The sequence below is a fragment of the Pleurodeles waltl genome, chromosome 1_1, assembly GCF_031143425.1.
Source record: "Pleurodeles waltl isolate 20211129_DDA chromosome 1_1, aPleWal1.hap1.20221129, whole genome shotgun sequence".
In the NCBI taxonomy this organism is placed as follows: Eukaryota; Metazoa; Chordata; class Amphibia; order Caudata; family Salamandridae; genus Pleurodeles; species Pleurodeles waltl.
Genome location: NC_090436.1, coordinates 500,210,443 through 500,282,531, shown reverse-complemented (window position 1 = coordinate 500,282,531; position 72,089 = coordinate 500,210,443).

Here is a 72,089-nt window from a genome sequence, read left to right as displayed (position 1 = left end):
CACTCTGGCATGGCGGCCCAACAGAGATCAATCCAGGCTCTGGCCTCCTCCCTGATGGCAGCCATTGTCCCGGTTTCCAGCATTCCCCCTCCAAGTTCCTCTGCCCAATCACATTCCCCTCAACCCTAACCTATCCCAAGCACACAGGCAGACCATCATGCACCCAGGACAACACACAAGAGTGGCACAGGCAAACAAGCACCACACATCATCCCACATGCACTCACACAAACACCATCCAGATTCAGACATACCAACATCCACTGCATCCACAGTGTCCCCCTCCTCCTCTTCGTCCACCTCCCTCCCAGTAGCGTTTACACTCACACCTGCATGCACTACATCCTCATCCACTACCACCATCACGCCTATCACTATACGTCCCTCACTGGCAGTCACCACCCCACATCCATGCACACGTCCCCTGTGTCCTCTTCCACTGTGTCTGTCCCCTCTCCTCCCAAAGTACACAAACGAAAGCCCTCAGACACCTAACAGCCATCCACCTCACAACAACATCCATCCCATGCACCTGCGCCTGCACCAAAACCCAGCAGACAGACACCTTTTACAACCAATTCCTATTCTTCCACTCCCAAACCTTCACCCTCTTCCCCGCCCAATGTCCCTAAGATGCTTTTCCTCGCCACCCTTGACCTCTTCCCTACCACTCCCCCGTCCCTCACATCGGGCCAGGGTGGTCAGAACCCAGGCGAGCACCTCAGCCACCCAATCCACAGTAGTGTCGACAGCTACTGCAGGTGGGAGAGGATTCCGGGCACCAGGCAGCAACACTGACAGGCAGCCTGCACCATCTGCGACAGGGAAGGGCAAGGAGGCACCACCACCAGCATCTAGGAAGGGCAAGGAGGCACCACAAGCAGCGTCTAGGAAGGGCAAGGAGGCCCCACCAGCTGCAGGAGGGAAGGACAAGGGGCAATCCCCAGCTGTTGACAGGAAGGGCAAGGGGCCTGCACCAGCAGGCAGGAAGGACAGGAGGCCTGGTGCTTGAACTCATTGGGAGCCCTGCCCATCAACCATGGTGGTTCAGCCACCTGAGGCTGCAGAGGAAGGGCTAGAGCCTCACCCCACCACTGCCAGCACTGCCACCAGCAACACCACCAGCAACACCACCAGCACCACAGCCAGCAGCAGCACCAGTGGGCAGCCGTCCGAGGCTGCATGGGATGGGCTGGAGCCTCCCCCCACCACTGCCAGCACCGTCAGCAGCACCACTGCCAGCAGCAGCAGCCCCAGTGGGCAGCCGCCCAAGGCTGCAGGAGAAGGGCTGGGGCCTCCCCCCACCACTGCCAGCTCCGACACCTGCACCACTGCCAGCAGCAGCAGCCCCAGTGGGCAGCCATCCGAGGCTGCAAGGGATGGGCTGGAGCCTTCCCCCACCACTGCCAGCCCGGACACCAGCACAGCCACTGCCACCACTGAGCAGCTGTCACGACCGGCAGACAGTGTGTACTCCTGCGTCCATGGGCTGTTGTGCGGCCTGGCCCCTGGAAATCCTGTGGGTCTGATACCCAAGTGAGAGATTGTGACCTTGCACTCCCCAAGATCTGCATCACAGGGCACAATGCCCCCTCCAGAACCAGTGGGCGAAGCCATCCACTCACCCCATCCTTCCCAGGATGAAGCACACTGGGCACAATGCCCCCTCCAGAACCAGTGGAAGAAGCCATCCACTCACCACACCCTTCCCAGGATGAAGCACACTGGGCACAATGCCCCCTCCAGAACCAGTGGAGAAGCCATCCACTAGAGAGAATGTGGCCTTGCACTCCCCAGGACCAACCAGTGGAGAAGCCATCCACTAGAGAGACTGTGGCCTTGCACTCCCCAGGACCAAGCAGTGGGAAAACCACCCACTTGAGAGACTGTGGCCTTGCACTCCCCAGGACCAAACACAGGGCATGTTGCCCTTTCCAGAGCATGTTGGCAAACCACCCACTTGAGAGACAGTGGCCGTGTACTCCCCAGGACCAAGCAGTAGGCATGTAGCCTCATCGAGGACCAGTGGCGTTGTACCATCTTCTGGCTGAGGTGCCCCCCCATTCCCTGTCCCCCTGAGAAGCCTGTGTTTTTTCGACCTGATGCCCCTGCAGTGTTCTCTCCGTGTTGTTACAGGATTGAGGTGGGACTTTGGCCTATGTGATGTGGCCCTGTGGCCCACAGACATTGAGGACTGGGCAGTGTCCCTCCATTTGTAAATATGTATATACGTTTGTATTTTGATGCACTTATTCATGTTATTTTTTCATATTTTACTCACTTTCTTCCAATCATTTTGTCCTTGCATTATTCCTGAGGGGTACGGGTGGATATGTAATGTTTGTGCACCTGATTGTGTGTATGGTGTTGGGGGTTGAGGTGTTGCGTGTACGTGTCACTCTCTTTTACCTCCCCCCTCCCTCGTGTGCTATGCGTCAGTACTCACGGTGGTCGTCTTCACCGGCGTTGCTGCTCATAATGCAGGAAAAGGTATACAAGCATCGGAAATATGTGCAACTCTTGCTCCATTGTGTTGTGGTTGTTCCCTGAGTCTCCAGAAGTGAGTCCTTTGACTTCTGTGTTCAGTTTCTGCTGTGTTTTTGATGTCGTTAGTACCTTCCCTGGAAAAGGTGGCGGATAGGCCTGTCGTAATACAGTGGGCAGTACATTGTCTTCCGCCTGGCTGTTACCGCCGTGGTGCTTGTTGATACCACCATGGCGGTCGGTGTGCTAAAGTGGCTGTCTGAGCGGTTTCCGCCGTGGTCATAATTCCATTTTTGTTACCGCCAGCCTGTTGGCAGTATTACTGCCGCTTTATCACCGTCCGCCAGGGTTGTAATGAGGGCCTTAGTGCCTTATTTACAGGACAATGCACCACTAGAGCGTCACTTTTACTGATGCTTTGGTGGAGCAATACCCACTCTGCATTATCAAGACAATGTCAAGCCACTTTTTGTGTCTTAACGCTGTCTTGTAAATGCTGCACTTTCACATCATTTAGGGGCATATATACATGGCCCTGGTGATGTCTTAGCTCCACATTAGTGTCATGTCTATGATGCTAAGGTGGCGTTAAGGTGAACATTCACCTGTGTCATGTAACAAAGTAGTGATATGCTTGCATTTGTGCCACTTGGCAAACTCCTGTGCCATATCATGGCTGCATCAGGTATAGTGTATGCAAGGTGGCATTCCAACGCAGGGATGCCTGAAAAAAAGGCAGAGGGAAAATCACAAGATTTCACTATGCAATCGTTTTACCTTAGTTCAAATGCCTGCTCGGAGCAGGCTGAAAAGTTATGTCCCTATCATGATCTGTGGGTCTCCCTGACCTTTGCTGTACTAGCATCTAAATAATTTTTTTAATAGTCCAGCTAAAGCATCATAACTGTGTGAAAGATTCTGACTCTTTCTTGGTAATGCCAGCCATGTTGAGCCGGATAGTGAATACTGCACAACCATGTAGAAGTTAGGATGGGCAAGGGGGACGCATGAAAACAGGCACATCGGAAAAATTGCACCATGTCCTAATCATATGGCCCATAGGGGCTCATATACGAGCCCCTAGCGGCATTGTAGTGTCACTTTTTGTGCCCTCTGGTGGTACTGTGCACTGCACCGTATTTACAAGGTGGCATTAAGCCACTTTTGTGAGTAAAGGCAGTCATGGCTGAGTGTGTCCTGTGAGTCATGAATGTACATGGTGACATCACAATTACCAATGTTTAAAACGTTTGCAGGGTGAAGTCATCTGCAATTATGTAACAATGTAGCCATGACATTTATGTTAGGTCCCTGCACATATATGTACATGTCAGCCTGCCCTATTAATGTATGGCATTGAGACATGTAACACACCATTATTGAGTACTTACCAACATAGGTATAACACTGTCATTGACAAATGATGTCCGATGTGCAATACTTGTCCACAGTCTTCATAGTGCAACATTCACAGTGCATTGTCTCATGTTACATCTTGTAGGTGGACCCCACCATTTACAATCCAAGAGGTGGTTGGCCTCAAAGACCCCAAGGCAACATTTGAGTAATAATCTGTGTGTGTAATGTGTTGTGCAAGTGTTGTATGTGCAGTTGTATGTTGTATGAAGTGCCATGTACTAAGTGCATGTATGCTATCACAAACAAAGTGAGCTTAACCAGTGTATGTACTGTATGGTTGCATATGTGTCTAGGCTGTGCATCACATGAAATGATTGCACTGGTGGCAACATGTGGAGTAAAGGTCATGGAAATGTGGGAGAGGGTAAATAAGCCCCATATCAGTGATGACAGTATAGTCAGGTGGCAGAAGTTAAGGGTCCAGCATATGTGTGCATGCCTGCTAGATGTTTTTGACTCTACATGTCACTGATATGTGTACCATACGTATCACTGAGTAACTCAGCTTATGGTGTGATGCATTATCATATGAATAGTCTCCTAATAGTAGCAGGTCAGTGGTCAACATACCATATTTGGGGGCTTATTTACAAGCCACTAGCGCTGCCGGTACATGACTTTTTATATGGGTAAAAAGTGACACATCTGCAGCACAAGGAGCTTGTACATGTGCCTCTTGACATGGCCAAATTTCAACCACCAATGTGATGTGATGCCTCATTATCCGAGTAGCAGTTTACAACATTTCTAACCTATGTCATCCTCACATGTCTTGTTAGGTATGTTTGGCAAGAGGGATATCCATACTACTTAGACATATGACATGCCATAAACCACAGCATTAGCTACTCGTGGTGATCCAGATATTTTCCAGGATCTGATGTAAAAACAAATGACTCACAATGTACAGCATTAGCCAGTGCTGTACCAAGATCCCTGTGCGGATGTGGTACGGGACATGCATACACCCACATATGAGGTGGTGGTGCATAGTGCCATTTTGCAACAGGCTGAGCATTATTTGGGATACATTTACAACCAATGGCCAGCATAGTCTGAGGAAACAAGTCACTCAGAGACTATGCATCAAGTCATGGCACAACTCACCTGGTACTGATCTGTGTCAATCTGAGAGTAGTGTCATCATCCTCTGTGTGACATGAATGTCTGCACCACCCTGCAATTTCAACTACATCTGTCACAATCAGTTTAACATTTAGCAATGTGTCCTGACATCTCTACTTGTCATAAGTTGCCCTGTTGTGAGGCCACATTTTACTTGCAGTACTTCCTCAGATGTGGTGCTTCCTGTGCAGTGTTAATTGATCTGAAGCCACTTGCGCACACATGCGGTACATTGACGAACAAACCACCATATTGAGTATGAAGTTGCATGGTCACATGGCTGATGTATCTTAGTCAATGGTGACATGGACCTTCAATGATTTTCCAAGATGGGTCAAAGTAATCATGCAATAATACCTAGTCTCAATACCACGGCATGGATTTGGTGGTTGGTGAGAAGATGTATGTCCCCCCTGCCCTTCAGGATGTTATGTTGATTTATGCTGGCCAACGTGTTACAACTGCAGTTGGTACATCCATTGCATGTGTGTATTTCATTTGCCAAAATATGCAATTGACTAACATGTCCACTTCATGATGCAGCTGCAAACATGAATGCACCCCAGGGGTGAGAATTTACAAAGAGGGCAGAGAGGTATCGTCACATCAGAAACGTTGCCAAGAGGTACCAGAGGATGCAATGGAGGTACGTCTTGGAGCATGCCTCGGAGGCCTGGAAGGCCTTCCTTCAAGGAGGGGGCCAGAAAAGGAACCATCCACCACCACCACCCATGCTCCAGCAAGGCTTGTGGCAACAGGCAGTGCCACTTCTCCTAGGGCAGTACCTTCAACCTCGGCTCCATCAACTGGCTCAGCAACATCTACAACCGCGGCACATACTTACGTGGATCCCCCCTGTGAGCAGGAGTTTTGTATGGAATTGGCCGACCAGAAATACCGTATTGCCCAGTTGGACCCTAGATTGGGCAGATTTTGACTCTGCTACTAGAATTTAAAGCACATATGATGAAGCGTTTGGTGGACATATGGTCACTAACTCAGCATGTCCCTCGCATTTTATAAAGTGCATGTAAATAGTTGGTGTATTTAGTTAGTTAGGGTTTATTAAGTTAGCATAGTGTAGGTTAGTTTGTAGTACTTAGAGATAGTTTATCTTTATACTAGGGGTGTAGGGTATCTCTTTTTCTTTTTTTGGTTGGGGATGGGGGTGATGTTTGGGTATATGTAAAAAATTAAAAAATAAAAATATTTTTTTTAATGTACAAAAATATGTTGTTGTTTAGGTCATATGTTTAGTTAGTCAATGTTTAGCTTTAGTAACTGTTGTCCTTGCCATTAGATGTATATTAAGGGGTGTGGGGGGCTGATGTTTATCATGTGGTCTCATATGTTTAGAATTAGTAGTGATAAGTTAAGTTACACTTTTTGTACAAGTTACGCTAAGATAGTGTTTTTGGGGTTAGTTTAGGTAATTTAGTTCATTTAGGATTTTTAGGCTTAGTTTTATAGTTCAATTAATCATTTTACTATTCCTTATATATGGCCTCCATTATGATTTAGGGGGTCATTCTGACCCTGGCGGTCCATGACCGCCATGGCGGAGGGCGGCGGAAGCACCGCCAAAAGGCTGGCGGTGCTTCCTGGGCTAATCTGACCGCGGCGGTAAAGCCGCGGTCAGAAAAGGGGAACCGGCGTTTTCCCGCCGGTTTTCCCCTGGCCCAGGGAATCCGCCATGGCGGCGCTGCTTGCAGCACCGCCATGGGGATTCAGACCCCCTTCCCGCCAGCCTGTTTCTGGCGGTTTCCACCGCCAGAACCAGGATGGCGCGAACAGGTGCCATGGGGCCCCTGGGGGCCCCTGCACTGCCCATGCCACTGGCATGGGCAGTGCAGGGGCCCCATAACAGGGCCCCACAAAGATTTTCACTGTCTGCTTTGCAGACAGTGAAAATGGCGACGGGTGCCACTGCACCCGTCGCACCCCTGCAACTCCGCCGGCTCCATTCGGAGCCGGCTTCCTCGTTGCAGGGGCTTTCCCGCTGGGCCGGCGGACGGCCTTTTGGCGGTTGCCCGCCGGCCCAGCGGGAAAGTTGGAATGACTGCCGCGGTCTTTTGACCGCGGTGCGGTCATTCGGCGGTAACCGCATGGCGGGCGGCGACCGCCGCCCGCCGCGGTCAGAATGACCGCCTTAGTGTGTCGGTGGCAGCATGTATGCACAGGTCATGTTAGGCACATGCTTTTGCAAGTTACAGTTAGTTTACATGTGTGACTAAGGGCCAGATTACAACTTTGGAGGAGGTGTTAATCCGTCCCAAAAGTGACGGTAAAGTGACGGATATACCACCAGCCGTATTACGAGTCCATTATATCCTATGGAACTCGTAATACGGCTGGTGGTATATCCGTCACTTTACCGTCACTTTTGGGACGGATTAACACCTCCTCCGAAGTTGTAATCAGGCCCTATGTGTCTCCCCTATTGTCAAGTTCCTGTCAGGTTGGTAATGGTGTCACATCTGCAACTCCAGACATATTTCAGTAATGTATGTGACACTCTGGATATGCATGGATACACATACCAGAACAGGGCTTCAAACAGCATGTTTCTGTATTTTTCAGTAATGGGCTTGCATTGTCATCATGTTGTAATTGTACTCCCCCTGCATCTAGATTTTGCGACTGAGACATTCATGACTGTCCCTCACATTCTTACATATGCATCATTTATCAGTAATGTCAATGATTTCCCTGTTGCTACCATCCTGACTAGGTCCAGTCACTTGTGTTGTGATTGCTGTTAGCTATCACATTACATGCGCACTGTCAAATGCCATGCTTGGGATACCCAGGTTCAACTTGCCTGTTCACATAGCTATCAGTCACCTCATTCATGTTGCAGTCAGTGTGTGTATGACTTTGTGTATGTCACAAATCCACACATATCCCTCAGGCAAGTACTCAGGGGCATGATGACAAACCCCTAGCACCCCCAGAGCATTTCCTTTTGTGTTACTTCAGTGGAACAGTGCCCTTTCACTAATTTTTAAGGATGGCACAAAGCCACTTTGGATGTCTTAACACAGCACTGTATACATGGCTCCCACACAACACAGATTTCTGTGGCAGAGGGACATGTAATGGGTGTTGCTGTGGGTCTACCCAGACAACATCCATTGCAATTGGTACTGCCTCAGAGTTACAATGGAATGTATAGCTGAGGCAGTGCCAAAGCTATGATGTCAGCTCAGGGGTGTGGTTTGCATGGGACAACAGGGAGACAAACAAACCTTTAGGCTGTTTTTTCTCATTGTTTGGGTGCTGCATTTTGCCACTTACATAGTAGGAACAAGGAGCTTTTATTCTTGTATATGTGCAGGGAGGAAGACTTCCTGCTCATAAACATCCAATCCCTGCAATGCAGACACCCTTGCTATATGGTGCAAGTGTTCCTGCATTGACAATAGACAGCTGCATATGCACTAGTGCTAGAAAAAAAACATGGTTGGTCATTACCCTTCTGCATACAGTAGTTACATGCATTTTAGTTATGATACAGCTCAGCACAGCACAGCTATGTTGCTTTTGGCACTATGCTGTCCAATTTGTTATGGTACAAAGTCCCTCAGTGTATATGTCTGACACAATGCATAGAGTTCAAACAGTTCTTGCCTCAGACACAAATTCAAGACAATTGATGTTTAGAGTAAAATTATTAGGATGTGAAATTATGTTATTGGTTGTACTGTACATTACACAGGAGACTAACCTCATTAGAGATCCCAATCATTGGAAGTCCAGACAGAGTCCGGGGGGGGGGGGAGAGGGTGAAATGTCATGAGACATGTATAGGAGAATTAGTTTATCAGTGAGAAGGTGATCACTGTTCCAATAGGAAGGAACTGGCGAGAATAAAAGTTCACATGTGTGATTGGTGAACAGTGGGAGAGTGAAGAGAGGACACTGTCCATGTCTCACAGACTGTAGTCTACCGGTTGTTGTTCGGTGAATGATGTTCCTTCCACATCTTCATTCTCGTATGTATGTGGTGCATCCTGTGCCATAGATGGTGGTGGTGTTGAAGTTGAGGGAGGCACATACACATCAGCGGCTGGAATATGTGGATTCAAAGGTGCTTACCTTTCTCTGTAGACAATCCTTCTCTGAGGGCTATTTAGGGTCTCTCCTGTGGGCATCTCACCAGATAACGAATGCAAGAGCTCACCAGAGTTCCTCTGCACTTCCCTCTTTGACTTCTGCCCAGGATCGACAGCTGACTGCTCCAGGACGCCTGCAAAACAACAACAAAATAGCAAGAAGACTACCAGCAACATTGTAGTGCCTCATCCTGCCGGCTTTCTCGACTGTTTCCTGGTGGTGCATGCTCTGAGGGCTGTGTGCCTTCACCCTGCACTGGAAGCCAAGAAGAAATTTCCCGTGGGTCGACGGAATCTTCCCCCTGCCAACGCAGGCACCATACTTCTGCATCACCGGTCCTCTGGGTCCCCTATCATCTTGAAGAGCGTGGTCCCTGGAACACAGGAGCTGGATCCAAGTGTCCCTAACAGTCCAGTGGCCCTTCTGTCCAAATTTGGTGGAGGTAAGTCCTTGCCTCTCCACACCAGACAGTAATCCTGTGTACTGTGTGAACTGCAGCTACTAGGGCTTCTGTGCACTTTTGCAAGTCTTCCTTCATGCACAGCGTAGCCCAGGTCCCCAGCACTCTGTCCTGCATTGCCTAACTCGCTGAGTTGGACTCCGACTTCGTGGGACACTCTTTTGTTGTGCTGAGTCGACCATTGTGCTCAGATCTTCTGAATGCCTGTTCAGGTACTTCTGTGGGTGCTGCCTGCTTCTGTGTTGCTGGGTACCCCCTCTGTCTCCTCCTGCAAGGGGCAACCTCCTGGTCCTTCCTGGGCCCTGGCAGCACCCAAAATCCTCAACCGCAACTCTTGCAACTAGCAAGGCCTGTTTGCGGTCTTTCTGCGTGGAAACAACTCTGCATCCTCCAGCACGCCGTGGGACATCATCTGACCAAAGGAGAAGCTCCTGGCACCTTCCGTTGTTGCAGAATCTTTGGCTTCTTCCACCCAGAGGCAGCCCTTTTGCACCTTCATCCGGGGTTTAGTGGGCTCCTGCCCCCCCGGACACTTGCGTGACTCTTGGACTTGGTCCCCTTCCTTCACAGGTCCAGGAATCCGTCTTCAGTGTTTTGCAGTCAGTTGTTGTCTTTGCAGAATCCCCTATCTCGACTTTACTGTCTTTCTGTGGTAGTAGGGTAACTTTACTCCTACTTTTCAGAGTCTTGGGGTGGGGTATCTTGGATACCCTTATTGTTTTCTTACACTCCCAGCGACCCTCTACACACTACACTAGGCCTGGGGTCCATTCGTGGTTCGCATTCCACTTTTGGAATATATGGTTTGTGTTGCCCCTAGGCCTATTGTCTCCTATTGCATTCTATTGTATCCTTCAGTGTTTGCACTACTTTTCTAACCAATTACTTACCTGACTTTGGTTTGTGTGTATATTTTGTGTATTTTACTTACCTCCTAAGGGAGTATCTCCTCTGAGATACTTTTGGCATATTGTCACTAAAATAAAGTACCTTTAACTCTGAGTATTGTGCTTCTTATGGTATAGTGCTAAGTGATATAAGTGGTATAGTAGGAGCTTTGTATGTCTCCTAGTTCAGCCTAAGCTGCTCCGCTATAGCTACCTCTATCAGCCTAAGCTGCTATAACACTTCTAATCTACTAATAAAGGATAACTGGACCTGGCACAAGGTTTAAGTACCACAAGGTACCCACTATAAGCCAGGCCAGCCTCCTACAGGGGGAATGGACATATGGGTGTCAAGTACTTTTTCGGCAATTGATGCACTGCTCTGCCCTATTTTGCGCTTATATTCCCCTTTCGTGGCATGCAAGGTCCCTTTGTGTACATTTCGTTGCATTTTATGTTGGGGATGGAGGTGCATTGTGGGTGCTGTGGTGCCATGAGGGGTAGGTGAAGGTGCGCAGGGGGCAGGATGGAGGTCTGTTTGTCAGATGGTGGGCATACAGGGTAGTTGGATGTGGGGGTTGTGGACTGGCCTGGGATGGGGTCCTGGTAAGAGTGAGAGGGGTGTGGTGATACATGCATTATAGGTGGGGTGAATGTTTAGGTATTGTAGTTGACTTACCCAAGTCCAGTCCTCCAGTGAGTCCAGTTAGGCCCTCCAGGTGCAGAATAGCCAGGACCTTCCCATCCCAGTCGGTGTATTCGGGGTGTAGGTGGGGGACCACCACCAGTCTTTTGTATGGCGATGTTGTGCTTGGATGCCATTGTCCGAACCTTCCCGCACAGGTCATTACATATCTTTCGTATGTCATCCCTTGTGCATGGATGGTTCCCCACTGCATTGACCTTGTTGTCTATTGTCTGCCATAGCTTCATCTTCCTGGCAACGGCTGTCTTCTGCACCTGTGCCCCGAATAGTTGTGGCTCGAACCTGAGTATTTCATCCAACATGGTCCTTGACTCCCTATCTGTGAAGTGGGGGTGGTTAGGGGGTGCCATGGTGTGTGTTGTGGGTGGTGTATTTGGGTGTATTTGTGAGGGTGCTGTTGTGTGGTTTTGTGTGTGACTTATTGATGTATTTGGGGTTTGTATGTGTTTTGGTGGTGTATTTGTGTGTGTGACTTGTGCTATGTTGTTTTCAGTGTATGTGTGTTGTGTTGTCACTCTCAGTTGTGCTATTGGTGCTGCAAAGGATTGTGGGGTATGTGTGTGAGTGTTTTAAAGTGTTGTGGATGTGTGTCAGGTGTGTGGGTTTCAAATTTGCCAATGTGTGCATTTGTTGTTGGTAGGTCCCATTGCTGGCCATGACAGTCCATATCGGCAATGGTAGTTCGGCATCCAGTATCCGCCACGCTGATTTGTACTTCATTATTTGGTGGCCGGTTGATTTGTCTGCTTGGCGGTGGCGGGGTGGGGTGTTCTGCCTTTCCGCTGTTGTAGGCCCTGGCGGTGGGTGGAGGTTGCAGGATTTTTGGAGGTTTTACTTTTTGACATCATTATTCGGCGGTGTCCAGTCTACCGCGACTGGCGGTCTTCTGCTCACCGTCGCCACGGTGGTTGGTGGTGATTACCGCCAAGTTCATAATGAGGGCCCAGGTAGCTGAAAGAACAACCCCCGCCTCTTGCTCTCCTGATTTTAGGAATGGGCAGTAATAAAAGATCATTTGATCTCAGATCTCTGGGGACACTGTAAGGAGCGATGAGATGTTGAAGGATATGTGTGCCATGGGAATGCTTTATCTTGTGGAGTATATATAGAGCCTTGAATTCTATTCCCCTTTGTATTGTCAGCCAATGAAGCTGTGCTAGGGCTGAAGCAGCTGATTGTGTTTTGTATAGGCCAATCAGTGTTTAGCAGCGTCATTTTGGGCAACCTGCAGCTTTCTGAAAACGTATGAGGGGCTACCCAGATAAAGTGAATAGGTGTAGTCATGACAGGAGAGTATCAAGCCTTGGATCTCTGTCCTTCAACATTCCATGGGCAGCCATTTGATTGTCTTCCAAAGAGACCAAAGCAGGAATCATGTAAATATGCCTGAGGAATAAATAATTTTCAATGAAATGTATAAAAAGTACTTTTTTACAGTTTCCAAGATCTGCAAATACAACAGGGGATTTACACAGGGACTCCGCAAATGGATCCGTGGATCTTGAAAACATCAAAAATATATAAAATATTAGCACACACACTCAGGCATTCATACAGACACCCACGCACCCAATCTCACACCAACACATACCCTGTTACACCCAATCTCATACCCAAATAGATACTCTTACACCCACTCTCATACCAATGGAGACACTCTCACATCCACTCTCACATACAGACATAACCTCCCACACCCACTCTCACATCAACAGAGACACTGTCACACCCAAGCAGGACATACCCTCTCACATTCACTCTCACACGCAGACACTTTCACACTCACTCTCACACACATACAGTCACCCCCTTCTCTCACACCAAGACAGACACTCTCACACCCACTCTCACACCCACTCTCACAGCAAGACATAACCCCTCACATCTACTTTTACACCCAGACACTCTTACACCTACTCTCACACGGAGACAGACACTCTCACACCTACTCTCACATCCAGACAGACACTCTCACACCCACTTGCACACCTAGACAGACACTTTCACATCCACTCTCGCATCTAGAACAGATACTATCTCTCCCACTCACATACTCATAGAGACGGTCGCACACCTACTCTCACACCTATACAGAAAGTCTCTCACCCACTCTCAGACACAGAGTGATCCTCTCACATGCAGGCTGGTGCTCAGAGTCAACCTGTTACACTCACATACAGTCTCGCACACCCAGACATACACTCTCACACCCTGAGACACCCTCTCTCATCCACTCTCATAGATATAGATAAACACTATCATATACACTGTGACATCCAGAAACTCTCACACTCTCTCATACACACTCTCACACTAACACAAGCACTCTGACAGTCAAATTCACAGTCAGAGACACCGCGTTACAGACAGTCTAAAAGTCAGATAGATACTCTTATATCCACTCTCACACTTACAGAAATAATCTTACACCCACTCACATACCAAGATAGATACTCTTACAGCCACCCTGATATTCAGTCACACACTCTCATGCACACTCTTCCTCCCAGAGAGATACTCATACAGAGTAGCGTGGCTGTGATCTGAGATGCAGAGTTGAGGGTGTCATTTTATTGTAACAGGAAAGGGGCCTGGGGCACAAACGTGGGCAGTAACATATATGAAGGGGTTGGGGCAGGAATTCCCTGGCCAGAGGGGATCAAATAAATGTGCCACATTAGGAATTATTTTGGAATAGGATTTTTTGTTTGTTTTTTGAGATGCATGAATAGATCAACAGATTTGGATGAGATTATTTCTTAAAAACGTATTTAAGCATAAGTTAATATTCACTGAAAAAAACAAAGGTTACAGGGACATTATAGTTAGGAAATGTAATTTTAAAAAACAGTGAAATTCACTGAAAAAATCAAAGGTTGCAGTGACGTTATGGTTCACATTTCATACATGCAAAACCATTGATATTCAGCAGTTATAGTTACCTCAGCTAACTGTAACAGGAGGCCCGTAATGTACTGCTTATGACCTCACATAATACACCACTAATCACATGCTCAGTGATATCACTGCTCAGGTGGATGTGGAAAGTGTGCTTTTTTGCATGGTCATCCACATTTTTGTTACTGATTTGTATTCATTGTTTAAGACTCTGCGCACTGGGACACCACTCTCTAGTGCTAGTGTATGCACTGTGATCTCTAAAACATGCAGAAATTAGCTAATAACTGATTAGTTTATTACAATTTTCTATAAGGCAATAGTAAATGGTATGGTAATATACCTGTAGCATGAAAAGATAGATATCACCTATGGACTGCTGTACCTATTGTGCCATCCACTAGTGTGACAAACAAAAACATTTCTTCAGGCCCACTATTGTTTCCTGACTGCTGCAGTGTTAAGCCTGCAGAATGGCATGTTAAAATAATCTTAAAAGGTAAAAGCTGCCATTTAAATATTAGTAAATCAGTTCTATACAAGCCTTATAGCCCACAAGGAGCATAGTATGCAAACTTGGAACATGGAGAAAATGAATGTTATTATGACCCTACAGTTAGAAATCACTAAAAACAATTTCACTATAGTAGACATGGCTATCCTATGTGGAAAACCAGAGTGCACATTAAAATACCAATACTGCTATGTCAGGAATGAGGCAACTGAATACAAAAGAATGTATCCCTACGTTTAATAGGTATTAAAACTCCAATTCAATGTGAGTCAAATGTTAAGCATAAGTAACTTTTAGAAGGTCACCCTTTACCTGCCTGAACTGTCCCTTATCTCTGATCCTCCCACACAACCCCAGGCCTCAGAGTCAGAATTTAGCATGGTTGGTGACTTTTGCCATCTTGAAAATGCCCTGGTACATGGCATTTTGGGCCTGTTTGAATACCGCAAACAGGAACCCCTGTAAAAGTTGGTAGATTTGCCTCCAAGAACTTTCACCCCATTGGTTAGGTAATGCTGAGGAGTTATCCCTACCCACTAGCTGGCGCTATTCATAAATGTGCCACCCCAGGCCATGGAACTGCTAGTCAGATAGTTTTCCCAGTCGGTCTGCTGGAAACTCTGGAGTGCTGATGTAAAAGTTTTGAAAACATTTCTAAACTTCTTTTGATGCCCAAATACTGAATGAAGTATACTTCTAGGGTCCCCAGAACCTCAGAAGGAGCATGTAGAGATCCTAGGAGTGTCAGGAAGAAAGCAACATCACATTTCTAGTCCAGGTCAGCTGTGATTTTTCCCATAAGTATTCTCTTCAGTTTTTTTATGCTTTTGGAGCCACACAATGGATCAGCCTTATGATCCTTGGATATCTTTCTGTCCTTAGATTTCATATGGAGAGGGGTCCAGCCTTTTCAGGTCCTTCTTACAGTTTACAGATGCCAAATGGAGGAGGTTCAGTTTGCCCTGTATTCTCTCATATGTTCAACAGTGTTCTAATGAAGGTGCCTCCGTGAGCCACTTCATAGAATCCTTCCATAAATAATAGGGAACATTATATTAAAAAGAATATCTAAGTATTTCCAATGGAGCCCTCCCCACATTTCTGCATGTCTATTTATCTTTGTATGCCTGGACAGGATTTGGATGATTCCCTGGTAAAAGATAACAGGTCAGCTTGTCTTCACTAAACATGAATGTAAGTTGTGGAATGACCATCTTCTGCACAGTAACCTTGCGTAGGGGTTAGATGGGAGTCTCCTCCATGTTATCTAGGTTTAGAGACCTTCAACAGCAGGGCATATTGAAAGAAATAAGAGGTAGTTCATGTAACACTTCACTTCTTCATGTAAAAAGGGCATCTACAGAACCAGATGTAAAACCTGTCTTTCGTTTAGTACAAGTTTGAGAAAAATGAATAAGTTACTGGTATGAATATTGTCCAACATCCTAGTTAATAGCAAATATTTCACTGTTCTAGATTTGGGTTCTTCTTTTTTCACAATTCAAATGCACCCTGACAGTTAATATATTTTTCTGTTCCATTCCAAAATAAATCATACTGGTGGACAACATTGGTAAAGGGCTATGCAGAGAGTCCTTCCATTTTTCCACAAGTCTTAAAAAGAGACCTAGATGTGCTTACATTACCTGGAGCTTCCACTTTATTACAGTGAATGGACAACTTGCTGTAGTTTCAATATCAGCAGAGACTTGCAAACAAGACAATATTGCCTTCTTTCTCATTGTGTTGCAAAGGGGTACAAGGTATCACCCAAGAATTTGCAGTATTATGCCACTTCTGTAACATATTAGGACCATAAATTGTCCGAAAGGTCCTGGAGATTTTCAGCACTGCACAATTTCTCTGCCCTCTTGCAAAAGGATGTTATAGTCTTCCTTGGCATGGCTGTGTACTGCCACCATTGGAACATCTGTTTCTCATTCATAGCCCACCTTCTACAGGCTTTGATTCAAAAGGATGTGCCAGATCTGGTCCCATTACATCAGCAATGTGAAGACCCTTTTGTTCTATTGAAGAAAGAATTGTGTATGCCTCCAGCCTTTGGGCTACCTGACTACACTAAATAATTCCATTTGTGTTACCATGAAAAGAAAGGTTGATCATTGATCACTCAGAAACATGGACCCAGATTTATAAGGAGTTTGCACCACAGTTGCACTAGTTGTTTGCTGCAACGGTGGTGCAGACCCAGCATCATATTTACAAAGTGGCTCTAGACGTGTCTAGCACCGCTTTTACAAGCCTTTTGTCATTTTTTGAGAGTGCGTCTTCACTTGCGTCATTTCCTGAAAACGATATGCAAGGTATGCGTTCCCTAATAAAAAATGATCCTAGCCCGAGCATCAGATTTATTAGCCTCTTGAAAAAAGATGCGAGCTAAGAAAAAATGACAGTAGCCTGCATTAGCATCAAAATTTTAAAACTGTTCAGACCAGGCGTTAAAATTACGCATGGGCAGAGATAAATAAGGAAAACACTCACAAAACACTCTGGCAACTCACAAGATACCATGGACCTGCTGCTGCTACAACTTGGAACCTTCAGACGATGCCAGTGATGATGCCAAGCACCACCAGCACCACCCTGTCACTCATCATCAACATCACAGCAACCAGAAAGGCAGCGCAGATAGAGGGAGTGCATATATTGGCAAAGAACAACAATTTTTGGAGTCAGAGAAGATATCACAAAATATTACAATTCGAAGCAGGAGTCAGTCATCCGGCTACTCCAAGAAATTGCACCTGCTATTACAGCAAGAGCAGGAAGGCAAACCCACATTCTACCCCTCACAAAGTTCCTGGCTGTGCTGTACATGCTGGTCTCGGGGTCTTTCCAAACAACTGCATATGTGTACCATCTATTGCCCCAATTATGTTGGGGATATGTCCCATTGCATAGAAGTCAGCTTTCACTGTGGCCAAATCCTCATTCTGGGGGAAAACGATGTAGCTTCACATGTGTTTAACCAGACAACACTCTGGTCAGCACTATTGAGAACATTGGCTGAAACATTCCTGCTGCCAAGTCCACTGTCACTTGGAAGGAGCCAGTTGCCAGGAAATGGAGCAGTGATAGCACTTACACAACAGGGGGGAGTCCGCTGGGGTGACGGATAGCAGATATCAGGTCAGGCTCCAATTGGGCACACAGCTCTGTGATTGTGGCTATGTCCAGTCTGTAGGTAAGGATAATGTGCCTGTCCTCCATTGTTGCCAAGTCCACCAGGGGCTTGAACACGGGGGGATGCCTCCATCTCCTATTCATCTGCAGCGGTTGCAATCTCGGGGGCAAACGGTGAGCAGCTGGTCAGTATTCCATATTTCCAAACACTACACTGCATTGCATGTTGTGACTGAAACAGAATATTGTTGGATAGGCCTAAATGGTGCCTATGTGTACTGTGACGCAGTTAGGCGCCATGGCATTCCCCCCCCCCCAAAATAGCGTCCGCCTGTACTGTATGGAGGGAAATGTGGAAATGAGGTAATTCCGCTGACGTTGTGTGCCGCTGCAGGAGGTTGTCGAGAACCGCTGTGCAACTCCTCATTGGATACCATTGGGCCCTATGGGTTACAGTGGCGAATGGTGATGTATGCCGGCGGAGACGTTATGCACCGCCGTGGACGTGACCGCCATTTTCTATCTGTTCACTCACTTGCTACCTGACCTTCAACAGGAGAGGACCTACACTGCAAGTGCTGCTGTGACCTGTGTCTGAAACCGACCATGGCTCGTGTCACTGGTGAAAGGGCCCCTGCTTTCACGGCTGTGGAGTTGGACAGAGTGGTGGATGGGGTCCAACCTCAGTACCGAATGCTGTATGGACCTCCAGACCAACAGGTGAGTACATTGTGAGCAGGATTCATTGGGCATGAATGCATGGAGTGCTGTGTGTGAGGGCCTCGTCTAGGGGGGGGTTGGTGGAAGGGCCCTGGCCAGCGTGCTGCATGTATGGTGGGCAATGTCTGTGCGTAAGGGGAAGTGAGGGCTATGGTTGGCCATGAGCGTAACAGGCAGGATGATCTGACTTATTCCTTTTCCCATGTATATTTCTCTACAGGCCAGCGCCCATCAAAAAAGGGTATATGGCGTGCCATTGCCAAGGACGTGCGGACCCTCGGGTCTATGGCAGGTGGAGCACCCACTGTCCCAAACGGTGGGAGGACCTGAGACACTGTGCACGGAAGACGTCAGAGGCCCAGCTGGGGATGGCCTTCCAACGAGGAAGGGGTACCCATCAAACCCTGACCCCCCTGATGGCCCGCATACTGGTGGTGGCCTATCTGGAGCTGGATGGGCTCTTGGGGGCATCACAGCAGCCACAAGGGGGGAGTACAGTGTCCCAATATACTACTTGCATACAGTGGGGTGGCATCTGGGTGGGGGATGTGGGCCTGTGGGTGCCTCTAGGCCAGACTGGACATTGCAGGGTAGGGCCCATGTTGGGCATGGTCTGCTGTACACCTCCTCTAACCAAGCTAGTAGGCATCCACTACTGGGCAGGTGTCTGTGGGTCTCAGGTATGCTGCAATTGGTGTTAGGTATCCCTGTCCATGGGCTGGTGACTAGCATTGTGATTGTTAGTGCATTGCCTAGTCCATAGGTCTGTTCCCTGTGTGCGTTTGTGTCCCGAATGCCAATAGTGGTGTTGTTGCCGCCACTGACCAAGGGTATCCTTTGTCTCTCTCCCCCCCTTTTTGTTTTGTCACCCTGACCTTATGTGCATTAGCATCAGCTGGCAGGGGAGCAGAGGCACCAGCGATCGGGAGAGCTGCATCCCATAGGGCCCAGGAGTCCGAATCCTCCTACGGTAAGGGCACCAGTGGGACAGAGGGCGAGGGGAGCACCACAGCGGAGAGTGGAGGGGACAGTTCTGACAGTGATACCTCCTCCGATGGAAGCTCCCTGGTGGTGGCGGACACCTCTGTGCCCACCCCAACTAGAGGTATAGCCGCCACCCCCGTACCAGCACCGCCCTCCCAGCAGCCTCCTCAGTGTGTTTCCCATGCCCGCTCACCCAGGAGGGTGGGCATCTCCTTCGTCCTTCGCCCCAGTCACCTCAGACCCTGCCCCAGTTAGCCCTGCTGCCCTGAGTGAGGAGGCTATTGACCTCCTGTGATCAATCTCTGTTGGGCAGTCAACCATTGTGAATGCCATCCAGGGGCTGGCAGCCCATTTGGAACAAACAAATGCATTCCTGGAGGGCATTCACTCTGGCATGGCGGCCCAACAGAGATCAATCCAGGCTCTGGCCTCCTCCCTGATGGCAGCCATTGTCCCGGTTTCTAGCCTTCCCCCTCCAAGTTCCTCTGCCCAATCACATTCCCCTCAACCCTAACCTATCCCAAGCACACAGGCAGACCATCATGCACCCAGGACAACACACAAGAGTGGCACAGGCAAACAAGCACCACACATCATCCCACATGCACTCACACAAACACCATCCAGATGCAGACATACCAACATCCACTGCCTCCACTGTGTCCCCCTCCTCCTCTTCGTCCACCTCCCTCCCAGTAGCGTTTACACTCACACCTGCATGCACTACATCCTCATCCACTACCACCATCACGCCTATCACTATACGTCCCTCACTGGCAGTCACCACCCCACATCCATGCACACGTCCCCTGTGTCCTCTTCCACTGTGTCTGTCCCCTCTCCTCCCAAAGTACACAAACGAAAGCCCTCAGACACCCAACAGCCATCCACCTCACAACACCATCCATCCCATGCACCTGCACCAAAACCCAGCAGACAGACACCTTTTACAACCAATTCCTATTCTTCCACTCCCAAACCTTCACCCTCTTCCCCGCCCAATGTCCCTAAGATGCTTTTCCTCGCCACCCTTGACCTCTTCCCTTCCACTCCCCCGTCCCTCACATCGGGGCAGGGTGGTCAGAACCCAGTCGAGCACCTCAGCCACCCAATCCACAGTAGTGTCGACAGCTACTGCAGGTGGGAGAGGATTCCGGGCACCCGGCAGCAACACTGACAGGCAGCCTTCACCAGCTGCGACAGGGAAGGGCAAGGAGGCACCACCACCAGCATCTAGGAAGGGCAAGGAGGCACCACAAGCAGCGTCTAGGAAGGGCAAGGAGGCCCCACCAGCTGCAGGAGGGAAGGGCAAGGGGCAATCCCCAGCTGTTGACAGGAAGGGCAAGGGGCCTGCACCAGCAGGCAGGAAGGACAGGAGGCCTGGTGCTTGAACTCATTGGGAGCCCTGCCCATCAACCATGGTGGTTCAGCCGCCTGAGGCTGCAGAGGAAGGGCTAGAGCCTCACCCCACCACTGCCAGCACTGCCACCAGCAACACCACCAGCAACACCACCAGCACCACTGCCAGCAGCAGCACCAGTGGGCAGCCGTCCGAGGCTGCATGGGATGGGCTGGAGCCTCCCCCCACCACTGCCAGCACCGCCAGCAGCACCACTGCCAGCAGCAGCAGCCCCAGTGGGCAGCCGTCCAAGGCTGCAGGAGAAGGGCTGGGGCCTCCCCCCACCACTGCCAGCTCCGACACCTGCACCACTGCCAGCAGCAGCAGCCCCAGTGGGCAGCCATCCGAGGCTGCAAGGGATGGGCTGGAGCCTTCCCCCACCACTGCCAGCCCAGACACCAGCACCGCCACTGCCACCACTGAGCAGCCGTCACGACCGGCAGACAGTGTGTACTCCTGCGTCCATGGGCTGTTGTGCGGCCTGGCCCCTGGAAATCCTGTGGGTCTGATACCCAAGTGAGAGACTGTGACCTTGCACTCCCCAAGATCTGCATCACAGGGCACAATGCCCCCTCCAGAACCAGTGGGCGAAGCCATCCACTCACCCCATCCTTCCCAGGATGAAGCACACTGGGCACAATGCCCCCTCCAGAACCAGTGGAAGAAGCCATCCACTCACCACACCCTTCCCAGGATGAAGCACACTGGGCACAATGCCCCCTCCAGAACCAGTGGAGAAGCCATCCACTAGAGAGAATGTGGCCTTGCACTCCCCAGGACCAACCAGTGGAGAAGCCATCCACTAGAAGACTGTGGCCTTGCACTCCCCAGGACCAAGCAGTGGGAAAACCACCCACTTGAGAGACTGTGGCCTTGCACTCCCCAGTACCAAACACAGGGCATGTTGCCCTTTCCAGAGCATGTTGGCAAACCACCCACTTGAGAGACAGTGGCCGTGTACTCCCCAGGAACAAGCAGTAGGCATGTAGCCTCATTGAGGACCAGTGGCGTTGTACCATCTTCTGGCTGAGGTGCCCCCCCCCTTCCCTGTCCCCCTGAGAAGCCTGTGTTTTTTCGACCTGATGCCCCTGCAGTGTTCTCTCCGTGTTGTTACAGGATTGAGGTGGGACTTTGGCCTATGTGATGTGGCCCTGTGGCCCACAGACATTGAGGACTGGGCAGTGTCCCTCCATTTGTAAATATGTATATACGTTTGTATTTTGATGCACTTATTCATGTTATTTTTTCATATTTTACTCACTTTCTTCCAATCATTTTGTCCTTGCATTATTCCTGAGGGGTACGGGTGGATATGTAATGTTTGTGCACCTGATTGTGTGTATGGTGTTGGGGGTTGAGGTGTTGCGTGTACGTGTCACTCTCTTTTACCTCTCCCCTCCCTCGTGTGCTATTCGTCAGTACTCACCATGGTCGTCTTCACCGGCGTTGCTGCTCATAATGCAGGAAAAGGTATACAAGCATCGGAAATATGTGCAACTCTTGCTCCATTGTGTTGTGGTTGTTCCCTGAGTCTCCAGAAGTGAGTCCTTTGACTTCTGTGTTCAGTTTCTGCTGTGTTTTTGATGCCGTTAGTACCTTCCCTGGAAAAGGTGGCGGATAGGCCTGTCGTAATACAGTGGGCAGTACATTGTCTTCCGCCTGACTGTTACCGCCGTGGTGCTTGTTGATACCACCATGGCGGTCGGTGTGCTAAAGTGGCTGTCTGAGCGGTTTCCGCCGTGGTCATAATTCCATTTTTGTTACCGCCAGCCTGTTGGTGGTATTACTGCCGCTTTATCACCGTCCGCCAGGGTTGTAATGAGGGCCTTAGTGCCTTATTTACAGGACAATGCACCACTAGAGCGTCACTTTTACTGATGCTTTGGTGGAGCAATGCCCACTCTGCATTATCAAGACAATGTCAAGCCACTTTTTGTGTCTTAACGCTGTCTTGTAAATGCTGCACTTTCACATCATTTAGGGGCATATATACATGGCCCTGGTGATGTCTTAGCTCCACATTAGTGTCATGTCTATGATGCTAAGGTGGCGTTAAGGTGAACATTCACCTGTGTCATGTAACAAAGTAGTGATATGCTTGCATTTGTGCCACTTGGCAAACTCCTGTGCCATATCATGGCTGCATCAGGTATAGTGTATGCAAGGTGGCATTCCAACGCAGGGATGCCTGAAAAAAAGGCAGAGGGAAAATCACAAGATTTCACTATGCAATTGTTTTACCTTAGTTCAAATGCCTGCTCGGAGCAGGCTGAAAAGTTATGTCCCTATCATTATCTGTGGGTCTCCCTGACCTTTGCTGTACTAGCATCTAAATAATTTTTTTAATAGTCCAGCTAAAGCATCATAACTGTGTGAAAGATTCTGACTCTTTCTTGGTAATGCCAGCCATGTTGAGCCGGATAGTGAATACTGCACAACCATGTAGAAGTTAGGATGGGCAAGGGGGACGCATGAAAACAGGCACATCGAAAAAATTGCACCATGTCCTAATCATATGGCCCATAGGGGCTCATATACGAGCCCCTAGCGGCATTGTAGTGTCACTTTTTGTACCCTCTGGTGGTACTGTGCACTGCACCGTATTTACAAGGCGGCATTAAGCCACTTTTGTGAGTAAAGGCAGTCATGGCTGAGTGTGTCCTGTGAGTCATGAATGTACATGGTGACATCACAATTACCAACGTTTAAAACGTTTGCAGGGTGAAGTCATCTGCAATTATGTAACAATGTAGCCATGACATTTATGTTAGGTCCCTGCACATATATGTACATGTCAGCCTGCCCTATTAATGTATGGCATTGAGACATGTAACACACCATTATTGAGTACTTACCAACATAGGTATAACACTGTCATTGACAAATGATGTCCGATGTGCAATACTTGTCCACAGTCTTCATAGTGCAACATTCACAGTGCATTGTCTCATGTTACATCTTGTAGGTGGACCCCACCATTTACAATCCAAGAGGTGGTTGGCCTCAAAGACCCCAAGGCAACATTTGAGTAATAATCTGTGTGTGTAATGTGTTGTGCAAGTGTTGTATGTGCAGTTGTATGTTGTATGCAGTGCCATGTACTAAGTGCATGTATGCTATCACAAACATAGTGAGCTTAACCAGTGTATGTACTGTATGGTTGCATATGTGTCTAGGCTGTGCATCACATGAAATGATTGCACTGGTGGCAACATGTGGAGTAAAGGTCATGGAAATGTGGGAGAGGGTAAATAAGCCCCATATCAGTGATGACAGTATAGTCAGGTGGCAGAAGTTAAGGGTCCAGCATATGTGTGCATGCCTGCTAGATGTTTTTGACTCTATATGTCACTGATATGTGTACCATACGTATCACTGAGTAACTCAGCTTATGGTGTGATGCATTATCATATGAATAGTCTCCTCATAGTAGCAGGTCAGTGGTCAACATACCATATTTGGGGGCTTATTTACAAGCCACTAGCGCTGCCGGTACATGACTTTTTATATGGGTAAAAAGTGACACATCTGCGGCACAAGGAGCTTGTACATGTGCCTCTTGACATGGCCAAATTTCAACCACCAATGTGATGTGATGCCTCATTATCCGAGTAGCAGTTTACAACATTTCTAACCTATGTCATCCTCACATGTCTTGTTAGGTATGTTTGGCAAGAGGGATATCCATACTACTTAGACATATGACATGCCATAAACCACAGCATTAGCTACTCGTGGTGATCCAGATATTTTCCAGGATCTGATGTAAAAACAAATGACTCACAATGTACAGCATTAGCCAGTGCTGTACCAAGATCCCTGTGCGGATGTGGTACGGGACATGCATACACCCACATATGAGGTGGTGGTGCATAGTGCCATTTTGCAACAGGCTGAGCATTATTTGGGATACATTTACAACCAATGGCCAGCATAGTCTGAGGAAACAAGTCACTCAGAGACCATGCATCAATTCATGGCACAACTCACCTGGTACTGATCTGTGTCAATCTGAGAGTAGTGTCATCATCCTCTGTGTGACATGAATGTCTGCACCACCCTGCAATTTCAACTACATCTGTCACAATCAGTTTAAAATTTAGCAATGTGTCCTGACATCTCTACTTGCCATAAGTTGCCCTGTTGTGAGGCCACATTTTACTTGCAGTACTTCCTCAGATGTGGTGCTTCCTGTGCAGTGTTAATTGATCTGAAGCCACTTGCGCACACATGCGGTACATTGACGAACAAACCACCATATTGAGTATGAAGTTGCATGGTCACATGGCTGATGTGTATGACAATCTTAGTCAATGGTGACATGGACCTTCAATGATTTTCCAAGATGGGTCAAAGTAATCATGCAATAATACCTAGTCTCAATACCACGGCATGGATTTGGTGGTTGGTGAGAAGATGTATGTCCCCCCTGCCCTTCAGGATGTTATGTTGATTTATGCTGGCCAACGTGTTACAACTGCAGTTGGTACATCCATTGCATGTGTGTATTTCATTTGCCAAAATATGCAATTGACTAACATGTCCACTTCATGATGCAGCTGCAAACATGAATGCACCCCAGGGGTGAGAATTTACAAAGAGGGCCAAGAAGTATCGTCACATCAGAAACGTTGCCAAGAGGTACCAGAGGATGCAATGGAGGTACGTCTTGGAGCATGCCTCGGAGGCTTGGAAGGCCTTCCTTCAAGGAGGGGGCCAGAAAAGGAACCATCCACCACCACCACCCATGCTCCAGCAAGGCTTGTGGCTACAGGCAGTGCCACTTCTCCTAGGGCAGTACCTTTAACCTCGGCTCCATCAACTGGCTCAGCAACATCTACAACCGCGGCACATACTTACGTGGATCCCCCCTGTGAGCAGGAGTTTTGTATGGAATTGGCCGACCAGAAATACCATATTGCCCAGTTGGACCCTAGATTGGGTAGATTTTGACTCTGCTACTAGAATTTAAAGCACATATGATGAAGCGTTTGGTGGACATATGGTCACTAACTCAGCATGTCCCTCGCATTTTGTAAAGTGCATGTAAATAGTTGGTGTATTTAGTTAGTTAGGGTTTATTAAGTTAGCATAGTGTAGGTTAGTTTGTAGTACTTAGTGATAGTTTATCTTTATACTAGGGGTGTAGGGTATCTCTTTTTCTTTTTTTGGTTGGGGATGGGGGTGATGTTTGGGTATATGTAAAAAATTAAAAAATAAAAATATTTATATATATATATATATATATATTTTTTTTTTTTAATGTACAAAAATATGTTGTTGTTTAGATCATATGTTTAGTTAGTCAATGTTTAGCTTTAGTAACTGTTGTCCTTGCCATTAGAAGTATATTAAGGGATGTGGGGGGCTGATGTTTATCATGTGGTCTCATATGTTTAGAATTAGTAGTGATAAGTTAAGTTACACTTTTTGTATAAGTTACGCTAAGATAGTGTTTTTGGGGTTAGTTTAGGTAATTTAGTTCATTTAGGATTTTTAGGCTTAGTTTTATAGTTCAATTAATCATTTTACTATTCCTTATATATGGCCTCCATTATGATTTAGGGGGTCATTCTGACCCTGGCGGTCCATGACCGCCATGGCGGAGGGCGGCGGAAGCACCGCCAACAGGCTGGCGGTGCTTCCTGGGCTAATCTGACCGCGGCGGTAAAGCCGCGGTCAGAAAAGGGGAATCGGCGGTTTCCCGCCGGTTTTCCCCTGGCCCAGGGAATCCGCCATGGCGGCGCTGCTTGCAGCACCGCCATGGGGATTCCGACCCCCTTCCCGCCAGCCTGTTTCTGGCGGTGTCCACTGCCAGAACCAGGATGGCGGGAACGGGTGCCGTGGGGCCCCTGGGGGCCCCTGCACTGCCCATGCCACTGGCATGGGCAGTGCAGGGGCCCCATAACAGGGCCCCACAAAGATTTTCACTGTCTGCTTTGCAGACAGTGAAAATCGCGACGGGTGCCACTGCACCCGTCGCACCCCTGCAACTCCGCCGGCTCCATTCGGAGCCGGCTTCCTCGTTGCAGGGGCTTTCCCGCTGGGCCGGCGGACGGCCTTTTGGGGGTTGCCCGCCGGCCCAGCGGGAAAGTTGGAATGACTGCTGCGGTCTTTTGACCGCGGTGCGGTCATTCGGCGGTAACCGCATGGCGGGCGGCGACCGCCGTCCGCCGCGGTCAGAATGACCGCCTTAGTGTGTCGGTGGCAGCATGTATGCACAGGTCATGTTAGGCACATGCTTTTGCAAGTTACAGTTAGTTTACATGTGTGACTAAGGGCCAGATTACAACTTTGGAGGAGGTGTTAATCCGTCCCAAAAGTGACGGTAAAGTGACGGATATACCACCAGCCGTATTACGAGTCCATTATATCCTATGGAACTCGTAATACGGCTGGTGGTATATCTGTCACTTTACCGTCACTTTGGGGACGGATTAACACCTCCTCTGAAGTTGTAATCAGGCCCTATGTGTCTCCCCTATTGTCAAGTTCCTGTCAGGTTGGTAATGGTGTCACATCTGCAACTCCAGACATATTTCAGTAATGTATGTGACACTCTGGATATGCATGGATACACATACCAGAACAGGGCTTCAAACAGCATGTTTCTGTATTTTTCAGTAATGGGCTTGCATTGTCATCATGTTGTAATTGTACTCCCCCTGCATCTAGATTTTGCGACTGAGACATTCATGACTGTCCCTCACATTCTTACATATGCATCATTTATCAGTAATGTCAATGATTTCCCTGTTGCTACCATCCTGGCTAGGTCCAGTCACTTGTGTTGTGATTGCTGTTAGCTATCACATTACATGCGCACTGTCAAATGCCATGCTTGGGATACCCAGGTTCAACTTGCCTGTTCACATAGCTATCAGTCACCTCATTCATGTTGCAGTCAGTGTGTGTATGACTTTGTGTATGTCACAAATCCACACATATCCCGCAGGCAAGTACTCAGGGGCATGATGACAAACCCCTAGCACCCCCAGAGCATTTCCTTTTGTGTTACTTCAGTGGAACAGTGCCCTTTCACTAATTTTTAAGGATGGCACAAAGCCACTTTGGATGTCTTAACACAGCACTGTATACATGGCTCCCACACAACACAGATTTCTGTGGCAGAGGGACATGTAATGGGTGTTGCTGTGGGTCTACCCAGACAACATCCATTGCAATTGGTACTGCCTCAGAGTTACAATGGAATGTATAGCTGAGGCAGTGCCAAAGCTATGATGTCAGCTCAGGGGTGTGGTTTGCATGGGACAACAGGGAGACAAACAAATCTTTAGGCTGTTTTTTCTCATTGTTTGGGTGCTGCATTTTGCCACTTACATAGTAGGAACAAGGAGCTTTTATTCTTGTATATGTGCAGGGAGGAAGACTTCCTGCTCATAAACATCCAATCCCTGCAATGCAGACACCCTTGCTATATGGTGCAAGTGTTCCTGCATTGACAATAGACAGCTGCATTTGCACTAGTGCTAGAAAAAAAACATGGTTGGTCATTACCCTTCTGCATACAGTAGTTACATGCATTTTAGTTATGATACAGCTCAGCACAGCTATGTTGCTTTTGGCACTATGCTGTCCAATTTGTTATGGTACAAAGTCCCTCAGTGTATATGTCTCACACATGCATAGAGTTCACACAGTTCTTGCCTCAGACACAAATTCAAGACAATTGATGTTTAGAGTAAAATTATTAGGATGTGAAATTATGTTATTGGTTGTACTGTACATTACACAGGAGACTAACCTCATTAGAGATCCCAAATCATTGGAAGTCCAGACAGAGTCCGGGGGGGGGAGGAGAGGGTGAAATGTCATGAGACATGTATAGGAGAATGAGTTTATCAGTGAGAAGGTGATCACTGTTCCAATAGGAAGGAACTGGCCAGAATAAAAGTTCACATGTGTGATTGGTGAACAGTGGGAGAGTGAAGAGAGGACACTGTCCATGTCTCACAGACTGTAGTCTACCGGTTGTTGTTCGGTGAATGATGTTCCTTCCACATCTTCATTCTCGTATGTATGTGGTGCATCCTGTGCTATAGATGGTGGTGGTGTTGAAGTTGAGGGAGGCACATACACATCAGCGGCTGGAATATGTGGATTCAAAGGTCCTGACAGCTGTCATCTGTGGAAAGATGAAAGACATCACTGCAGCAAGTAGGTAATGCTGGTTTCGCAACACAGCAGCAACTTCATGGTGGTAGGCAGCCAGGTTGTCACTAGGGGAGCCTAACATCTGCTGCATGGACTCCAGGATAGTTTGGATATCCCCCAGCCTGTTGTCAATCACACTGCTGCCACTGTAGGAGGGCAATTGTTTGAGCCTCAGGACACCAGCTATGTTAGCCAGGGACTGCAGGAGTCCACGTAGCAGAGAATGGGTGCCTCTATTGGCAGCAGTGTTGCCTTTATTTGGACTGAGGCACCTATGGACTCCTGCTAGGCTGCCCGCCATGGTATCCATCCCCACCTGCACATGCTGTGCCAGTTCCCGCTGGACTCCTACTGCTGTATTTTGAACAATGATGTCTGGGCCCTGGGAGTACAGGGTTGTGGATAATGTGGCAGGTGGTGAGTGTTTCATGTTGGGTGGTTCATTTGGAGACCCCACAATGCTTAGTGTCCTCCTTGTGACTGGAGATGGTGTATGGATGGCACCCAGGATCTTCTGGAGAGAGTCAGAATTATGCATTGAAGCTGGTCATCACTATCATCGGAGAAGTCCAGGACAAGTAGCTGGCCATGAGGTATTGCATCATTCTCTGCACAGAGATGTAAATATGTCAATGTTGATCTGTGTTAGCTGTTCATATGAGTCATGACGTTGTTAAACATGGTGCATCATCTACATGGCACAGAGCAATGCAACATTTATGGGCCCCTAGCGGAACAATCTGCCACCGGGGTGTCATTTTTTTGAACTCACTGTCGGCACAATATGGCAGTCGACATTTCCCAGTCCACTCTAAGCGATCTTGTGTGATTTTTTTTGTGAACTGCTTGTAGACCCATTTAATGCATTACACTGCATGGCAGTTGCATAGCATGGGTGTTGCTTGTAGTGTTCCCATGCAACACCCATGGAAATGTACAGAATCTATTGCATTGCCAGATCTGTAACTTTTAGAGTGTGTCACAATCTTCTACCAACCCATGGGTGCTGTAAGAGTGATGTATGAATCAATCAATCAGAGAATTTATAAAGCGCACTATGTACCCGTCAGGGTTTCGAGGCGCTGGGGGGGGGGTGCTGCTAGCGTTCGATGAGCCAAGTCTTGAGGAGTCTCCTGAAGGTGAGGAGGTCCTGGGTCTGGCGTAGTGAGGTGGGGAGAGAGTTCCAGGTCTTGGCGGCGAGGAAGGAGAAGGATCTGCCGCCAGAGGTCTTGCGCTGGATTCGGGGGACGATGGCGAGGGCGAGGTTGGCAGAGCGGAGTTGACGTGTGGGGGCGTAGAAGTTGAGTCTGGTGTTGAGGTAGGTGGGTCCGGTGTTGTGTAGCGCCTTGTGAGCGTGGGTGAGGAGTTTGAAGGTGATCCTTTTTTCCACGGGGAGCCAGTGGAGGTCCACCAGGTGGGGGGAGATGTGACATCGGCGGGGTATGTCGAGGATCAGGCGGGCGGATGCGTTCTGGATGCGCTGGAGTCGTTTGATGTCTTTCGTTGGGATGCCTGTGTAGAGTGCGTTGCCGTAGTCAAGTCTGCTACTGACGAGGGCTTGAGTAACCGTCTTTCTGGTTCCTGTTGGAATCCACTTGAAGATCCTGCTGAGCATGCGGAGGGTGTTGAAACAGGAGGAGGAGACGGCGTTGACCTGTTTGGACATGGTGAGAGCGGAGTCAAGGATGAAGCCGAGGTTTCTTGCGTGGCTGGCAGGGCTGGGTGGGGGGCCGAGGGCTGTGGGCCACCAGGAGTCATTCCAGGCCGAGGGGGTGCGTCCGAGGATGAGGACTTCCGTCTTGTCGGAGTTGAGCTTCAGGCGGCTGTTGTTCATCCACTCGCGATGGATTTCAGTCCCTCGTGGAGGTTGGTTTTGGCGGTGAGCGGGTCTTTGGTCAGGGAGAGGATGAGCTGGGTGTCGTCGGCGTAGGAGATGATGCTGAGGTTGTTTTGACGGGCCAATTGTGCGAGGGGGGCCATGTAGACGTTGAACAGCGTTGGGTTAAGAGAGGAGCCTTGGGGGACGCCGCAAATGAGGTTGGTGGCTTTGGAGCGGAAAGGGGAGAGTCGGACTCTCTGAGTTCTGTCGGAGAAGAAGGATGAGATCCAGTTGAGGGCTTTGTCTTGGATGCCGGCTTCTTGGAGACGGGTTAGTAGGGTGCGGTGGCATACTGTGTCGAAAGCGGCTGATAGGTCGAGGAGGATGAGGGCTGAGTTTTCACCGTTGTCCATTTGTTGTCTGATGTCATCTGTGGCTGCGAGGAGTGCGGTCTCAGTGCTGTGGTTTCATCTGAATCCAGATTGAGAGGGGTCTAGGATGGAGTTGTCTTCTAGGAAGTGGGCGAGCTGTGCGTTGACGATCTTCTCGATGACTTTCGCTGGAAAAGGGAGGAGAGAGATCGGTCGGAAGTTTTTGAGATCGTTGGGGTCAGCCTTGGGTTTCTTGAGGAGGGGTTGGATTTCTGCAGTCTTCCAGCTGTCCGGGAAGGTGGCGTGTTGAAGGAGAGGTTGATGATCTTGCGGAGTTTGGGGGCGATGATAGCATCGGCTTTGTTGAATACGTGATGTGGGCACGGGTCCGTGGGAGAGCCTGAGTGGATGGAATTCATGGTTGTGAGGGTTCCGGGGTCGTCTACTTGGGTCCAGGCGGTGAGGCAGTGGGCGTGGGAGGAGTCGTCGGAGGTGGGATCTGGCGAAGGTGTGGTGTTGAAGCTGTCGTGGATGGCTGTGATTTTCTGGTGGAAGAAGGTGGAGAGGTCGTCGCAGAGTTTTTGGGAGGGAGGGACGTCGTTGATGTTGGCGTTAGGGTTGGAGAGTTCCTTCACGATGCCGAAGAGTTCTTTACAGTCGTGGGCGTTGTTGTTGAGGCGTTCTGTGAAGTGGGCGTGCTTGGCGAGTCGGATCCGTTGGTGGTGATCACGGTTGGCGTCCTTGAGGGTAGCGAGGTTGTCGGGTGTGCGCTCGAGGATCCATTTCTTCTTGAGTTTCTGGCAGGTGCGTTTGGAGGTGGTCAGTTCGTCTGTGAACCAGGCTGGTTTTTGCTTTTCTTGGTTGGCGGTGGGTTTCTTGAGTGGAGCTAAGGTGTTGGCGCAGTCGAGGATCCATTGTTGGAGGTTGATGGCGGCGGCGCTCGGGTCGGTGGGGTCGGGTGGTGGGTTTTTGACGAGGGTGCTGGTTAGTTGGTCTTCGGTGACTTTTCCCCAGCGGTGGTGAGGCAGTAGAGGGATGCGGTGGTGTTCGGTGTTTCTCTTGAAGGTATAATGGACGCAGTGATGGTCTGTCCAGGGGAGTTCGGAGGTGTGGCTGAAAGAGATGTGGTTGCTTGAGGTGAAGAGGGGGTCAAGTGTGTGTCCGGCGATGTGGGATGAGTGTTGACCAGTTGACGGAGTCCGAGGTTGAGGAGGTTGGTGGTCAGTGATGCGGAGTTGGCGTCGTTGTTGTTTTCCAGGTGGAAGTTTAGGTCTCCCATGAGGATGTAGTCGGGAGAGGCGAGGGCGTGGGTGCTTGCGAGGTCAGAGACGGTGTCGCTGAAGGGGGCTCTTGGTCCTGGAGGGCGGTATATGAGGGTTCCTCTGAGGGTAGTGTTGGGGTCCGTGTGAATCTGGAAGTGGAGGTGTTTGGCTGTCTTGAGAGTGTCGTCTGTGTGGGTGTGGATCTTGAGGGAAGATTTGTGGGCGATGGCTATCCCTACTCCGATTCCGTTGGTTCGATCTCTTCTGGTGATCTTGTATCCGTCCGGTATGGCGATGGCGATGTCAGGGGCCGAAGAGTCGTTCCACCAGGTTTCGGTTAGGAAGGGCACGTCTGGAGCGGTGGTGTCGAGCAAGTCCCAAAGCTCGATGGCGTGTTTTCGTGCGGAGCGTGTGTTGAGGAGGATGCAGTGCAGGTGATTTGTGTTGGTTGTTGCTGGCTTCGTTGTTCTGTTGCAGGAGAAGTTGCAGGTGCGGCAGGAGAAAGGTCCTTTGGTGTGCTTCGGGGTGGCCAGGAAGCACTCTGTGGAGGGGCCAGGGTTGAGGGCTAGGAGATCGCTGGCTGAGTATCAGAAGCAGCAGATGCGGGGGGCGTGAGGACCAGGGGGGGTGGCGCTGGGTGCGGTCCAGGCGCAGACGGGCTTGCCTCTGGCGAGCCACCGGTGCGCCTGCTGCGTGGACACGCAGCGCCAGCCATTAAGAAGGGAGGGGGGAGGGAGGAGCAGCTGGGAGGCGGGAGGGAGCGGCGAATGGGGGCGCGAGGGGGGCAGGGCCGCAGGGAGGCAGCGGCAGGGAGCGGAGAGCGAGGGGGAGCGCACAAGGGCCGAAAACACCAAAACAAGGCACAAAAAAGAAGTCGGGCACAATTTTCAAAAACAGTCACAGTATGAAAATGGTCACAGAAATACACTAATGGCACAGAATACAATCGGGGACACAGCAATCAGAGGGGCACAACGGGGGCAGAAGCGCAGGAGGCGAGGCGCTTGGAAAATAGTAAAACGCACTAAAGGGCGGCGAAAAGTGGCACAATCAGAAGGGGCACGGCGGGGGCAGAAGCACAAGAGGCAAGGCGCTGAAGATAGAGGAACACTTACAGGACGGCGGAAAAAACGGCACACGGGTCAAGTGAAGCCTCGAACACGCTAGCAGCAGCGTGGGCGGGGGTCAGAGGCAGGAGACAGCAGGTTGGTGCTGCGGAGGTGGGGGGCGAGCTCAAGACCTAAAACAAGTCAGAGGTCACTCACTCGCGACGCGCAGCGCCAGCCATTAAGAAGGGAGGGGGAGGGAGGAGCAGCTGGGAGGTGGGAGGCGGGAGGGAGCGGCGAATGGGGGCGCGAGGGGGGCGGGGCCGCAGGGAGGCAGCGGCAGGGAGCGGAGAGTGAGGGGTAGCGCACAAGGGCCGAAAACACCAAAACAAGGCACAGAAAAGAAGTCGGGCACAATTTTAAAAAACAGTCACAATATGAAAATGGTCACAGAAATACACTAATGGCACAGAATACAATCGGGGACACAGCAATCAGAGGGGCACAACGGGGGCAGAAGCGCAGGAGGCGAGGCGCTTGGAAAATAGTAAAACGCACTAAAGGGCGGCAAAAAGTGGCACAATCAGAAGGGGCACGGCGGGGGCAGAAGCGCAAGAGGCAAGGCGCTGAAGATAGAGGAACACTTACAGGACGGCGGAAAAAACGGCACACGGGTCAAGTGAAGCCTCGAACACGCTAGCAGCAGCGTGGGCGGGGGTCAGAGGCAGGAGACAGCAGGTTGGTGCTGCGGACGTGGGGGGCGAGCTCAAGACCTAAAACAAGTCAGAGATCGCTCACTCGCGACGCGCAGCGCCAGCCATTAAGAAGGGAGGGGGGAGGGAGGAGCAGCTGGGAGGCGGGAGGCGGGAGGGAGCGGCGAATGGGGGCGTGAGGGGGGTGGGGCCGCAGGGTGGCAGCGGCAGGGAGCGGAGAGCGAGGGGGAGCGCACAAGGGGCGAAAACACCAAAACAAAGCACAGAAAAGAAGTCGGGCACAATTTTCTAAAACAGTCACAATATGAAAATGGTCACAGAAATACACTAATGGCACAGAATACTATCGGGGACACAGCAATCAGAGGGGCACAACGGGGGCAGAAGCGCAGGAGGCGAGGCGCTTGTAAAATAGTAAAACGCACTAAAGGGTGGCGAAAAGTGGCACAATCAGAAGGGGCACGGCGGGGGCAGAAGCGCAAGAGGCAAGGCGCTGAAGATAGAGGAACACTTACAGGACGGCGGAAAAAACGGCACACGGGTCAAGTGAAGCCTCAAACACGCTAGCAGCAGCGTGGGCGGGGGTCAGAGGCAGGAGACAGCAGGTTGGTGCTGCGGACGTGGGGGGCGAGCTCAAGACCTAAAACAGGTCAGAGGTCGCTCACTCGCGACCCGCAGCGCCAGCCATTAAGAAGGGAGGGGGGAGGGAGGAGCAGCTGGGAGGCGGGAGGGAGCGGCGAATGGGGGCGCGAGGGGGGCGGGCCGCAGGGAGGCAGCGGCAGGGAGCGGAGAGTGAGGGGTAGCGCACAAGGGGCGAAAACACCAAAACAAGGCACAGAAAAGAAGTCGGGCACAATTTTCAAAAACAGTCACAATATGAAAATGGTCACAGAAATACACTAATGGCACAGAATACAATCGGGGACACAGCAATCAGAGGGGCACAACGGGGGCAGAAGCGCAGGAGGCGAGGTGCTTGGAAAATAGTAAAACGCACTAAAGGGCGGCAAAAAGTGGCACAATCAGAAGGGGCACGGCGGGGGCAGAAGCGCAAGAGGCAAGGCGCTGAAGATAGAGGAACACTTACAGGACGGCGGAAAAAACGGCACACGGGTCAAGTGAAGCCTCGAACACGCTAGCAGCAGCGTGGGCGGGGGTCAGAGGCAGGAGACAGCAGGTTGGTGCTGCGGACGTGGGGGGCGAGCTCAAGACCTAAAACAAGTCAGAGATCGCTCACTCGCGACGCGCAGCGCCAGCCATTAAGAAGGGAGGGAGGAGCAGCTGGGAGGCGGGAGGGAGCGGCGAATGGGGGCGTGAGGGGGGTGGGGCCGCAGGGTGGCAGCGGCAGGGAGCGGAGAGCGAGGGGGAGCGCACAAGGGGCGAAAACACCAAAACAAAGCACAGAAAAGAAGTCGGGCACAATTTTCTAAAACAGTCACAATATGAAAATTGTCACAGAAATACACTAATGGCACAGAATACAATCGGGGACACAGCAATCAGAGGGGCACAACGGGGGCAGAAGCGCAGGAGGCGAGGCGCTTGGAAAATAGTAAAACGCACTAAAGGGCGGCGAAAAGTGGCACAATCAGAAGGGGCACGGCGGGGGCAGAAGCGCAAGAGGCAAGGCGCTGAAGATAGAGGAACACTTACAGGACGGCGGAAAAAACGGCACACGGGTCAAGTGAAGCCTCGAACACGCTAGCAGCAGCGTGGGCGGGGGTCAGAGGCAGGAGACAGCAGGTTGGTGCTGCGGACGTGGGGGGCGAGCTCAAGACCTAAAACAGGTCAGAGGTCGCTCACTCGCGACCCGCAGCGCCAGCCATTAAGAAGGGAGGGGGGAGGGAGGAGCAGCTGGGAGGCGGGAGGCGGGAGGGAGCGGCGAATGGGGGCGCGAGGGGGGCGGGGCCGCAGGGAGGCAGCGGCAGGGAGCGGAGAGGGAGGGGGAGCGCACAAGGGGCGAAAACACCAAAACAAGGCACAAAAAAGAAGTCGGGCACAATTTTGAAAAACGGGTCACAATATGAAAATGGTCACAGAAATACACTAATGGCACAGAATACAATCGGGGACACAGCAATCAGAGGGGCACAACAGGGGCAGAAGCGCAGGAGGCGAGGCGCTTGGAAAATAGTAAAACGCACTAAAGGGTGGCGAAAAGTGGCACAATCAGAAGGGGCACGACGGGGGCAGAAGCGCAAGAGGCAAGGCGCTGAAGATAGAGGAACACTTACAGGACGGCGGAAAAAACGGCACACGGGTCAAGTGAATCCTCGAACACGCTAGCAGCAGCGTGGGCGGGGGTCAGAGGCAGGAGACAGCAAGTTGGTGCTGCGGACGTGGGGGGCGAGCTCAAGACCTAAAACAGGTCAGAGGTTGCTCACTCGTGACGCGCAGCGCCAGCCATTAAGAAGGGAGGGGGAGGGAGGAGCAGCTGGGAGGCGGGAGGGAGCGGCGAATGGGGGGGTGAGGGGGGCGGGCCGCAGGGAGGCAGCGGCAGGGAGCGGAGAGCGAGGGGGAGCGCACAAGGGGCGAAAACACCAAAACAAGGCACAAAAAAGAAGTCGGGCACAATTTTCAAAAACAGTCACAATATGAAAATGGTCTCAGAAATGCACTAATGGCACAGAATACAATCGGGGACACAGCAATCAGAGGGGCACAACGGGGGCAGAAGCGAAGGAGGCGAGGCGCTTGGAAAATAGTAAAACGCACTAAAGGGCGGCGAAAAGTGGCACAATCAGAAGGGGAACGGCGGGGGCAGAAGCCCAAGAGGCAAGGCGCTGAAGATAGAGGAACACTTACAGGACGGCGGAAAAAACGGCACACGGGTCAAGTGAAGCCTCGAACACGCTAGCAGCAGCGTGGGCGGGGGTCAGAGGCAGGAGACAGCAGGTTGGTGCTGCGGACGTGGGGGGCGAGCTCAAGACCTAAAACAGGTCAGAGGTCGCTCACTCGCGACGCGCAGCGACAGCCATTAAGATGGCAGGGGGGAGGGAGGAGCAGCTGGGAGGCGGGAGGCGGGAGGGAGCGGCGAATGGGGGCGCGAGGGGGTCGGGGCCGCAGGGAGGCAGCGGCAGGGAGCGGAGAGCGAGGGGGAGCGCACAAGGGGCGAAAACACCAAAACAAGGCACAAAAAAGAAGTCGGGCAAAATGTTCAAAAACAGTCACAATATGAAAATGGTCACAGAAATACACTAATGGCACAGAATACAATCGGGGACACAGCAATCAGAGGGGCACAACGGGGGCAGAAGCGCAGGAGGCGAGGCACTTGAAAAATACTAAAACGCACTAAAGGGCGGCGAAAAGTGGCACAATCAGAAGGGGCACGGCGGGGGCAGAAGCGCAAGAGGCAAGGCGCTGAAGATAGAGGAACACTTACAGGACGGCGTAAAAAACGGCACACGGGTCAAGTGAAGCCTCGAACACGCTAGCAGCAGCGTGGGCGGGGGTCAGAGGCAGGGGACAGCAGGTTGGTGCTGCGGACATGGGGGGCGAGCTGAAGACCTAAAACAGGTCAGAGGTCGCTCACTCGCGACGCACAGCGCCAGCCATTAAGAAGGGAGGGAGGAGCAGCTGGGAGGGGGGAGGCGGGAGGGAGCGGCGAATGGGGGCGCGAGGGGGTGGGCCGCAGGGAGGTAGCGGCAGGGAGCGGAGAGCGAGGGGGAGCGCACAAGGGGCGAAAACACCAAAACAAGGCACAAAAAAGAAGTCGGGCACAATTTTCAAAAACAGTCACAATATGAAAATGGTCACAGAAATACACTAATGGCACAGAATACAATCGGGGACACAGCAATCAGAGGGGCACAACGGGGGCAGAAGCGCAGGAGGCGAGGCGCTTGGAAAATAGTAAAACGCACTAAAGGGCGGCGAAAAGTGGCACAATCAGAAGGGGCACGGCGGGGGCAGAAGCGCAAGAGGCAAGGCACTGAAGATAGAGGAACACTTACAGGACGGCGGAAAAAACGGCACATGTATCAAGTGAAGCCTCGAACACGCTAGCAGCAGCGTGGGTGGGGGTTAGAGGCAGGAGACAGCAGGTTGGTGCTGCGGACGTGGGGGGCGAGCTCAAGACCTAAAACAAGTCAGAGATCGCTCACTCGCGACGCGCAGCGCCAGCCATTAAGAAGGGAGGGGGGAGGGAGGAGCAGCTGGGAGGCGGGAGGCGGGAGGGAGCGGCGAATGGGGGCGTGAGGGGGGCGGGGCCCCAGGGAGGCAGCGGCAGGGAGCGGAGAGCGAGGGGGAGCGCACAAGGGGCGAAAACACCAAAACAAGGCACAGAAAAGAAGTCGGGCACAATTTTCAAAAATAGTCACAATATGAAAATGGTCACAGAAATACACTAATGGCACAGAATACAATCGGGGACACAGCAATCAGAGGGGCACAACGGGGGCAGAAGCGCAAGAGGTGAGGCGCTTGGAAAATAGTAAAACGCACTAAAGGGCGGCGAAAAGTGGCACAATCAGAAGGGGCACGGCGGGGGCAGAAGCGCAAGAGGCAACGCGCTGAAGATAGAGGAACACTTACAGGACGGCGGAAAAACGGCACACGGGTCAAGTGAAGCCTCGAACACGCTAGCAGCAGCGTGGGCGGGGGTCAGAGGCAGGAGACAGCAGGTTGGTGCTGTGGACGTGGGGGGCGAGCTCAAGACCTAAAACAGGTCAGAGGTCGCTCACTCGCGACGCGCAGGGCCAGCCATTAAGAAGGGAGGGGGGAGGGAGGAGCAGCTGGGAGGCGGGAGGGAGCGGCGAATGGGGGCGTGAGGGGGGCGGGGCCCCAGGGAGGCAGCGGCAGGGAGCGGAGAGCGAGGGGGAGCGCACAAGGGGCGAAAACACCAAAACAAGGCACAGAAAAGAAGTCGGGCACAATTTTCAAAAACAGTCACAATATGAAAATGGTCACAGAAATACACTAATGGCACAGAATACAATCGGGGACACAGCAATCAGAGGGGCAAAACGGGGTCAGAAGCGCAGGAGGCGAGGCGCTTGGAAAATAGTAAAACGCATTAAAGGGCGGCGAAAAGTGGCACAATCAGAAGGGGCACGGCGGGGGCAGAAGCGCAAGAGGCAAGGCGCTGAAGATAGAGGAACACTTACAGGACGGCGGAAAAAACGGCACACGGGTCAAGTGAAGCCTCGAACACGCTAGCAGCAGCGTGGGCGGGGGTCAGAGGCAGGGGACAGCAGGTTGGTGCTGCGGACATGGGGGGCGAGCTGAAGACCTAAAACAGGTCAGAGGTCGCTCACTCGCGACGCACAGCGCCAGCCATTAAGAAGGGAGGGAGGAGCAGCTGGGAGGCGGGAGGCGGGAGGGAGCGGCGAATGGGGGCGCGAGGGGGTGGGCCGCAGGGAGGTAGCGGCAGGGAGCGGAGAGCGAGGGGGAGCGCACAAGGGGCGAAAACACCAAAACAAGGCACAAAAAAGAAGTCGGGCACAATTTTCAAAAACAGTCACAATATGAAAATGGTCACAGAAATACACTAATGGCACAGAATACAATCGGGGACACAGCAATCAGAGGGGCACAACGGGGGCAGAAGCGCAGGAGGCGAGGCGCTTGGAAAATAGTAAAACGCACTAAAGGGCGGCGAAAAGTGGCACAATCAGAAGGGGCACGGCGGGGGCAGAAGCGCAAGAGGCAAGGCACTGAAGATAGAGGAACACTTACAGGACGGCGGAAAAAACGGCACATGGATCAAGTGAAGCCTCGAACACGCTAGCAGCAGCGTGGGTGGGGGATAGAGGCAGGAGACAGCAGGTTGGTGCTGCGGACGTGGGGGGCGAGCTCAAGACCTAAAACAAGTCAGAGATCGCTCACTCGCGACGCGCAGCGCCAGCCATTAAGAAGGGAGGGGGGAGGGAGGAGCAGCTGGGAGGCGGTAGGCGGGAGGCGGGAGGCGGGAGGGAGCGGCGAATGGGGGCGTGAGGGGGGCGGGGCCGCAGGGAGGCAGCGGCAGGGAGCGGAGAGCGAGGGGGAGCGCACAAGGGGCGAAAACACCAAAACAAGGCACAGAAAAGAAGTCGGGCACAATTTTCAAAAATAGTCACAATATGAAAATGGTCACAGAAATACACTAATGGCACAGAATACAATCGGGGACACAGCAATCAGAGGGGCACAACGGGGGCAGAAGCATAAGAGGTGAGGCGCTTGGAAAATAGTAAAACGCACTAAAGGGCGGCGAAAAGTGGCACAATCAGAAGGGTCACGGCGGGGGCAGAAGCGCAAGAGGCAAGGCGCTGAAGATAGAGGAACACTTACAGGACGGCGGAAAAAACGGCACACGGGTCAAGTGAAGCCTCGAACACGCTAGCAGCAGCGTGGGCGGGGGTCAGAGGCAGGAGACAGCAGGTTGGTGCTGTGGACGTGGGGGGCGAGCTCAAGACCTAAAACAGGTCAGAGGTCGCTCACTCGCGACGCGCAGGGCCAGCCATTAAGAAGGGAGGGGGGAGGGAGGAGCAGCTGGGAGGCGGGAGGGAGCGGCGAATGGGGGCGCGAGGGGGGCGGGCCCGCAGGGAGGCAGCGGCAGGGAGCGGAGAGCGAGGGGGAGCGCACAAGGGGCGAAAACACGAAAACAAGGCACAAAAAAGAAGTCGGGCACAATTTTCAAAAACGGGTCACAATATGAAAATGGTCACAGAAATACACTAATGGCACAGAATACAATCGGGGACACAGCAATCAGAGGGGCAAAACGGGGTCAGAAGCGCAGGAGGCGAGGCGCTTGGAAAATAGTAAAACGCACTAGAGGGCGGCAAAAAGTGGCACAATCAGAAGGGGCACGCGGGGGCAGAAGCGCAAGAGGCAAGGCGCTGAAGATAGAGGAACACTTACAGGACGGCGGAAAAAACGGCACACGGGTCAAGTGAAGCCTCGAACACGCTAGCAGCAGCGTGGGCGGGGGTCAGAGGCAGGAGACAGCAGGTTGGTGCTGCGGACGTGGGGGGCGAGCTCAAGACCTAAAACAAGTCAGAGATCGCTCACTCGCGACGCGCAGCGCCAGCCATTAAGAAGGGAGGGGGGAGGGAGGAGCAGCTGGGAGGCGGGAGGCGGGAGGGAGCGGCGAATGGGGGCGTGAGGGGGGTGGGGCCGCAGGGTGGCAGCGGCAGGGAGCGGAGAGCGAGGGGGAGCGCACAAGGGGCGAAAACACCAAAACAAGGCACAGAAAAGAAGTCGGGCACAATTTTCAAAAATAGTCACAATATGAAAATGGTCACAGAAATACACTAATGGCACAGAATACAATCGGGGACACAGCAATCAGAGGGGCACAACGGGGGCACAAGCGCAAGAGGTGAGGCGCTTGGAAAATAGTAAAACGCACTAAAGGGCGGCGAAAAGTGGCACAATCAGAAGGGGCACGGCGGGGGCAGAAGCGCAAGAGGCAACGCGCTGAAGATAGAGGAACACTTACAGGACGGCGGAAAAACGGCACACGGGTCAAGTGAAGCCTCGAACACGCTAGCAGCAGCGTGGGCGGGGGTCAGAGGCAGGAGACAGCAGGTTGGTGCTGTGGACGTGGGGGGCGAGCTCAAGACCTAAAACAGGTCAGAGGTCGCTCACTCGCGACGCGCAGGGCCAGCCATTAAGAAGGGAGGGGGGAGGGAGGAGCAGCTGGGAGGCGGGAGGGAGCGGCGAATGGGGGCGTGAGGGGGGCGGGGCCCCAGGGAGGCAGCGGCAGGGAGCGGAGAGCGAGGGGGAGCGCACAAGGGGCGAAAACACCAAAACAAGGCACAGAAAAGAAGTCGGGCACAATTTTCAAAAACAGTCACAATATGAAAATGGTCACAGAAATACACTAATGGCACAGAATACAATCGGGGACACAGCAATCAGAGGGGCAAAACGGGGTCAGAAGCGCAGGAGGCGAGGCGCTTGGAAAATAGTAAAACGCATTAAAGGGCGGCGAAAAGTGGCACAATCAGAAGGGGCACGGCGGGGGCAGAAGCGCAAGAGGCAAGGCACTGAAGATAGAGGAACACTTACAGGACGGCGGAAAAAACGGCACACGGGTCAAGTGAAGCCTCGAACACGCTAGCAGCAGCGTGGGCGGGGGTCAGAGGCAGGGGACAGCAGGTTGGTGCTGCGGACATGGGGGGCGAGCTGAAGACCTAAAACAGGTCAGAGGTCGCTCACTCGCGACGCACAGCGCCAGCCATTAAGAAGGGAGGGAGGAGCAGCTGGGAGGCGGGAGGCGGGAGGGAGCGGCGAATGGGGGCGCGAGGGGGTGGGCCGCAGGGAGGTAGCGGCAGGGAGCGGAGAGCGAGGGGGAGCGCACAAGGGGCGAAAACACCAAAACAAGGCACAAAAAAGAAGTCGGGCACAATTTTCAAAAACAGTCACAATATGAAAATGGTCACAGAAATACACTAATGGCACAGAATACAATCGGGGACACAGCAATCAGAGGGGCACAACGGGGGCAGAAGCGCAGGAGGCGAGGCGCTTGGAAAATAGTAAAACGCACTAAAGGGCGGCGAAAAGTGGCACAATCAGAAGGGGCACGGCGGGGGCAGAAGCGCAAGAGGCAAGGCACTGAAGATAGAGGAACATTTACAGGACGGCGGAAAAAACGGCACATGGATCAAGTGAAGCCTCGAACACGCTAGCAGCAGCGTGGGTGGGGGATAGAGGCAGGAGACAGCAGGTTGGTGCTGCGGACGTGGGGGGCGAGCTCAAGACCTAAAACAAGTCAGAGATCGCTCACTCGCGACGCGCAGCGCCAGCCATTAAGAAGGGAGGGGGGAGGGAGGAGCAGCTGGGAGGCGGTAGGCGGGAGGCGGGAGGCGGGAGGGAGCGGCGAATGGGGGCGTGAGGGGGGCGGGGCCGCAGGGAGGCAGCGGCAGGGAGCGGAGAGCGAGGGGGAGCGCACAAGGGGCGAAAACACCAAAACAAGGCACAGAAAAGAAGTCGGGCACAATTTTCAAAAATAGTCACAATATGAAAATGGTCACAGAAATACACTAATGGCACAGAATACAATCGGGGACACAGCAATCAGAGGGGCACAACGGGGGCAGAAGCATAAGAGGTGAGGCGCTTGGAAAATAGTAAAACGCACTAAAGGGCGGCGAAAAGTGGCACAATCAGAAGGGTCACGGCGGGGGCAGAAGCGCAAGAGGCAAGGCGCTGAAGATAGAGGAACACTTACAGGACGGCGGAAAAAACGGCACACGGGTCAAGTGAAGCCTCGAACACGCTAGCAGCAGCGTGGGCGGGGGTCAGAGGCAGGAGACAGCAGGTTGGTGCTGTGGACGTGGGGGGCGAGCTCAAGACCTAAAACAGGTCAGAGGTCGCTCACTCGCGACGCGCAGGGCCAGCCATTAAGAAGGGAGGGGGGAGGGAGGAGCAGCTGGGAGGCGGGAGGGAGCGGCGAATGGGGGCGCGAGGGGGGCGGGCCCGCAGGGAGGCAGCGGCAGGGAGCGGAGAGCGAGGGGGAGCGCACAAGGGGCGAAAACACGAAAACAAGGCACAAAAAAGAAGTCGGGCACAATTTTCAAAAACGGGTCACAATATGAAAATGGTCACAGAAATACACTAATGGCACAGAATACAATCGGGGACACAGCAATCAGAGGGGCAAAACGGGGTCAGAAGCGCAGGAGGCGAGGCGCTTGGAAAATAGTAAAACGCACTAGAGGGCGGCAAAAAGTGGCACAATCAGAAGGGGCACGCGGGGGCAGAAGCGCAAGAGGCAAGGCGCTGAAGATAGAGGAACACTTACAGGACGGCGGAAAAAACGGCACACGGGTCAAGTGAAGCCTCGAACACGCTAGCAGCAGCGTGGGCGGGGGTCAGAGGCAGGAGACAGCAGGTTGGTGCTGCGGACGTGGGGGGCGAGCTCAAGACCTAAAACAAGTCAGAGATCGCTCACTCGCGACGCGCAGCGCCAGCCATTAAGAAGGGAGGGGGGAGGGAGGAGCAGCTGGGAGGCGGGAGGCGGGAGGGAGCGGCGAATGGGGGCGGGAGGGGGGTGGGGCCGCAGGGTGGCAGCGGCAGGGAGCGGAGAGCGAGGGGGAGCGCACAAGGGGCGAAAACACCAAAACAAAGCACAGAAAAGAAGTCGGGCACAATTTTCTAAAACAGTCACAATATGAAAATGGTCACAGAAATACACTAATGGCACAGAATACTATCGGGGACACAGCAATCAGAGGGGCACAACGGGGGCAGAAGCGCAGGAGGCGAGGCGCTTGTAAAATAGTAAAACGCACTAAAGGGCGGCGAAAAGTGGCACAATCAGAAGGGGCACGGCGGGGGCAGAAGCGCAAGAGGCAAGGCGCTGAAGATAGAGGAACACTTACAGGACGGCGGAAAAAACGGCACACGGGTCAAGTGAAGCCTCAAACACGCTAGCAGCAGCGTGGGCGGGGGTCAGAGGCAGGAGACAGCAGGTTGGTGCTGCGGACGTGGGGGGCGAGCTCAAGACCTAAAACAGGTCAGAGGTCGCTCACTCGCGACCCGCAGCGCCAGCCATTAAGAAGGGAGGGGGAGGGAGGAGCAGCTGGGAGGCGGGAGGGAGCGGCGAATGGGGGCGCGAGGGGGGCGGGCCGCAGGGAGGCAGCGGCAGGGAGCGGAGAGTGAGGGGTAGCGCACAAGGGGCGAAAACACCAAAACAAGGCACAGAAAAGAAGTCGGGCACAATTTTCAAAAACAGTCACAATATGAAAATGGTCACAGAAATACACTAATGGCACAGAATACAATCGGGGACACAGCAATCAGAGGGGCACAACGGGGGCAGAAGCGCAGGAGGCGAGGTGCTTGGAAAATAGTAAAACGCACTAAAGGGCTGCAAAAAGTGGCACAATCAGAAGGGGCACGGCGGGGGCAGAAGCGCAAGAGGCAAGGCGCTGAAGATAGAGGAACACTTACAGGACGGCGGAAAAAACGGCACACGGGTCAAGTGAAGCCTCGAACACGCTAGCAGCAGCGTGGGCGGGGGTCAGAGGCAGGAGACAGCAGGTTGGTGCTGCGGACGTGGGGGGCGAGCTCAAGACCTAAAACAAGTCAGAGATCGCTCACTCGCGACGCGCAGCGCCAGCCATTAAGAAGGGAGGGGGGAGGGAGGAGCAGCTGGGAGGCGGGAGGGAGCGGCGAATGGGGGCGTGAGGGGGGTGGGGCCGCAGGGTGGCAGCGGCAGGGAGCGGAGAGCGAGGGGGAGCGTACAAGGGGCGAAAACACCAAAACAAAGCACAGAAAAGAAGTCGGGCACAATTTTCTAAAACAGTCACAATATGAAAATTGTCACAGAAATACACTAATGGCACAGAATACAATCGGGGACACAGCAATCAGAGGGGCACAACGGGGGCAGAAGCGCAGGAGGCGAGGCGCTTGGAAAATAGTAAAACGCACTAAAGGGCGGCGAAAAGTGGCACAATCAGAAGGGGCACGGCGGGGGCAGAAGCGCAAGAGGCAAGGCGCTGAAGATAGAGGAACACTTACAGGACGGCGGAAAAAACGGCACACGGGTCAAGTGAAGCCTCGAACACGCTAGCAGCAGCGTGGGCGGGGGTCAGAGGCAGGAGACAGCAGGTTGGTGCTGCGGACGTGGGGGGCGAGCTCAAGACCTAAAACAGGTCAGAGGTCGCTCACTCGCGACCCGCAGCGCCAGCCATTAAGAAGGGAGGGGGGAGGGAGGAGCAGCTGGGAGGCGGGAGGCGGGAGGGAGCGGCGAATGGGGGCGCGAGGGGGGCGGGGCTGCAGGGAGGCAGCGGCAGGGAGCGGAGAGGGAGGGGGAGCGCACAAGGGGCGAAAACACCAAAACAAGGCACAAAAAAGAAGTCGGGCACAATTTTGAAAAACGGGTCACAATATGAAAATGGTCACAGAAATACACTAATGGCACAGAATACAATCGGGGACACAGCAATCAGAGGGGCACAACAGGGGCAGAAGCGCAGGAGGCGAGGCGCTTGGAAAATAGTAAAACGCACTAAAGGGTGGCGAAAAGTGGCACAATCAGAAGGGGCACGGCGGGGGCAGAAGCGCAAGAGGCAAGGCGCTGAAGATAGAGGAACACTTACAGGACGGCGGAAAAAACGGCACACGGGTCAAGTGAATCCTCGAACACGCTAGCAGCAGCGTGGGCGGGGGTCAGAGGCAGGAGACAGCAAGTTGGTGCTGCGGACGTGGGGGGCGAGCTCAAGACCTAAAACAGGTCAGAGGTTGCTCACTCGTGACGCGCAGCGCCAGCCATTAAGAAGGGAGGGGGAGGGAGGAGCAGCTGGGAGGCGGGAGGGAGCGGCGAATGGGGGGGTGAGGGGGGCGGGCCGCAGGGAGGCAGCGGCAGGGAGCGGAGAGCGAGGGGGAGCGCACAAGGGGCGAAAACACCAAAACAAGGCACAAAAAAGAAGTCGGGCACAATTTTCAAAAACAGTCACAATATGAAAATGGTCACAGAAATGCACTAATGGCACAGAATACAATCGGGGACACAGCAATCAGAGGGGCACAACGGGGGCAGAAGCGAAGGAGGCGAGGCGCTTGGAAAATAGTAAAACGCACTAAAGGGCGGCGAAAAGTGGCACAATCAGAAGGGGAACGGCGGGGGCAGAAGCCCAAGAGGCAAGGCGCTGAAGATAGAGGAACACTTACAGGACGGCGGAAAAAACGGCACACGGGTCAAGTGAAGCCTCGAACACGCTAGCAGCAGCGTGGGCGGGGGTCAGAGGCAGGAGACAGCAGGTTGGTGCTGCGGACGTGGGGGGCGAGCTCAAGACCTAAAACAGGTCAGAGGTCGCTCACTCGCGACGCGCAGCGGCAGCCATTAAGATGGCAGGGGGGAGGGAGGAGCAGCTGGGAGGCGGGAGGCGGGAGGGAGCGGCGAATGGGGGCGCGAGGGGGGCGGGGCCGCAGGGAGGCAGCGGCAGGGAGCGGAGAGCGAGGGGGAGCGCACAAGGGGCGAAAACACCAAAACAAGGCACAAAAAAGAAGTCGGGCAAAATTTTCAAAAACAGTCACAATATGAAAATGGTCACAGAAATACACTAATGGCACAGAATACAATCGGGGACACAGCAATCAGAGGGGCACAACGGGGGCAGAAGCGCAGGAGGCGAGGCACTTGAAAAATACTAAAACGCACTAAAGGGCGGCGAAAAGTGGCACAATCAGAAGGGGCACGGCGGGGGCAGAAGCGCAAGAGGCAAGGCGCTGAAGATAGAGGAACACTTACAGGACGGCGTAAAAAACGGCACACGGGTCAAGTGAAGCCTCGAACACGCTAGCAGCAGCGTGGGCGGGGGTCAGAGGCAGGGGACAGCAGGTTGGTGCTGCGGACATGGGGGGCGAGCTGAAGACCTAAAACAGGTCAGAGGTCGCTCACTCGCGACGCACAGCGCCAGCCATTAAGAAGGGAGGGAGGAGCAGCTGGGAGGGGGGAGGCGGGAGGGAGCGGCGAATGGGGGCGCGAGGGGGTGGGCCGCAGGGAGGTAGCGGCAGGGAGCGGAGAGCGAGGGGGAGCGCACAAGGGGCGAAAACACCAAAACAAGGCACAAAAAAGAAGTCGGGCACAATTTTCAAAAACAGTCACAATATGAAAATGGTCACAGAAATACACTAATGGCACAGAATACAATCGGGGACACAGCAATCAGAGGGGCACAACGGGGGCAGAAGCGCAGGAGGCGAGGCGCTTGGAAAATAGTAAAACGCACTAAAGGGCGGCGAAAAGTGGCACAATCAGAAGGGGCACGGCGGGGGCAGAAGCGCAAGAGGCAAGGCACTGAAGATAGAGGAACACTTACAGGACGGCGGAAAAAACGGCACATGTATCAAGTGAAGCCTCGAACACGCTAGCAGCAGCGTGGGTGGGGGTTAGAGGCAGGAGACAGCAGGTTGGTGCTGCGGACGTGGGGGGCGAGCTCAAGACCTAAAACAAGTCAGAGATCGCTCACTCGCGACGCGCAGCGCCAGCCATTAAGAAGGGAGGGGGGAGGGAGGAGCAGCTGGGAGGCGGGAGGCGGGAGGGAGCGGCGAATGGGGGCGTGAGGGGGGCGGGGCCCCAGGGAGGCAGCGGCAGGGAGCGGAGAGCGAGGGGGAGCGCACAAGGGGCGAAAACACCAAAACAAGGCACAGAAAAGAAGTCGGGCACAATTTTCAAAAATAGTCACAATATGAAAATGGTCACAGAAATACACTAATGGCACAGAATACAATCGGGGACACAGCAATCAGAGGGGCACAACGGGGGCAGAAGCGCAAGAGGTGAGGCGCTTGGAAAATAGTAAAACGCACTAAAGGGCGGCGAAAAGTGGCACAATCAGAAGGGGCACGGCGGGGGCAGAAGCGCAAGAGGCAACGCGCTGAAGATAGAGGAACACTTACAGGACGGCGGAAAAAACGGCACACGGGTCAAGTGAAGCCTCGAACACGCTAGCAGCAGCGTGGGCGGGGGTCAGAGGCAGGAGACAGCAGGTTGGTGCTGTGGACGTGGGGGGCGAGCTCAAGACCTAAAACAGGTCAGAGGTCGCTCACTCGCGACGCGCAGGGCCAGCCATTAAGAAGGGAGGGGGGAGGGAGGAGCAGCTGGGAGGCGGGAGGGAGCGGCGAATGGGGGCGTGAGGGGGGCGGGGCCCCAGGGAGGCAGCGGCAGGGAGCGGAGAGCGAGGGGGAGCGCACAAGGGGCGAAAACACCAAAACAAGGCACAGAAAAGAAGTCGGGCACAATTTTCAAAAACAGTCACAATATGAAAATGGTCACAGAAATACACTAATGGCACAGAATACAATCGGGGACACAGCAATCAGAGGGGCAAAACGGGGTCAGAAGCGCAGGAGGCGAGGCGCTTGGAAAATAGTAAAACGCATTAAAGGGCGGCGAAAAGTGGCACAATCAGAAGGGGCACGGCGGGGGCAGAAGCGCAAGAGGCAAGGCGCTGAAGATAGAGGAACACTTACAGGACGGCGGAAAAAAACGGCACACGGGTCAAGTGAAGCCTCGAACACGCTAGCAGCAGCGTGGGCGGGGGTCAGAGGCAGGGGACAGCAGGTTGGTGCTGCGGACATGGGGGGCGAGCTGAAGACCTAAAACAGGTCAGAGGTCGCTCACTCGCGACGCACAGCGCCAGCCATTAAGAAGGGAGGGAGGAGCAGCTGGGAGGCGGGAGGCGGGAGGGAGCGGCGAATGGGGGCGCGAGGGGGTGGGCCGCAGGGAGGTAGCGGCAGGGAGCGGAGAGCGAGGGGGAGCGCACAAGGGGCGAAAACACCAAAACAAGGCACAAAAAAGAAGTCGGGCACAATTTTCAAAAACAGTCACAATATGAAAATGGTCACAGAAATACACTAATGGCACAGAATACAATCGGGGACACAGCAATCAGAGGGGCACAACGGGGGCAGAAGCGCAGGAGGCGAGGCGCTTGGAAAATAGTAAAACGCACTAAAGGGCGGCGAAAAGTGGCACAATCAGAAGGGGCACGGCGGGGGCAGAAGCGCAAGAGGCAAGGCACTGAAGATAGAGGAACACTTACAGGACGGCGGAAAAAACGGCACATGGATCAAGTGAAGCCTCGAACACGCTAGCAGCAGCGTGGGTGGGGGATAGAGGCAGGAGACAGCAGGTTGGTGCTGCGGACGTGGGGGGCGAGCTCAAGACCTAAAACAAGTCAGAGATCGCTCACTCGCGACGCGCAGCGCCAGCCATTAAGAAGGGAGGGGGGAGGGAGGAGCAGCTGGGAGGCGGTAGGCGGGAGGCGGGAGGCGGGAGGGAGCGGCGAATGGGGGCGTGAGGGGGGCGGGGCCGCAGGGAGGCAGCGGCAGGGAGCGGAGAGCGAGGGGGAGCGCACAAGGGGCGAAAACACCAAAACAAGGCACAGAAAAGAAGTCGGGCACAATTTTCAAAAATAGTCACAATATGAAAATGGTCACAGAAATACACTAATGGCACAGAATACAATCGGGGACACAGCAATCAGAGGGGCACAACGGGGGCAGAAGCATAAGAGGTGAGGCGCTTGGAAAATAGTAAAACGCACTAAAGGGCGGTGAAAAGTGGCACAATCAGAAGGGTCACGGCGGGGGCAGAAGCGCAAGAGGCAAGGCGCTGAAGATAGAGGAACACTTACAGGACGGCGGAAAAAACGGCACACGGGTCAAGTGAAGCCTCGAACACGCTAGCAGCAGCGTGGGCGGGGGTCAGAGGCAGGAGACAGCAGGTTGGTGCTGTGGACGTGGGGGGCGAGCTCAAGACCTAAAACAGGTCAGAGGTCGCTCACTCGCGACGCGCAGGGCCAGCCATTAAGAAGGGAGGGGGGAGGGAGGAGCAGCTGGGAGGCGGGAGGGAGCGGCGAATGGGGGCGCGAGGGGGGCGGGCCCGCAGGGAGGCAGCGGCAGGGAGCGGAGAGCGAGGGGGAGCGCACAAGGGGCGAAAACACGAAAACAAGGCACAAAAAAGAAGTCGGGCACAATTTTCAAAAACGGGTCACAATATGAAAATGGTCACAGAAATACACTAATGGCACAGAATACAATCGGGGACACAGCAATCAGAGGGGCAAAACGGGGTCAGAAGCGCAGGAGGCGAGGCGCTTGGAAAATAGTAAAACGCACTAGAGGGCGGCAAAAAGTGGCACAATCAGAAGGGGCACGGCGGGGGCAGAAGCGCAAGAGGCAAGGCGCTGAAGATAGAGGAACACTTACAGGACGGCGGAAAAAACGGCACACGGGTCAAGTGAAGCCTCGAACACGCTAGCAGCAGCGTGGGCGGGGGTCAGAGGCAGGAGACAGCAGGTTGGTGCTGCGGACGTGGGGGGCGAGCTCAAGACCTAAAACAGGTCAGAGGTCGCTCACTGGCGACGCGCAGCGCCAGCCAGTAAGAAGGGAGGGGGGAGGGAGGAGCAGCTGGGAGGCGGGAGGCGGGAGGGAGCGGCGAATGGGGGCGCGAGGGGGGCGGGGCCACAGGGAGGCATCGGCAGGGAGCGGAGAGTGAGGGGGAGCGCACAAGGGGCGAAAACACCAAAACAAGGCACAGAAAAGAAGTCGGGCACAATTTTCAAAAACAGTCACAATATGAAAATGGTCACAGAAATACACTAATGGCACAGAATACAATCGGGGACACAGCAATCAGAGGGGCATAACGGGGGCAAAAGCGCAGGAGGCGAGGTGCTTGGAAAATAGTAAAACGCACTAACGGGCGGCGAAAAGTGGCACAATCAGAAGGGGCACGGCGGGGGCAGAAGCGCAAGAGGCAAGGCGCTGAAGATAGAGGAACACTTACAGGACGGCGGAAAAAACGGCACACGGGTCAAGTGAAGCCTCGAACATGCTAGCAGCAGCGTGGGCGGGGGTCAGAGGCAGGAGACAGCAGGTTGGTGCTGTGGACGTGGGGGGCGAGCTCAAGACCTAAAACAGGTCAGATGTAAGTTGAACAACTGTCCACATGCATTCTCCTTCTCGCCTCTTATCATGATTGCTGTATCCTGAACCACCCATCGTGAAATGCAACCACCTCTCGTGTATATGATTGCACAGGAAGGTGCCCCTTCCTGCACAACAACACTCATCCCTGCAACGCAGGCCTCCTTGCAGCATGGGTGCAAGTGTTCCTGTGTTGCAGGGCTGAGTGTTGTTCTACATGAAGAGACAGCTTCCTGTACAATCCCATACATGAGAGGTGGTTGCGTCTTACTATGGGGGGTTCAGAATACAGCACACCTGATAAGAGGTGAGAAGGCAAATGCATGTGGACATTTGTTCCCCCTTCCATTACTGTTACCATGCACATGGGTTGGCATATGGAGTTGACACATTCCTAAACATGTCAATGTGTGAATGCATAAGGTTGCATCACTGCCTAAGTGGTGGCATTGTGATTGTGTAACATATGACTGACATTGTGGGCCCTTTGATTCCATCTTTCAATGTGTGTTGTAAATGGTAACAGACATTGGAAGTGCCAGCTAGCATTCCTGATTGTTGATGTTGCAGGATGGGTCTCTTCCTGCACATGTGATTCATACCTGAAACACAGGCCCCCCTACACCATGCTCAATGTGTGACAGTGTTGGTGTTAGTCAGCAGTTAGTGCTCCATGACCATGGTTAATACAGGGATGCATTGCATGTTAGTGACAGCTACACATCCCATCGCATTCAAGATGATGCAGCACAGCAGTCTGCATAATGCATGGTTAACAATGGGCCACATTTCCCAGATACTGACTTCACACTGCTCTACCAGGGCATACTTTTTATGTTACACTCCATTGGGGCCGAGTGACAGTTCTAATTTCCTAGGCCAAGGAGGACACCTTGAATGGCTTTTGATGGCATGGCATAATGTGCCCCTTTCATACCTCACTCTGTAAGTAGGTGTTACTCCATGTGTGTTGCAGGGCTTGTTCCCACAGAACACCCATGTAACCCACTCAACTTCTGAAGCCTTCCTAGATATTCATGTTTGGGAATGCTGCAGTTTCATACACCACCTCAGGGTTTGCGTGGTTGTGACATGGGAGTGAGTGTAATCTTTGTTTGTCCTAGTAATGTCATATTACTCTATGAGCTGCATTGTGCATCACACATAGAGAGAGACACCACTTGTGCCTGATGTTGTACAGGAAGGTCTCCCTTGATGGACAATAGCAATCACCCCCACATCTTAGGCATTTTTACAGCATAGTGTAGGTGTGCCTGTGTAGGCCCATGTCAGCAACTTTGACACCAGCACTGACTATAATGATAAAATGTCCCTTATGTTGTGTGCACATCACATTAGTGCCGTATCCCAGTGGTGAAGGGAGGTGTATCCCTGCCCTTGGATGGCCCACCATGCCTGGTATATGACGGCCAATGAAAGTTACACGTAGCCAGATGGTTCAGTTGATACAGCGAAGGAAGTGTGGCGATGGTTGTGAAGTGGTCAGTGCATATGGTTATGGGATCAGTGCACATTACATGTGTTAGACTAGGCATCCTTGACCTGGTCTCCCCTAACTTTTTGCTTATGTTTCCCAGGTTGTTGATGTGTGCTGGACTCTGTTTTTGCTATGTTTGCTACTCTGAGCACTTTACCACTGCTATCCAGTGCTAAAGTGCAAGTGCTCCTATGTAAGATGTATGTGTAATTGGCTTTCCATGATTGGCATATTCGATTTACTAGTAAGTCCCTAGTACAGTGCACTAGAGGTGCCCAGGGCCTGTAAATCAAATGCTACTAGTGATCCTACAGCACTGGTTGTGCCACCCACATTAGTAGCCCTGTAAACATGGCTCAGACCTGCCACTGCAGTGTCTGTGTGTGCAGTTTTTAAACTGCCAATTCGACTTGGCAAGTGTATCAACTTGCCAGGCCTAAACCTTATTTTTTCTTACATGCAAGGCATCCCTAAGGTAGGCCGTAGGTAGCCCCTGGGCAGGGTACAGTGTATGTTTCAGATAGGACATATACTAATGTGTATATGTCCTGACAGTGAAATACTGCCAATTTCAGTTTTCACTGTGCAAGGCCTATCTCTCTCATAAGTTATTATGGGGGCTGCCTTTAAATATTATTAAACTGTAGACTCCCTTTGGGAGTAGATAGAAATATGGAATGTAGGGTCTATGAACTCACAATTTAAAAAATATGTCTTTTAGTAAAGTTTGTTTTTAGATTGTGTGTTTGAAAATGCCACTTTTAGTAAGTAGGAAATTTCTTGCTCAAACCATTCTGTGACTCTGGCTGTTTTTGGATTCCCTGTCTGGGTCAGTTTGACAATTGGGCTGTTTGCACCTCTCCTCTAGACAGTGACACAAAGGGAGCTGGGGTGAAGCCTGCATATCCTGATGAGACATCTGTGCTGGGAGGGAGGGAAGGAGTGGTCACTCACATCTGAAAGGGCTTTGTCTGCGCTCACACAATGCAGTCTCCAACCCCCTTGTGTGTGTCTGGGGCTGGGCCTGGGCAAGGCAGGACCCTACAAACAATAAAGACTTTCCTTTGAAGTTTGCCTACTTCAAAGGCAGAAAGGGGTATAAGTAGTGGACCCCAAATCCCTGTAAATTAGATCACTTCTAGAATCAAGAGGAACCTCTGCCAAGGAGAAGAACTGAGGAGAGGTGCTGCCCCTGCCTGTGACTGTGCTTTGTTGGGCTATCCTGCAGTTGCTGCTTCTGCCTGTGAATGGGGACAAAGATTGGACTTTGTTGTGCATTCCTGCTTGTGAAGAATCTCCAAGGGCTTGAACTGAGCTTGCCTCCTGTTGTTGAAGTCTCAGGGCCATCAAAGACTTCTCCTCCCAGCTCTCTGCTGAGGCTCCTTCCTGCCAAGTGGTGCCCTATCCAGTCCCTGGGCCCTTGAGAGGTGAAGCTGGCAGACAGAAACTGAAAATCCACACACAGAATGCTGTGCAGGGACATTTACGATGCACCTACTGCAACACGGCTGTTAAACGATGCACTGCCAGCTTCACGGCTGAAATTGACACTCCAACTGTATCGCGGCTGGGAGATTGATGCAACGGAGCTGGAGAAATGACACGCAAAACCTGCTTGCGGAGGCTGATAGCGACGCAAACCCCACACAGCACGGTTTTCTAACACCATGCGACCAGATTTTCCACGCCTCGTCCCTGGGCATCCAAGTCAACCCGACTCTGTGCAGATCCAAGGTGCCCAGTCCAGAAATCGACACATCGCTGTCTTGCGAGGGAGAAAAACAACGCATTGCCGACCCGACTGGAGAAGGAAATGACACACGGTCTCACAGGAATTGATGCATTGCTATCCTTTTTTGACACACGCTCGCCTGTGCAGCTCTATTTTTGACACTAACCAGGTACTTTGCATAACAACAGCATTCTCAAGGTTTTCATTACGACCCTGGCAGTCGGTGATAAAGTGGCGGTAATACCACCAACAGGCTGGCGGTAATTACCACCGAATTATGACCATGGCAGTGATATCTCCGATAGAGAGACAATGTACCACACCGACCGCCAGGGCGGAAACAACAGTCACCACGGCGGTAGCCGCCTACAGCCAGGCGGAAGACAAAGTAACGCCCACCATATTTTGACACACGATTCCACCACCTTTTGTGGGGCAGTACAAATGCCATCAAAAGCCTGGCGGAAACACATCACAGAAGAGAAAGGAATCAGCATTGGAGACACAGAAAAAGAACAGCAAGTCTTTCCGATGATTTTCTACGTTATGCTCCACCTGGAACACCAACACCTGCGAAGATGACTAGGGTGAATACAAACGCCTAGCACACAAGGGAGGGTGGGAACAAAAAAGCGAGTGACACACACACACACCACACACACACAACATACACACGCCATTCACACAACCACATGCATTAGAAAAACAATTTGACCATGAAAATCTGCAGAATAATGCGAAGGCAACAGGAATTTATGAAAATGATTGTAATCAGTCCAACAATAAAATGAAAAATCCGATTTGGCCATGAAACAGATATGTACACTGGTATATAAAAGGGATACTGCCTAGTTCGTAGTTCAAAGGCCCCACATGGCCACAGGGTACAGTCCAAGGCCCCACTTGAATCCTATACCTTTCCGGATAGAACACTTCCGGGGCATCAGTTGTCAAATAGGCAGGCACCTCAGGGGGGCAGCTCACCCGGATGCAGGAACAAGCCCACTTCTTCTGGAGGGGGCAACATGCCCTGTGCTTTTTACTGGGAAATGCAAGACCACAGTCTCTCAAGTGGGTGTCTTGCCCACTGCTTCTGGAGGGGGCAACATGCCCTGTGCTCTTTGTCGTGGGGAGTGCAAGGCCACAGTCTCTCAAGTGGGTGTCTTGCCCACTGGTTCTGGAGAGGGCAACATGCCCATTGATCTTTGTCCTGGGGATTGCAAGGCCACAGTCTCTCAAGTGGGTGTCTTTCCCACTGGTGCTGGTGGGGCAGGCCGCACAGCAACCCTTGGAGACTGGACTATATGGTATCCGCCACCCGTGATGGCTGGACTGTGGTGGTGGTTGCGGGAGGCTCCTGTTCACCCCTTGCACCCTCTGATGGCTGCACTGTGGTGGTGGTTGTGGGAGGCCCCTGCTCAGTCCCTGCACCCTCTGATGGCTACACTGTAGTGGTGGTTTTGGGAGGCTCCTGCTCAGCCCCTGCACTCTCTGATGGCTGCACAACCACGGCTGACAGTGGGGGCCCTGTGACAGCTGCTGGTGTTGGCAGTGTTTGGCTGTCAGCTTCCACTGGTGTAGATTACCTCCTCTCCTCCTGCTCATGGGTTGGGGATCCCTTACCCTTCTTTGCAGCTAGTGCAGGCTCCTTCCCTTCTTTGCAGCTGGTGCAGGCTACTTCCCCTTCTTTACAGCTGGTGCAGGCTCCTTTCCCTTCAGTATTGTTGGCCTGGAATCCTTACCACCACGAGTAGGTGGTGCTATCACTGGACCCATGGACTGTTTGGCTAAGGTGCTGGGCTGGGTCCTTGCAACCCTGCCCATACGTGCAAGATGTGGGGGAGGTGTAGGGAAGAGGTCAATCGTGGAAAGGAAAAGCTTTTCAGGGACGTTGGGGCGGGAAGAGGGAGGAGTAATGAGTGTGGAAGATGAGGAAGTTATTGTTGGAGATGTTTGTCTGGTGGATTTGGGTGCAGGTGCATGGGCTGTATGCTGTTGTGAGGTGGGTGGCTGTTGGGTGTCTGAGTGCTTGCGTTTGTGTACTTTAGGAGGGGGGACAGACACAGTGGGAGAGGATGCAGGGGATGCATGCATGGATGTTGTGGAGGCATCTGCCAGTGAGGTGTGTGTTCTGCTTGGTGTGATGATGATGCTGGTAGTGGATATTGATGTAGTGCATGCAGGTGTGAGTTAGACACAACTGGGTGAGAGGTGGAGGAGGAGGAGGAGAAGGGGGAGACAGTGGAGATAGTGGATGTTGTTGTGTCTGCAACTGAATGGTGTTTGTGTGAGTGCCTGTGGGATGAAGTGTGGTGCTTGTGTTTGCCTGTGACACTCTTGGGTGTTGTCTTTTGTGCATGCTCAACTGTATTGTGCTTGGGATGGGTTGGGGTTGAGGAGAATGGTACTGGGATGTGGAAGTTGGAGGGGGGACGGTTGAAAAGGGAAAATGGCTGCCATCAGAGAGGAGGACAGAGACTTAATCGATCTCAGTTGGGCTGCCAATCCACTGTGAATATGCCCTCCAGGAATTCATTTGATTGCTGCATTTGGGCTGCCAGCCCCAGGATGATATTCACAATGGTTGTTTGCCCTACAGAGATGGATCCCACGAGATCAATAGCCTCCTCACTCAGGGCAGCCTGGCTCACTGGGGCAGGACCTGGGGTGCCTGGGGCAAAGGAGATGCTCACCCTCCTGGGTGTGTGGGCACAGGCAACTCGCTTAGGGGCTACTGCGAGGGTGGTGCTGGTACAGGAGTGGCAGCTGTACCTGCAGTTGGGGTGGTCACAGAGGTGTCCGCCACCACCAGGGAGCACCCATTGGAGGAGGTATCTAAGTCTGTATTGTCCTCCAGTCTCTCCCGTGGAGCTCCTCTCACCCTCCGTCCCACTGGTGCCCTCAGTGTCAGTGGACTCTGCCTCCAGGGTCCTGTGGGATGCAGCTCCTTCGGTCGCCGGTACCTTTGCTCCTCCACCGAGATGATGCTAATGCACATAAGGACTGGATGACAAAACAAGAAAGGGGGGAAGAGAGACAAAGGATACACAGGGTTGATGACTGCACCAACACCACCGTTGGCATAAACAGCACCCTCACACACAGGGAACAGGCCTATAAACTATACATGGCACTACCACTGAAATGGCTAGTCAACAAGGAATGAGGAGGGGCACACACCGCCAACTGCAGCACACCTGGGACCCATGCAGCTCTGCCCAGGAGTGAATGCTAACAAGCTAGGTAAGCAGTATTTCCCATTCAAACCCTTAGCCACCAGAGGACCTATGCTGCTATTTCTGGCCTGGCCTAGGGGCATCCAAGGACACACAACCACCATGTGGGTACCACCCCACCAGGTGTAAGTTGTAATGATAGCCACTGTATTCACCCCCTTGTGGTTGCTGTGATGCCCTCAAGAGCCCATCCAGCTCAGGGTAGGCCACCGCCAGTATGCGGGCCATCAGGGGGTCAGGGTACGAAGGGCCACATCGTTGGGAGGCCATCCCCAGCTGGCCCTCCACGGTCTTTCGTGCTCAGGGTCTCATGTCCTCCCGCCGTTTCCTACAGTGGGTGCTCTGCCTGCTATAGACCCCCAGGGTCCACACGTCCTTGGCGATGGCACGCCATATTCCCTTCTTTTGATAGGCGCTGACCTGCAGAGGCAATACAGACAGGAGAACACCATTGGACAAACAGTCCAGCCTGTCCCACAAATGGCCCACCATACCCGTTTGCATCTCCATTGGAACACAAATAGCCCAGCCTGCAACATGTACATCACCAAAAGGACATCCACCCACCCCCTTACACGAGGCCTTCACACACAACACCAAGCATTCATGCCACATGCATCGTGCACAAGGTGTACTCACCTGTTGGTCTGGAGGCCCATACTGCAGTCCGTACTGGGGTAGGACCCCATCCAACAGTCGCTCCAATTCCTCAGAAGTAAAGGCTGGGACCCTTTCCCCGTTCGCACAGGCCATGGTAGGTTCCAGACACAGGTCACAGCAGCACATACAGTGTAGGTCCTCTCCTATGGAAGGTCAGGAAGCAAGTGAGGAATCAGATACAAAATGGCGGTCACGTCCACGGCGGTGTATACCGTCACTGCTGGCGTAGATCATCATTGGCCACTTTATCCCCATAGGGCCCAATATTTACCAATGAGGAATCGCACGGTGGTTCACGACCGCCTACCGCCACGGCGCACAACATCAGCGGCATTACCTCACTTCCAGCAGTCCCTACACACAGGACAGATAGTCACCATTTCAGGGGGGGTGAACAGGGCTATCGATTATTGCTGCATCACAGGATAAATAGGCACATACTTCACTAATTACACTGTCCCATAACATGTTTGCACATTGCGGACTGCTGTTGTGGCTCCATTGTTCAGTTTGAGACAGCCTACTCACTCTTATATCCCTTAGATACCTACCGCTGCAGATGAATAGACATTGGAGACATACCCCTGTGTACAGACCCCTGGTGGACTTGGCTACACTGGAGGACAGGCACATAATACTCACCTATAGACTGGACAGGGCCACAATCACAGAACTGTGTGCCCAATTGGAGCCTGACCTGATATCTGGTACAAATCACCCCACTGGTATCCCCCCTCTTGAGCAAGTGCTATCAGTTCTCCATTTCCTGGCAACTGGTTCTTTCTAAGTGACATTGGGCTTGGCAGCGGGAATGTCACAGCCAATGTTCTCAAACATGCTAACAAGAGTGTTGTCTGTCCTGATAACACACGTGTGCAGCTGCATTGCATTCCCCTAGGTTGAGGATTTGGCCACTGTAAAGGCCGGGTTCTATGCAATGGGACATATCCCAAATATAATTGGGGCGAGTGACGGAACACATATTTCATTTGTGCCCCCCGCCAGGATGAACAGGTGTTCAGGAATCGTAAGAGTTTCCACTCCATAAATGTGCAGATGGTGTGCTTGGCAGACCAGTATATCGCCCACATCAATGCTAAGTACCCAGGATCAGTGTATGATGCCTTTGTCCTGAGGAATAACAGCATGCCAAATGTGATGGCCCAACTACAGAGGCACGGGGTGTGGCTAATAGGTGAGCCCTGGTTCCCATCCAGTATATGTTGGTGTATGCCTATGGTGTTGGCCATATAGGATAGTTTGTGGCTAAATATTGTTCCTCAATATTTGCAGGTGACTCTGGTTACCCAAACCTATCATGGCTGCTGACCCATGTGAGGAATGCCAGGACAAGGGCAGAAGAACGTTATAATGAGGCACATGAGCGAACCAGATGGATCACTGAAAGGACCTTTGGCCTCCTGAAGGCCAGGTTCAGGTGCCTCCATTTAACAAGTGGGTCCCTGTGCTACTCACCCAAGAAGGTCTGCCAGATAGTAGTGGCATGCTTCATATTGCACAACCTGGCCCTCCTGCGGCATGTACCTTTTGTGTGGGAGGAGAAGACTAGAGATGCCCCTTTGGCAGCACTGGACCCTGAGGGCAGTGAGGATGAAGAGGCAGAAGATGAGGATGTGGACAACAGAACATCTGTGATACGTCAGTACTTCCAATGACACACAGGTGAGACAGTGCAACTTTACATTTCTTTGACTAGTGTTGTATTCTGAGTGGCATAGCCATGCTGGCATTACCCACTTCTTTCCCCTACTTACTGTTACATCTGGATATTCATTTTGCAGATGCTGGTGATATGACACATTCTCCTGGTGTGATCACAACAGTCAGCTAATGGTCAATAATTCTATGCTTAGTCTATGTACAGTTCATTTGTAATGGTTGTAGCTGTTTCAATCAATACAAATTTGCAATACATTAAATACTAGTAGTCCTTGTTTATTGTAGTGCTAAGAAATAGATGGGAAAGTGCAATGGAATGGGGTGATGATGGAGGAAAGTCCAGGGTATTGCCCTGGGAATGTTGGTAGGCTACCAGGATCTCAGAGAGTGCCTCCTGGAGAGTCTGTTCCCTGGTCATGTCTTCCCCCGGGTGCACAGCAGTCCTCCCAGATTCCCTGTTGGCCTGGTGCTCTGTCCCCTGAATGGTGTGCCCACTGTTTGTCTTGTGTACGAGGTGTGGACTGGGGTCCCTGTACAGGTGGGCACACTGCTGATTGTCGTGCCCTGAGGACAGACGTGTGGGTACGCTGGGTGGGTGCTGTGGTGTTGGTTCCTGATGGGGGAGGTTCTGTGGGGGTCTGTGACTAGGCTTGGGTGACCGACTGTCCAGTGGCCCCTGATGGGCCAGGTAGATGGTCCACATCCTGAAGTCCAGAGTTACTGTCATCACTGTGGGCCTCTTCTTTTGGGGGACTGGTTAGTGGTGGCACTTCCTCTCCAGTGACATTGGCTGGGGTACCTGTGGGGATGTAATTGATGTATTATGTTTCAGGTGTCTGACATGTGTACTTCTGTAGCTTCCCCTCTATGGTTGTTGTTCCCCTGCCAGCTTTTGCTTGTGTATGTTGGTGTACAGTGGTTGTGATATGTTCCCTATGCTGTGCAAGTTTTGGTGATGAGTGTAGATGCAGGGCTGGGAGGGGTGTCCATGCATTGGTACAGCATGCGGGGATGGGCATTGGGATTAGTGTGATGTAATGGTGGAGTGTGTGGGATGGAGTGAAGTGATGGGAGTGAGGGTGTGAGTGTGTGATGGCATGCAGGTATGGGGGGTGTTAATTGTTAAAAGTTGATTTACCAGTGTCCAGTCCTCCTCCAAATCCTGTGAGTCCCTCAGGATGCAGTATTGACAGTACCTGCTCCTCCCATGCTGTGAGTTGTGAGGGAGGAGGTAGGGGCCCACCACCAGTCCTCTGTATAGCAAGCTGGTGTCTTGCTGCTATGGGACGTACCTTCCCCCATAGGCCATTCCACCTCTTCCTGATGTTGTCCCTTGTTCTTGGGTGCTGTCCCACAGTGTTGACCTTGCCCACGATTCTTCTCCATAGCTCCATCTTCCTTGCTATTGATATCTGCTGCACCTGTTCTCCAAATAGCTGTGTCTCTACCCTGACAATTTCCTCCACCATGACCCTTAACTCCTCCTCACTGAAATGGGGGTGCCTTTGTGCTGCCATGGGTGCTATTTGATGTGTTTTGGTGAGGGTGTGTTGGGTAATGTGTTGGGGTGTCTGATGTGGAGTGCATAAGGGATGTATGGGTGTGAGTGGTGTGTGTGTCTATTTATCTCTGTGCTCTTCTTCTCAGTCTTGTGGTGGCAATAGTTGTTGGTAAAGGGTTGTGGGTAATGTGGGTGTGTGTTTTATAGTGGTGTGGGTGTGTGGGTATGGTGTGTGTATGGGTGTCTGGTGTGTGTTGTTTGAATTGGCCATTGTGGTGTTGTTTTGTCTGTGGGTGTGCATTGCGAGCGTGACCGTATGTACTGCCAAAGGTTTACCGCCGTTGAATGTCTGCCGTGGTGATTCGTGGGTCAAAATGTGATGGGTGTTGTTCTTTTGGCGTAACGGTGTGGGTTTAGGGACTGCCAGTTTATCACTGACCTTTGGTCTGCCAGATTTGTGTATGTGGCTGTATTCTGTCGGATTGGTGTGTGTGTGTGTGTGTCATATTTTGGTGAACGGATATTCGCCAGCGCGGCGGTAAGTTGATCGCTAGTGTCATAATGAGGGTGTAAGACTCTTATTCTTTTGATAATTCATATCTTGACTTTTGTATGTTGGACTTTTTTGTTTTGATCTTGTTTTGTTTAGACAAATATTACCTATTTTCTAATTTGAAGTGTTTTAACTGTATCACTGTGTGTGCTGGTACAAATACTTTACACATTGCTTCTGAAGTTAAGCCTGCCTGCTTGTGCCAAGCTACCAAGGGAGTGAGCGGGGGTTCACTGAGTGTGATGCTCCTTTACCCTGACTAGAGTGAGGGTCCTTTCTTGGACAGGGGTAACCAAAGACCCCATTTCTAACAACATGTGTTTGGTGTTTCACCATAATTGGGCCCCATGCAACCCTTTCACATGCATAGAGCGCCTCCTATGTGCCTCCTCCTTGTGCCATTAGTTATTAAACACATTTCCCCCCACTGCAACTTACTCTGGGTTTGTAGTTGCTCATCATGTGCCACAGTGTCCTGTCCCTGGACTCCAGTGACAAACTCCTACAGGATGACCACTGCAACAATCTCCTCCAACTCGTTCTGGGGTGCCGGACTTCCACCTCCAGTCTGCAGTGCTACCTTTCAGTTGCTGGCCAGTTTCTCATTTGTTCTACACTTTCAATCGTGCCAGCGCTTCTTGCAATCCGTCACAGTCCTCTTCACCTCTGCCACACTGTCAACTATGGACTGCCAGACGCCCTTCTTCCTACTTACTGACACTTTAGAGGGAATGAAGAGTTGGTGTTGGTTCTCCGTCAACTCTGTGATCAGGATCTGATTCTCCTCCTGACTGAAGCAACACTTCGTCTTCCTTTTCCCCTTATCCTGGGAGTCTGTCTGTCCATCCTGGCTTGTATTGGGCTGATTGGGGTCTCTCTGGGGCCTCTCCTGTCCTGCATTGTCCATTTTCCTACCTCATAGCCTCTGTTTGGCATATTTGCAGGGTTTTTTCAGGTACTTTAAGGAAAAAAGTGATGGTAGCATGATTAGCGTAAAAAACGTGCCCTAAATCATACTAGCGCCACTTTTCTGGCACTAGCGTCATTTTTTTCTTGCAACATGTCGCAAAAGTTAACATCACTTGTTTTTGACGCTGACCATTTCTTACCACCATGCTGTGCCATTTTGTAAATATGACAGAAACATGGCGATAAGCAATTACGTTAGCCTAGATTCCATTTTTTGGCACACAACTTTGTGTGCTTCATTTCTTATAAATATGGCCCACGATCTTTACTTTTGCACACTTGCCTATTATTCCACCACACTAGAGCTAGTTTAAGCCAACTTGTCACATTGCCTTTGGTCAGTGACAGCAGAAACTGTGGCCATTGAACAATGAGACAGTATTGTCCTAGTGCACCAATTGGTTCTGCATGTTCTCCATTCAGTAGAAATATTGATAACATTGACAAGAACCCAACATTTCACTAATGGTAGACTGACTAATATGAACAGCTTTTGTTAGCATATTTATTGCTTTGAAAATATGTACCACCTTGAATCCTTCCACATTGTTACCAACAGTACAAAATCAGTTGTTCAATGGCAATACATTTCATGACTATGTATTGAATATTAAGCATCAACTAAAATACGACCTGACTTAGAAGCCATACTGATACACCTCTTCCTGGTGGTAATTTTTTGTAAATGGACACCAGCAAGGTACATTACAGGCCTCCTATGCTGTTTCCATTGGACACTGGGTAGTAGAGGGTGCAAAATTGACAGATGTATAATGTGCGCAAGCAGGAGAATAAATGGCATTAACAAGAGCCTGTTTTATAGATAGAGATCTGAAGGTTAATATCAACACCAATAGTCAACATGGGTTTGGAGGATCCAAGCCTTTGGTCAATTACGGGCTTTGAGAGGTTTTCTCAAATCAGCAGGACATTTAATACAGCTTAAACCACTAATATACAAGATGCTATCCTGAACAGCTCATACGTCTGCAAATTCAGGATGTAAATTAAATATGTTTACGAAAATACCACCACATGAAGACTGTCACATGAATAATAAGGATTTTGAGCCATAACATGTACAGCAACAAGTTTCAGAATGTAAATTACAGTTTTGGTCCCAAGGTTGATGTGTACAAACATAGGAGGGGATGAGGGGAGGCCTAAATGGAAAAATAAGTTTGCCACTGGCTTTGCTTCCATCCATTGCACAATTATTTCATGGACCTTCACATTGGCCATGATGGCCTGATTAGACTGTTTTCTCAAGGGGGGGCATGGCTTGGTGCCAATCCAAGATGGCTGCATCTCCGTGAGCTCCTGCGTGGTCGTGGGTCAAAATCAGCAGTTTTTTCTGTCAGAAGGGGCAGAATTGTACTGGAATGTAAGGAAAACTACTACTAAAGTTTCTAATAGCTGCAGGTCGGTTTTCCTCTGCGACTATGCCTTTCTTATATTTATTCAATGGAGTGAATACTCTGAGGAGAATACTGCTTCCCCCATTTTGTATTCACACAAATCTTGATTCTCTTCATCAATATTACTGTATTTGCTTTGCTATCCTTCATGTTTTCAATGAGGCTGTTTTTTATTGTCTGTTCCAGTATTCCTTGCTCCATGACTTTTATATTTTAAGACATATATTTTTGAGCTGATTGACACAGTCTGAGTTTCTTGCAATATCACCTATATGTGAAAATATTATCTTTTCAGCCTTCCCATCGAATATTTTTAATATATATGAACATATTTTTATGGGAAGAACTAAGAGCCAGACGCGGTCTCCTGTTTCCACTACAACTACCAAATATTTTTCAGATAACCTTTCTCAGTTCTTGCAACAAGTATGAATAGCTCTATTTTAGAGAATATGACTTCCTCCTCTCCCAATGGGAATCCAATGCAAAATAATAAGTCAACTTCCAAACAAAATGTAGGCATGACTTCAGCAACTAAACGTGTTAAAAAGGATCCTCTATCACCAATTAAATCTCCTACTACTATTTCAATGGAGCTACTGTTAGATGACATTTGTGTCTTAAGACCATTTATTTAAGAAACTAATAGCAAACTGCAGACTTTAACAGAACATTGGTCTCTTATGAAGAATAGAGTTACTCAAGTGGAACAATGAGTCAGCGATGTTGAAGATACAGTTCAAAGTTTGCAATTGCTTAAATCTGAAGTACTTCATCTCAGAAAGCATGCTGAGGACCTAGAAAATCGACGTAGAAGGACTAATCTACGTATCTATGGCTTACAAAAGGAACGGAAGGTTCAGATCCTATAAAAAGTTTCCAATCTTTTCTTCCCAAGCTTTTAGACATTCTTTCTATATCTTTATTGAATATACAACGAGCCCACAGACTAGGTCATTCATCTCACCAAGCATCTTCGTCACAAAACCGAGAGGTGTTATTATATACTTTCTAGAATATTTTGAACTGCTTAAATACTTAGAGTTGCTAAATCGAAGGAAAGATATCATGGTCGGGTTCACATTTGTTCTTTTCACAGGACTATGATAAACCTATGGCTGACAGAAGAAAACAATTTTTGGACATGAGACCAGTCCTTCGTACTTTAAATGCAAGATTTAGGGCCAGATGTATCAAAAGATTTTGCACTCGCAAACGGCCAAATCGGCCGTTTGCGAATGCAAAATAGTGGTCTGCAATGCATCAAAGGCATTCGCAGACCACAAAATAGAAATCGCAAAAATTTCGATTTTTTGCATTGCGACCTGGATTTTGCGAATCGCAATTTCGCAAAATGATCGCGCACTCTGCCGATCTGAACTGCAAGGGTTAATTGCCAAGAATGAATCGCGCACACTGTTGCCGATTCAACCATCAAGATTCAAATGCCTCGAAACGATCGTGCACACTGCCGATCTGAACTGCAAGGGTTAATTGCCAAGAATGAATTGCGCACACTGTTGCCGATTCAACCATCAAAATTCTAATGCCTCGAAATGATCGCGCACTCTGCTGATCCCAACTGCAAGGGTTAATTGCTAAGAATGAATCGCGCACACTGTAAATCACAAAGCTAAAAACTCAAATGTTTCTAGAAATGGAGTCGAGGGGTCTACCCCGACCTCCTCCTTACCACCCTGCTTGAAGATCTGCAAGATAATGAGCATAGGGCCAGGAAATGTCCAAGTAGGCCTCCGGAACAGGAGCCCAGGAAAATGCTGCTGCTCTGCACCGGGACCTCTGAATAGTAAGCATGTGGAGCTGGGCTGGGTTCCTTAAATAGACCTAAGCCCCGCCCACATGCCACACCCAGCCAGGCTGCAGGAAAGGCTTGAAAATGAACAATACATCACAAACAGCGTTAATGACATTTCAAGATAAATACCTGCAATGCAAAAAGTTAATATGCAATATCAACACATAATGCATGAATTATTACATTCCATAAGGTTTGTCATTTTGCATTATGTTGCCTGTAGAGCGCACACTGTCCTGGTGTTGACAGACACTACTTTTATTAAAAACTTTCAAGCATTTATACATGAAAACTTTTTATTGAATGATACACCTGAATTCTTGATTCACACAATATGGGATTCTTTTAAAGCCGCTTCACAGGATTTTATTTTAACATATGTTTCTAACGGAAAAAAAATCCAATAATAAAAAAAATCGCTTGACATTATTAGACATATTAAATCTCTTGAACGTATTTATTATACGTCTAAAACAAAAGAATGTCTGAATGAATTAATTAACGCTAAATTACAATTCAATAAATTCTCTACAGATAATGCTGCCTTATTTCTTCTCAAATCAAGTGCCAAATATTATGGTGGACAAAACAAAGCGGGCAAACTTCTAGCAAATTATTTAAAAATTAAAAAGGATAGAACCAAAAACTGAAATGATTTTACATGATTGTCATACCCCAGTCACTAATAGTAGAGAGATTTTGCATGAATTCTCTGACTACTATAACAAACTTTATACCCCAGGAAATTCTTCTTCTAATTTGAATAGCATTACATACTTAAACTCTATTCAACAGGAATTTGCTTCAAATATTGATTTTTCCCTTCTAGATGCTGATATTTCGTTCAAAGATATTCAGGGAGCAATTAATTCTATTAAAACAAATAAAACCCCCAGGCCAGATGGCTTTCCTGTGGAGTTTTATTTATCTTTCTCAAAATTGTTAATCCCCAAAGTACATAAACTCTGGTAATTTTCAAGATGCTTTGATTTGTCTCATCCCAAAAGAAGGTAAAGATGTTAAGTTATGTAAAAATTATTGACCAATATCTCTTGTTAATACTGATTACAAAATATTCACTAAAATTCTTGCAGTTAGATTAGAATCTCTCCTTCTCATTTTAATTGGCAATGAGCAGTCGGGTTTTATCTTTCAGATAATACTAGACTTTTCTTTGACATTTAAAATAAATCTAAGACTTAGCCAAAATCATTAGCTGCTATATCCTTTGATGCCGAAAAAGCGTTTGATTGCATCCATTGGGATTATCTTTTTGCTACTCTTTCTTGGTTCAGTTTTGGCAACAAATTTATCAAATTACTGTCCATTTTATAGCTCTCCTTAAGCGTCAGTTTTTGTAAATGGTATGACTTCTTCATCTTTTTCTCATCACAGAGGAGTCAGACAAGGATGTCCCTTGTCTCCTTTGCTTTTTATCTTGGCACTTGAATCCTTTTTATCTTCTATTCATCAGAATACTAATATACAAGGATTAAATTATAGAGACTTGCATATCAAATGTTCAGCATATGCTGATGATATTCTATTATATTTATCTTCCCCTGAAATTTCCTTAAAACCTTTTTTAGATACGGTCTAAAATTTTGCAAAAAGTTCAGGATATAAGCTTAACACTGATACATGTGAGATTCTTCTACTTAATAAATGGTGCTTTAAACATGCATTTACATCTTCAAACTTTCTTTGGAATTCTGTAAAAATAAAGTATTTCGGCATCTGGTTTGCAAATTCTTTGAAAGATACAGTTTCTATTATTTTTGGTGCTCTGTTGTCAACTCTCAAGAATCTAATAACAAGATGGAACCCTTTGTTTCTTCCATGGTGGGGTAGACTAGATTCTATTAAAATGATGCTTGTTCCTTTAATAATTTTCTATCTCTCTAATATATTCCCATTAATATCTCTCCTTCCGTCTTTAAGAAAATTTATTCTATTTCAATCTCCTTTTTATGGAATAATAGTTAATCTCGGATGTCTCCTAAAAAACTGCAGCAGCCCAAACATGAAGGAGGAGTACATTTTCCAAATTTTCCACTTTATCATACCTTTTTTTTAAAACATTCAATCCATTTGTATCATGAAGATGCTTTATACCAAAAACCATTATAAGTTGAAATCCACTTATCGTATATTCATCCTTTTTCATTCACCGAATTTATTTCTCTTACCCAGCGTCCAGCCAATATGTCACACTGGTTCTTAAAATTACTTGTAAAATATTGCATCCCATCTTTATTTCTAGATTTTCCAATTTAGATAAATTTCTTAATTTGTTAATTTGGTACAATAATCTTATGAAGATCAAAAATAAATGTGTTTTTTGGAATTCATGGCATAAAAAGGGCTCAGTATGGGTATTTCAATTATTAGATAATCACTCATTACTTTTGTTTACCCAGGTCAAACAGTTATTTAATTTTCCTACATCTTTTCAAAACAAATATCAGCTCTTAACAACAGCTGTCTTTCAATCGTATAACTCTCTATTGTCTGTAACCTCCCTAGCACCTACACCTTCTCCTGTATTACAAATCTTACCAATGTTTCCCTTCACCTCAAGAATTTACTCTCTTCTCAATTATGTAGCTCAACCAAGGCAGAAGACTAGTGGAATTACAAGGGGAAGATGATTTATGAACCTCATTTCCCATTTCTTTATGGAATAGGATATGGACTCAAATTCGCAAAACATCTAGGGCGGCTAACACTACTCAAACATTGTTTTTTCTATATCATAGATTGTTACTTACACCGTATATTTTAAATAAAACAAATTCTTCTATAATGTCGACATGTTGGACATGTCAAGTCTCTCATTCGACTCTAAAACATATGCTGTTTGAATGCCCACATACATATCAAATTTGGCTTCAGGTATGGTCTCAAATTAATTGCATTTTTCATACCTCCATACCATTTTTGTTTACAAATGTATTTTTGGGTAGTCTTTCTGATATTTGGATACATTGTGAAATGAATGTGCAAATTGTAAATTTATTAATTTCTGTAGCTTTTCAGCAAATAACAAAAAATTTGAAAAAATGCTCTTAATATTTATTTTCAAGCATGGTGGTATGGTGTTTGTTATAACCATAGATTAGACACCAGTTTTGTTACTCCACTGTCCTTAGCTAATAAAAGACAGATTTTTTGGTTACCTATAACTAATATGCTAAATTATCCTGTATTAAGAACTAATTAGCATCAACCCATTTCTGAAGAAGTATTAGAACCCCCTTGAATCTCTTTTATTACCTGTCTTCATCCTAATTGTTCAATTAGTTATCATTCTTAATTTATAGTTTAATGTGTAAGGCTGATATGGTTTTATATTACAAGAAACGCTTATTCATAGTTTATTTTATTTCTTATATTTTAACAATTTATTTGTTTGATCCTATATTCTACTTAACTGTTTAACATCAATGTTCTTATTTATTGACACAGAATATTTGAATATTTTTAATAAAAATTCTTTAAACTGAAGACTGTTTTCTCAAGATTAGTATTGCACAAACTTCTATCAGGAAGCTAGGAGACTTTGCAGAAAGTGTATTGTCTATGTACAATACAATATGAGTATGAGAACACCCACAGCACCAGATCATTTCCCCCATCGACTAGGGCCTTTTGACAGTTTGAAAAATATGTTTACACATATGTTTTAGTTATTGTATGCATGTTCTCCAAGTTGCTAGTGCCATACGCTACTAAGAATTTTGATGCAGTGACTGAGGCCTAAAGCCTTTTAAAAGAACGCATCCCAAGCTTTTGGTCCCAGAAGTCTTCATCTCAGAGAATCAACCAGCATTTTTCTCCCCAGTTTTACAGGGTCTCTGCAAAGTGCTGAGGGTGAGGGAGGAAAAGAGGCTTCTGAAAAATACAATTGGGAAAATGTGCACATCCACTGTACTGTCTTGGATTGGTTTGCTTTGCATGCAATGAGAGATATCACTGAATGAGTCTTCAAACTAGGCTCTCATGACATCTGGTATGGGAGTCCAACGCACACACCAAGCCACAGAACTTGTGCACCATTACAACTAACCAGTGATTTGGTACAGCAGTTTTGAAAGCAATTAACAGAAGAATTGCGTTGTATTCATCATCAGGTGTTGCAGGTCTTTTCAGACCCATTGCCAACACCCAGTCATTCTCTGCATCCAGGCAACTGGATTTTTGTCAAGGTGCACACCAGGCATATTGTCTTCAACCTCGCTGAAAGGAGCTATATCAAGTCCTTTTCACAACAGGCCAGCAGTAAAGTGCATTGGTTTGGCCTCTTAGGTGCACGACTCCCACACAAAGAAAGCAGTCCCACCAGACTGAGATCTAAGGGAAAGCTACCTGTTCCTCTGACCACAAAGATAGGCTACAACTTAAGCCTAAAGAAGCCTACCAGCAGTCAAGTGAGGGCCCAGATAAGTGTATGTGATATACTGGTCCCCGTTTTTATGTGATGGTTGACACTTGACCAAGAAGCACCAGAAAATAGTCCTGGGCTGGGGTTGTGTTGCATATCATTGTGCAGCAATAATGGAGAATGTGTTGCTCATTATTTCAAAGAAGTATATAAGCATTCCAGAGATTGACAGAAAACAAGGAACTCTGAATGACTCACTATTGATTATAAATGTAGCTGTTACTGTAGATCTGGTAAAGTACTGGTCCCAGAAAGAACCCATGTATGAGGACAAATATTATGTAAAGCTGTTTGAGATACATGTGTCAATTTTCAAAATATCAGCTTCTTATTTGTGCACACATCTGCCCACCAGTACGCAAAATTGCATGGCTTTTGCTGTGGATCCATTAGCTAAAGCTGTTGCTTGTGCTTTTTTCTGTACAATACTACATCAGCTGGATATTATTCTACCAGGGTTCTCTTTCCATTACGAGTTTCAGATCAGAACAATCGCAACTGATTGTGTATTACAATAGGAATGCCAGTGTTAGAATTGCAAATGACACATTAAATATGAAAGATGGGAAAGCAGAATCATCCTATCTAAAGATAGAACAACAGATAATGTGTCCTTTATGTTCACAACATTCACCACCCAAGAGGCTGTCAGCATATACAAGGAGTACCATAGTGCCTGACATGAGTATATTGACTACTTGCTATCTTCTAGCACTCAGGCTGGATTTAGATATAGGCCCTCATTCTGACCCTGGCGGTCGGCGGAGAGACGGCGGTCGGACCGCGAACAGACCGGCGGTATTAAAAATGGCATTCTGACCGCGGCGGTCCCCGCCGCGACCGACCGCCACTTCTCCACTCCGACCGCCGCGGCGGTCATGACCGCGGGGCTGGAGTTTGCGCACTCCGGCCCGGCGGTCGTCCCAAGACCACCAAGGGTATTATGACCCTGCCTACCGCCGCG